At 41.0% G+C, this 72,089-nt stretch overlaps 1 protein-coding gene across 1 annotated transcript; it reads right to left on the bottom strand.

Annotated features, from left to right (window-relative positions):
• Positions 1-16,845: 16,845 nt before the first annotated feature.
• TMEM170B (transmembrane protein 170B) lies at positions 16,846-49,516 on the bottom strand. Its single transcript, XM_052649471.1, has 3 exons — positions 49,420-49,516; positions 31,385-31,555; positions 16,846-18,018 (listed from the first exon to the last, which is right to left on the bottom strand). The coding sequence occupies exons 1-3, from the start codon at positions 49,514-49,516 to the stop codon at positions 17,888-17,890; spliced, it is 399 nt and encodes a 132-aa protein (XP_052505431.1). The 3' UTR covers positions 16,846-17,887.
• Positions 49,517-72,089: the final 22,573 nt, after the last annotated feature.

Raw genomic sequence — 72,089 nt, 5'->3', positions numbered from 1 at the left:
TTTTCAGCTTGTTTATCCCCTAGCACTGAAAGCATCTGAATACCTCTTTATAAATCCAGGAAGACCTTCTGACAGTCCTGCTGGTATCAGGTTGATTTGAAAGATGTGATATATTATTACAAATGCAATTAATGGTAGGAAATTTTAAATGGTAATATATAAGCTTTAACGTTTTAGCAACATTTGGGCTTCTGAGGCATACAAAAATGCAAACATGGACGAGGAATATTCTTTATGAAAATTACCCGTGTCCCTATAAGATGAGGAAATGCACAGTGAAGAGCCGCACAAGAAGCCAACAGCAAGAGTCAGTAACCCAAGTACAGAACCCCCTGTTCCAGTGTTCATCCTTCTTAAAGGAAGGGGAGAGGGATGTTTTCCACTGGAAATGTGTGTGTGTGTGTGTGTGTGTGTGTGTGTGTAATCATTTCATAATAACGTAACATGGAATTGCATCAATACCACCTACTTACCCTCAGACCCACAATCTTACCTCCCTTTCTTCTATGTCATTGCAGAGATGTCTTACCAGGTCAAGGCTCCCCCAGGAATCCATCAAGCTCTCTCTTTCCTGCCCTTCCTCCCCCAGCTTGCCCTCCTTCTCCTCTGGCTTTTTCCCCGAGGCCTGGAGCCTACTCAACTCTTGTCCAGAGAGCCAAGTCCAAGTACCCGTCACCTGGAGCAGGTTGAGATGGTGGGTGTTGTGCCTGTGGGGAGGCCGAACTGGGAGGTGCGGGGTCAGAGACAAGGAACCAAATGGACACGTGAGTAAAGAGCTACCACGTGAGTAGAAAGTAAAGCCTTCAGTCCAGAAGGAGAGAGCCTGGGCTGATGGGAAGAAGTTAAAATTAACTTGATAAAATCCCAAAGTGCAGAGATAGGGTAAGGAGCGAAACAATACATCAAACGACTAAATACATCTCTGGCAGGTAATAACTATTCACTAAGTATCTTATGGTATAAAATAAACCCTCATGCATACGAGTTGGCTTGAACTAATTTGCAGTTCCTTGAATCCAGGTCATGTCCTGATAAGAGATGTTACAGAGAATTCCCATCAGGCATTCCTTCCCTCCATTAACCAGCTTTAAAAGAAAAAAGGGAGAGGCCACAAAGGGAATTGGTGGCTCCAGTTCTAGGCAAACCTGCCGGGTTAGGGTCAACAGGTTTCACCTCCCTCTGACCGTCTTCTTTGCTTGGGAGGCAGCTGGGCAGATTGGGTTTCAAGAAGTCTCGCTCCCAGAGCCAGTCCAGGTGGCTGCTTCTGTCTGTTGACAGCAGACATGAGTGCTAATGGGGAGAACGAGAGATAAGGGCCTCAACAGCAACCAAAATAACACAACAACTCAGGTTAGGGAAGAAAAATACCGGTAGCAGCAAGGTTCTCTCTGTCACGGGCAGTTAGGGCAGTGCGGACTCGCATCCTTCGAGGCGCAAGCAGCCGACCGGGGAGCACACCGGTCGTGTTGCTGGAAAATGCAGGTCAGAATGATCTCCACGTGCACGACTTTATGAAGCATGTCTGCAAGCCGGGGTTTATTCCAAAACCACCATCCCAGTGTAGGAGATGTAAGAGACACGGGTTCAATCCCTGGGTCAGGAAGATCCCCTGGAGGCGGGCACGGCAACCCACTCCAGTACTCCTGCCTGGAGAATGCCCAGAGGAGCCTGGCAGGCTACAGTCCATGCGGTCGCAAAGCGTCGGACACGACTGAAGTGACTTAGTCCGCAGTACACACTGTTGAGGTCTCACAACACCCTGAGGTCGCTTCTTAAATCATTTCATACACGAGGAATCTGAGGCTCTGAGAGATTAAGAAACTTTCTCAGGCTTATACATGGCCATAATAGGTGGGAACCGATCAAGGATTCTGACTCAGAAGCCCCTGTTCTTTCCCATCAACACCGAGGAGGCGGACACGCGGATGATGTAAAAGCACCGACAGGGCTCCCCACTCGCCTTGCGAACCTCGCTTCCCGAGGAGAGCACCTCTCCTTCTGACACAGTCTCAGTGGTTTTCCTCTGCCTGTGGGAGAAAGTCAAGTTCACGAGCCTGGCTCAGGGCGCTGATGCCTGGCCTGTGGTTACCTTTCCGTCTTGCCTTCCCGCGTCTCCCCCGCGAGCCTCACCTGTCCGTGACTCACCTCACACGTCCCAGTCCCCGCCTGGCTTTCCCTCGTTGTCCCGCCTGAACTGGCCATGTCCGCCCTTTTCCTCTTCACTGCGGGCACCACTTCTGTCTTTAGAAACACCCTTCAGGGTCCGACCTATGCCAAGTATTCTGTGAAGCTGCCTTGACTTTCCCAGCCCCCAGGGCCTCTTCCTTGGGGGAAATGCTGAGACATTTAGCCTGCACCCCTCACTGGACACTTGTCAGATGCAACCTTGGATTTCCTATGAAGGGTCCCACTTAATATGACCAACATAAAGCCGGGGTCATACGTAGCAAACGTTATCCAGGAAGCCTGGGCCCAGGAAACACCTGAAGGACATGTAAGTGAGGAGGAACCTGGCAGAGACCTGCCACGCATGAAAACACAGGGCTGGGAAGGTTCCAGAGTCCCAGGGCCGAGCAAAGGATGGGGACCTCACATCAACAGACATTGGAGGCGAGAGGAACAACACTGGAGATTAAAACTCAGATACGAAAACCCTGCTTCAGACTGAGTGTAACTGAGCCAGAGATCTGCCTGGGGACACCAGGTAGAACTTCTAAAAATGCTTGGGAATGCTTTCTAGAAGCCCACAGAGTCAGCCAGCGAGATTTCTCTTACTGCCATAGACGTTTTTCAGAGGATTCATGGCAATGAAACAAAGCCAAATAGGGTTTCCTGACTCAAAACGTTTCAGTCTTTAAATATGTCTGTGTGAAGGAAATGGCAACCCACTCCAGTGTTCTTGCCTGGAGAATCCCAGGGACGGAGGAGCCTGGTGGGCTGCCGTCTATGGAGTCACAGAGTCGGACACGACTGAAGCGACTTAGCAGCAGCAGCAGCAAGACGGGGGCATAGGAAGTAAGTCTGATCAGACTTACTTGTCCAACTGATTCTTTTCCTCAAAAGCCCCGGGTGAGGGCTCGTCAGCACATGCTTAACACAGGCTGTTTACATTTAGTCTGACCCATGTTTCCTTGTGGCTTAAAAAAGAGAGAAGCCGGGGAAGCTGTAAAGAGAGTGGGCCTTATTTTACCAAATTTATCAGCGTATAAAAAGCCAGCACATTTATTTATCAGCTTTAGACAAAAGGATGAGCCCAGACTGGATTAGTAACAGCCAAGATAACCATCAAATTTTTCAAGGTCTACATCATAAAACTGGAACCTCACCAAATGATCTGATAGATTTCTCAGGTTGATATTTGATGTGTTCCAATATTAAAGACACTGCATGCATATTTAAGAGAAACAAATTTATCTTTAGCTAGATTGTCCTCATTTCAGTTTACGGAAAAAGCCCAGCTCTAGTGACAGAATCTTGAAGCGCTTGAAGGGATTATTTTGTTAACTTTGGGGGCCTTTCTTTCGGAAAAAATCTTGTCCACTTGATCCATCTTAATTCTCCATCTGCCCTGCGTGGAAAGAAACCCTCTGACTCTTGACCATGTCTGCCCCCTTCTGGAGATGGTGAGTGAAGACCAGGTTTATACTGGAGAAAGAAACGCTTTAAAATAACAGAGATATTTGCAAAGTGGGGCTTCCCTGGTGGCTCAGTGGCAAATAATCTGCCTGTAAGGCAGGATACGCGGGTTCGATCCCTGGGTCGGGAAGATCCCCTGGAGAAGGAAATGGCAACCCACTGCAGTACTCTTGCCTGGGAGATCCCATGGACAGAGGAGCCTGTTGGGCTACAGTCCGTGGGGTCGCAAAGAGTCAGACACAACTGAGCAACTAACAACAACGAAACCCTAAGGCTCATCAACAGCAACAAATTCTTTCAGGGTTACCTGTCAGTTGCTTATCTCTGCCTCTTGTCCTGCCATAATGTTGAGCTGGTCTTTTATTTATGGGCACTGTTGTCATCTAAATTTCTGTTCAAGCTTTTCCCCAGTGCAATTTCAAACACCACAAACAGATCTCTGAGGTCTCAGGTGGACGCGTTGTTTCACTTGATCCCGATTCTGAGGTTAACCAGCACACTGTTCATTCTTTCCATCTCAGCCAACAGACCCGCTGAGGACACCCTGCAGGCCCCCGCCTGCGACTTCAGATCCTGCCTCCCGTTCTGGTGATACCAAAACTACCCTTTCTTCTCTTGGTCCGTTTTGGTTTCAGAGTATTCACGTTTTGCCTCAATGTGGCAGCTTTCCCTGTCCAGATCATTGGTGGTGGGCATAAACCAGTTGAGGTGACACAAGGGTCTCTGAAGATCAAGAGGTCTGAACAATGAAAGGGATAATCTGCTTAGTTAAGTGAAAACTTGGGAAACGATGAAATGTGGGGGCACCTCTGCTGATAACAAGCGTCTGTCGACATTGTAGTGTATACGCTGATGACTGAAGATGTCTGATATAAGTAGGATACTTCTGATAGAAGAAAATACGTTAATGCCCCAGAAAGAATTTGTGTGAACACACTGGGGTCTTTCTGCATCCTTTCTCAAAAAGTCTGAAGCCAAAGCCTTGTGGCAGGAGAGTGAGCCAGTCCTGGGTTACCCAGAAAGTGGTCAGTTTCCACCAGGATCCTTTCATGCTCCCGAGTTGCTATGGTTACTTCAAGTCTGCCCTTTTATTGGCATTTGTCCAGATAGCTGCCCGGGTCTCCTGAAAGACCTGTGATTTACCAGGTAAATGGCTTTGTTTTTTTTAAAAGCACTTTTCCCTTTCCCCCAAATAAGAACAAACTGTGAGAGTAAAATGAGAGATGTGAAAATGATTTGGAAGCTGAATACCAACATTATTAGGACTACCTTATCAATAAGATGGGCCTGGTATAGCTCCTCCAAATGTTTGTTAAAAAGTACAACAGAAGTTATACTTTCTATTTGAAATGTTCATCTCTTCTCACTTACCTGGCAAAAAGTCTCCCGTTTAGCAAGCTCCAAATACATTTATAGATGCACTAAAGCTTAGAACTGTAGCAGGTATGGCAAATGTCAAGTTCAAGGTGTCAAACTGGTCCAGGTTTTAAAGTGTCCGAGAATAACAGACCTAAACTGATGGTGTCCCATTGAAAGTTGTATTTAAGGGAAGACAAAAGAAGCTAACTGGTTTCTATGTTTACTACAGAAGATGCGGTCATAGATTAAGCCTAACACGAGGCTTCCTGTGCACAAGAAGTCAAAACTAGGGAGAAGTCCCAGGTCTGATACCCTCCCACTCTGAACACACACAGGGCCTTCAGCAGTCTGAAGTCTCTCAAAATTGGTGTTTTCTCAGCTCTACAATGTCTCCGACCCAGGTTTGATCCCTGGTCGAGGAGCTAAGACCCCACGTTCCTCGAGGCCAAAAAACCAAAGCAAAGACATAAAACAGAAGCAATATTGTAACAAATTCAATAAAGACTTTTAAAATGGCTCATATATATATATATTTTTTTTTTCATCTTAAAACAACAACAACAAAGACATTACAAGTGTCTTCTTATAAGATATCCTAGAGTCCTACCCATTGATACTAATTCCCACTAAAAAAGAAAAAGCGAAAGGGAAAGAGGCACTGTCATTTTATGAAAATCTGTGCGGTCCTCTCTCTGGTCTCTTAAGTACCGTCCTGATTTCCTTGATAACCTGGTATGCACGTGTGTCTCCGAGGCCACTACAGACCACGCTGTGTCCTGAGACTTATGCTTTTCAGGTCGGACTCTCTGGAGCTGAAGAGACCAACACCATCTCTGCGGAACAACAAGCAAAGCCAAGAAGCCCGCCTGCAGCAGGATCGTGGTCGTCAATGACTGCACGCAGCCGACAGGCAGGTCAAGAGCATCTTTCAGGGGTTTTATGCTGACTGCTTTGGCTTCCTTATCTTGTACATATTTGGTTTTGAGAACGCAAGGAATTTGCTAGCTGAGCAAGTTTATCCACTGTTTTCTAAGCAGGCTGTTTCCCACTGAGATCTGTTTTTAAAAAATTCTCTCGGCAAACTTTGCTGCCAACGCAGCACACAGTTCAGTGGGACGGTTTAAACCTGAGACAAGTCCTCTCTAAAATCCTAACGTGCACGGTATGGAAACAGACTGTGAAACAGAGGTACCTGGACTTACTATCAAAACTCACGGCAAAGTCTAGGAGGACATCAACCTTCCTCGTGCACAGGATTCATGAGAGGAGGAAGCCCACGGGACAGGGTGTTTGCCAAGAGCCCCCTGCAACAGGAGATATTACCTCATTCACTGGTGAGGTAACTGAAGATCACAGAAGTGAACCAACCTGGTCAAGTTAAAATCCTAAATGGCAGAACAGGAATTCAAAACCAAGTTTCACAGTATGAGACTGGTTGTGATACACAGGTATATTCCTTTCATCCCAACAGGCTGACCAACTCTGCAATTAAAAATCACTAAAGTATAGACTTTTAAAGACCATTACGCAATGAGCTGGAGCACAAATTTATGAAAAATAGAAAAATCAAGGTCCAGATTAATGACCTGCCAAAATCATAAAGTTAATGTGATTTTCCAGTTTGTAAGTGAGCCCTGAACACTGTATCTTAACCTTCCTTGGAAAATTAGTGATAACCTGGAAACTCTTGGTTTTTCTTATATTTCATTTCCTCACATGTATCTTTATCAGAAAAACATACATTAATATATCTTATAGAGATGAATCCAGAAGTATAGGCTGATTTAATTACGGTCGGTTCATAGATAAGAATGGCCAAAAGCCAGGATAAAATGAAATAGAACTCTTACACCATCTAGTGATAAAACTCTCTCTTTGCAGGAAAACCAACTAATGTATTTCCATTTTACAAATCAATCCCCAGAACTCTGAGCCTGAAGAATATTCATAAAATTGGCCTAAAGAAAAATGATAACAATGAATTGTTGTTTAGTTACTAAGTCGTGTCCGGCTCTTCTGCAGCCTCATGGACTGTATCCTGCCAGCTCCTCTGTCCATGGGATTCTCCAGGCAAGAATACTGGAGTGGGTTGCCATTTCCTTCTCCAGAGGATTTTCTGGACCTAGGGATCAAGCCAGCATCTCCTGCATTGACAAGTGGATTCTTTACCACTTGAGCCATCAGGGAAGCCCCAAGAACAAAGAATACAGAAAATTAAAAGTAGATAAACAGGAATAGTAAAATGGGACAGATTATTCTGTTAAGATTCTGCTAAGAAGCTGGATATAAACTACAGTTCTACTCCTCAAATCTGCCACAGGTCCTTTTTACCTTTTTCTTTACACCCTAAAACTTTAGGTACTATTTTAGGAATTAGCAAATATGGCTCTAGTGGTAAACAATCTGCCTGCCCAAAGCAGGAGATGCAAGAGGTGCAGGTTCAGTCCCTGGTTGGGACGATTGCCTGGAGGAGGAAATGGAAACCCACTCCAGCATTTTTGCCTGGAAAATCCCATGGACAGAGGAGCCTGGCGGGCTACAGTCCATGGGGTCGCAGAGAGTCGGGCACGACTGAGCATACACACAACTTTAAAACACAGATGACCTAAGTGTCCACTTGATAAGTCTGAGATATTCCTCCTCCCCAAGAACTCATTCTCCATCGGAAAACAAGCTCAGGACTTCCCCGGTGCTCCAGTGGCTAAGATCCTGCCTGCCAATGAGGGGAACACGTGCTGACCCCTGGTCCGGGAAGGTGCCACAAGCCACAGGGCAACTGAGCCCGTGCCACTACCACTGAGCAGGCCTGATGCCACTACCGCTCACGCTCCGTCTGCACAAGAGAAGCCACCGCAGTGAGAGGCCCGCGCGCCGCAATGAAGAGTGGCCCCGACTTATCACAACGAGAGAAAGCAAAGCCTGCGTGCAGCACCGAAGACCCGGCACAGCCAAAAATATAAACTTTTTTAAAAAGGAAGAAAGAAAACAAGCTCCGTCTAAGAACTGAGGATCTTTCTTCTAGATTACTTTCCCCTCCGATCTTATTCTAAATGGGTGGCAACAGATACGAAATCCAATGCTTTCTTTCGATGCTCAGTGAATTATCAAAATACCCAAAGACAGATTTCCTTTTACAAAAATACTTTAAAAATATTACTTCAAGAGCCCAAAAGAATAAAATCAAATGGGAAAATTTTAATCTCAAGATTTTTATTTTAAGGAATTTTTAAGACTCATGGTCAGGAAAGAAAATATATTTAATAATTTTATAAATCTTATGGTTGAATGGAGAAGTTACCTAGAAATAAGAAAATACATTTTAATGAAGCAATAAATAAGTCAGTATATACAGGAAAAAAAAGTTTACACTTTCTTTGCACAATTTTTAAAGTTAATCAAGTTTTCACACTAGCAGTGTTTGTTAACAATTACAGTGATTGGCTTTGTCATCCCCAATCTCTTCTTAGGCTGCAGATTAGTGGAACCTAACTGGGTAAGTTGGAGAAGGCAATGGCACCCCACTCCAGTACTCTTGCCTGGAAAATCCCATGGATGGAGGAGCCTGGTAGGCTGCAGTCCACGGGTTCGTGAAAAGTTGGACACGACTGAGCAACTTCCCTTTCACTTTTTACTTTCATGCAATGGAGAAGGAAATGGCAACCCACTCCAGCGTTCTTGCCTGGAGAATCCCAGGAATGGGAGAGCCTGGTGGGCTGCCGTCTATCGGGTCACACAGAGTCGGACACGACTGAAGCAACTTAGCAGCAGCAGCAGCATCAACTGGGTAACTAGTACCATGCCTTAGGAATCCCTAACAAAAATTCAAAATATGCCTAGATTTGCCAATACAAATCCTGAGGACGATTTTTCAAATCCCTGTAATGCCATCTGGTCTTTCTCTTATCTCAATACAGGGCTTCCCTGGTAGCTCAGTTGGTAAAGAATCTGCCTGCAATACAGGAGACCCCGGTTCAACCCCTGTGTCGGGAAGACCCCTGGAGCAGGAAATGGCTCCAGTGTTCTGGCCTGGAGAATTCCATGGTCTGTATAGTCCAAGGGGCTGCAGAGAGTCGGACACAACTGAGTGACTGACCGATCTCATTACAGGCTCCCTGATACTTCGCAGAAACCAGCACAGCACAGTGGGGGGAAAATATAGGTAATAAAGTAAGAAAAGCCCACCTCAGCATTATTAGCTGTGTGACCTTGAGAAGCTGCTCACCCTCTCTGAACCTCAAATGAGTCGCTCATAAAGTAAAGGATTACCTTCAGAATTCTTAGTAATCCCCTCAGCCTGAAAGGCTACATAAGTGTTAAAGAATGCCTATTGAAAGTGAAGTCACTCAGTTGTGTCCGACTCTTCGCAACCCCGTGGACTGTAGCCCACCAGGACCATGTGTCCATGGGATTCTCCAGGCAAGAATACTAGAGTGGGTTGCCATTTCCTTCTCCAGGGGATCTTCCCTACCCAGGGATCGAACTTAGATCTCCTGTATCGCAAGCAGACGCTTTAACCTCTGAGCCACCAGGGAAGCCTCTAACAGACTAAGTACTCAGTAAAGGGTAGTCATTTATTAACAAAAGTGACAATGGGCTCTTTAAAACAGTGATTCTTAGAAGTAGATGCTTATGTGGCCTGGCACTGTCCTCCATAAAACTGTGAAGTAGGCCGGGTTTGTCTCTTACATGTGATTAACTTGTCAGTGCTGTCTTCCAAATCCAGTGTAAAACTGGCCCAGAAAACCTGACCACAGGGTAAGAGGAGACACTTAGCCTTGCATCAGGTTTGAGTCTGCAAGGAATGAGTTGAAAATGTATGTCATAAAGAGTCACATGCACCCCATAAAGCTTTTAAAGACAGGTTTATTTATATATAAGTGCATGAAATTGAATACAGAAACTTTATTAAAATACTGTATATTACAAATTTTAACCCAATAAATTTTGTGTAATGACACTTCAGTGCTGGACTCGCTTTTAACAGTTGTTCTGTGTGTATCAGTAAAGAGCTCACCCTGTCTATTACAAAGAGGAGAGACACATACGGACCTCAGAAACGGTCCTGAGATTAGACAGTGTATGATGTTAATTGTGCATCTTTTCTTTAAAGCAATGAATTGGAACCTAGACCTTGTCTTTGCAGACCAACGTTCTGTAAATCAAAAATAACTTGCATATATTTATTGCTGCCCTTTGAAGAAAATGAGTGGTGGAAAATAATTTAAAAATAAAGATCAACATTTCTATGCTTACCACAATTAAACCTGATGCTTACTACAATTAAAAATTCACTGCAAAGTTTGTGTTCTCCAGGAAAGTAGACTATATACACCATGAGATTTGTACATGAGTTGGAAATAAAAAATTGCTTATATAAAATTAAAAATCAATAGTATACAATATTTACAGCTTGTTAGGTATTATAAATAAACATACTTTTTAAATAACCCTTCAAAATTAAACGGTATTATGTAAACATGCAGTACACATACTCATACAGTGTAGGTTACAGTCTTAACAGAAGGGGGAAAACTGTGTTCACATAATGCAGGTTACCTCATCACATACCCCTCTGTTCTGTGCATCACCCCTCCGAGGTCTCTTCTTCCTGTCTTTAAGTTTCACAGTACGTTAAGTATTTCTAGAGTAAAAAACAAAAAGTCCCTGATGGTAAACATATTCCTAAAAGTGACATGAAGTGTCTGCCCTTGAACTACAATACGAAGCTGACACTGTTCACGCTAGCATCTCTAGTTCACAACAAAACCAAGTTTTAACATTCCACATTTAACTGTCTTGACTACATTTTCTCCCATTTCAAACTTACTTGGAAAGAGGAAAAAAAAAAACAAAAACACCACACATCATGATAATGTAATGAAAGCAGTTGTCATCTGTCAAGGATGAAATAACTGACTTTTTACTAAACCACAAGGAGTTAATTCAATTACATCCTTCCTCAGCTCTGAATTCCCAGCAACAGGCATACAAATCCTGAATTCTGCTAAATTCACTTTGCGAAAGTATCTTAACTTCCAAGGCACTAAGGCATCATTTAGCTTTTAAAAACTGCACTGTGGTTTACTAAATGATTCATCAGTGGTCTGAGTGTTAACAGTTTGTAAGTGAGTTTGTAATACCTATCAGGCAAACTATATTTTTGCTACGTAAATAAGAACGTTTTAGCTGATTGAGATACAGTTAATCCCCTTGTTCTAGAATGACGAGAGTCAGGAGTTAATACTTCATGGTAGAATCCTATGAATTTTAACCTAGTTAATGACTCAAATGAAAAATACTGCAGAATTGTATACTGTTCATCTAAATATGCAGAGCTCATGTGTATGTGTGTGTTTGGGAGACAGCCAGAACTTTTAAAATTCCTCCAGTGTAAATGCATGTGATGTCACAAATACTAAGAAAGTGTCAACAATCAGACTATCAATTCATCCAATATTGAAAGTAAATAATTTTTGATTATAAGTCAAACAGGTGCCTCTCTTTTGTCTTCTATGGAGAAAACTTTAAAATGTCCCTACCCAAAGATACTTAGTGATGATGTATAAATACGGTAAAGACAAAGGAAACTTCTCACCGCCATTAGTACTATCAAGTTACCATTCATTCATACAGGGCTACAAAAAAGTGATGAGCTTTAGAAATTACCTATATGCAATATGTTCAGAAGAAAGAGTGTCATAGTTATGGTGATTATACAATATAGCTCCTCTTCCTATGTATTTATGTTACACTGCTTCCCAGTTTCAGTTACACACTTAAATGCAGTCCCCAAAAGAGGACAGTCATGTCACCACTGAGCAGAGATAAATATTGGTACAGGACACAATCCTAAAAAAAAAGAAAACACGTAGGAGGTCCATGCTCTCTTGACTTGCTTATAGTATTTAATTTTCAGCAAGATTACAGCTGCATAACCATACGGTGTTGAGAATATTAACATTCTCTTCCTAACCAGTACTTCTGATTCTATCAACAAAATGTACATATGTTTAAACTATCCCATATGAGATTTGTATAGAAGAGGGAGGAATTAAAAAAAAAAAACTGCTAAATTAGTTCTCAAAAATCAAGTCAGGGTTATTATGAAACCTCAACATACGTGCAATGAACGTAAAAAACGTGAAAACAAGGCCCTTGTGCTCAGGGGAGGAGATGGTTACAGCTCAGTGTACTGAGAAATTTGGGTGTTGCCAATAATCTAATAACATATCAACCGGTTTATCTCCACATTTACAGAAAATACTGTATATATTAAGCGTTACTTTCTCTAAACAAATTCATAAATAAATTTTTAGACAACAGCTTCAGCAACCTCCTTAAAAACACTGTGTTGCCTACGCTGAACAGAGATCTCTGAGTGAGTGGGACAAACCGACCATCACACGCACGAAACTGCAGAACGATTTCATATGCTTTGTGCTAAGTTTAGTCTCACATATAAAGAAACACATTTTGCCAACATGCAGTAAATATACTCACACAGTGTCATCTGTAGTCTTAACAGAAGGGGAACCTGTGTTCACATAATGCAGGGTGTTCCGTCAAATGTGTCTGTTTTTGTGCATTACCCTTCTGACCTTTCTTCCCATCTTTAAACTTCCCCCTGCTATAAATATGACATGTTTGAAAAAATTTTTCATTTTTTAATCAATTAATGTCCTTTTTATGCTGTAGAGTCTTCCTCCACAATGTTATAAAAAGGACAGGAAAAGGGAAATTGCTAGTCAATTTCAACCACTGAGATTCTCAGCCTTGAAACCATTTACCCAGTTACCCAAGTGTTGCCAAACTTCTCTGCAATCTAGGTCACTAGAATTTTTTCCGTAACTTTCTACGTTCTTCACATCTTAAACACAAATAGCGACTCTTTGAAGAATTCTAAGACTTTCGGAGAGGAACGTTTGTTACAAGAGTCAAGTGGCTTGAGAATATTTCAGAAAGTCCTCAACATCTTATTTCTTGAATTATAAAATGGACACAAATTTAAAATAAAAGTATTACCTTTTAAGTTAGAAACAAACAAACAACAAGTAGGGCTTAGGCACCTTTGCTCCAGTTCTGTTCTCCCACAGGCTGGGGTGGCAGGAGAGAGGTGGATGTGGGGGCAGGGGGGGTAACTTCCCAACCCCTAAAATGGGCAGAGTAAGCTGCATGCAGTGGAGATTTAATGGGTTTTACGCAGGCTGGAGAAAATAAGGGGTAAGTCCTGGCCACTTCTCACTTTTCCTGCTGTAACTAGTAATGCGCACAGCCTGATACTGATTTCTGCTTGCCCTGGCCATTTCTATCACCACCAGCCCCCAGAAGCGCTCTTGGAAAAATATCTGCTGATTTAAAAAAAAAAAAAAAGAGGTTGAAAGTAGGTAAAGAAAGCAACAAAAGAGAATTTTTTTTTTAAGTTTCCTTCTTAAAATGCATGTAGCGAAAATGTGGAAATGAAAGACAATAGATGATTCTTACAAAACAATGTATTTACTTGGTATTGCAAAGTTTAATTTAAAAAATTAAAATGACTATCTATTGATCATTTCCTATTAAATACTGAGAATTTTCTTAGTATCTACAGGGGACTGATTCCAGGACTCCCATGGGTACCAACTTTGAGGATGTTCAAGGTCCTTATGGAAAATGGTGCAGTACTTGCATTTAACCCACACAGACCCTCCCATATACTTTAAGTCATCTCTTGATTACTTATACTACCTTACACAATGTAAATGCTGTGTAAATGGTGTAAACACTATGAAAATGTTCTGTGAACTATTGCCTGTGTGGGGCATTTTGCTTTTTGGAGCTTTCTGGATTTTCTTTCCAAATATTTCCATCCAAGGTTGGCTGAATCCCTGAATGTGGAACCACAGATATGGAGGGCAAACTATACATTTCCACCATAAACAAAAGGTCAACAAGTGAGAGGTCCTGGATTCAAATCTGTGTCACTGGTGTGCATTCCAGTGTTCTCGTTGCTATGCCACAGCAGTGGGATCTCAGTTTCTAAAATTCCATTTGGTGAATGAGAAAAGTCAGAACTGGGGGAGGCGGCGGGCTGGGGGAAAAGGACTTAAACTCTCAACTAGAAGCAGGATGTTCTCCCAACTGTTTTAGGATTTAAATCATCTCAGTAGCTCTCGGTGGACTCAAGCGCAGGGAGATCCCATTTGGGGGCATCCTTGTGCTTACTACAGAAAATACTAGGCTCAGCACTTTGTATATATTAGATCCACCAAAAATGCTTACAAAATTGAATTAGTTGGTATGTAAGTGCCAGCCTGGGCACATTGACTTGGCAGCTCCATTCTCCCGATCTTTATTACAGGTTCTCTAAAGACGTTTTCCAAGAACATTTTTTTAAACTTGTTCTTGTTCCTTATACCACAAATAGGATATACAGGGTAGCTTATTTCTTTATTTCTCACTCAAAGTACAAACAAAATCTTCACATTTTGGGAGGATGGTGGAAACACACGCTGCAAATACCAAGAAAGCACACTGGGCTACAAACTGTAAAGCTGTTGGGTAAACACGAAGATCGAAAGGAAGAGTAATTGACTTGTGTGAACACAGAATATGGACAAAACTTAGGACTCACGTTATTCCAGACAACCAGTGGAACTGTCCAGGGGGGACTGCTGGCACCTTCTTCATTTAAAGGTTTTAAGCATCACTTGTAGCTCAGATGAGGCCCCTAACTCTGATCTATGGACATTTCTAACCAGTGTGTTAAGTAATTAATGATTAGTTTGGGCAGACAGGAGTCTCTTTCTCGAGGAACTGATTTCACTGTCAGCCATATTTTATTAGCATTTCTTAAGATAAAGATGTATAAACTGCTGAGGCTCTAAGCCCCCTTCCCTCTTGCATTTACCACACACACAAAAAAGTTTACTGCTAAATCACACACAAATTTTAAGAATAACCCAAATATATCAATATGGACTGTTGTTATATCACAAACAAGGATATCTAGCACTAAGAAAGCAAGAAAAATTTCCCCCAATTCAAAAATCTCAAACTTCCTCAAATCTGTTTAAAAGATCATTCAGCTGAGCAAATACATTAAATTCTCCATTACATCAAAGTGTTCACTGAACAAAAGCTTTCCAATTAGACTCTATTCATATACAGCAGCTTTACATATATATGTGTGTGTGTGTATAATAACATATATATGTGTAGATATATATCATTCAATGTTTTCGTTGCCTCTATAAGAAAACCATTGACCTTATAAAAAAAATCTCAGAAACAGCTATTAAAACATTTCATCCATTCACACTATCAGCTGCATTTCACAACATCAGCAGAGTAACAGTTGCACAAAATCCCAATGAAAGTAACTAAAAACAACAGAAGAAACCAAAAATTCCCCCAAAGTTAAAAGCACAGGTGCAGGCATACACACACACACAGCTCGTAATATAAAGCAACTTGGTAATGAGATAATTGCAGGGCACTCTACAAACTGATCCACCTTCTTACACTTCTACCCGAGAGCAAAACAGGAGTTTAAATCTCTTTGGTCCATGCAGCCATACATTTAACATGTCCGAGTTATTTTCTGGCTAATTTCAGATTCTGAACCACGTGCCCCAGTTACCTTACCATGATAACTTTCTGAAAACATAAACTAATCATGAGTTAAAATAAATATTCATTTCTGTAGAATCTCAATTTCAATACATTATTGATAATTTCTCACCAGGATTATGAACACTTTAAATTACTGGCAGAATAACCAAAGTAAAGGAAGAAAGTGATTCAAATCTAACAGAAAAGGAAAAGTCAAGTTGACTTGAGAGATTTAGACCTAAATTTAAGAAAACATCAGGAATATAAACAACATGTGAAACTAATTTCAGGCTGAACATAATGAAAATAATCCATTTAAGATTTTCTTTAAAGATCTCTAAGAATGCACAGTTGCTTCTTGGCTTCTTTTAAAACAGATTTCCAAACCACAGTGTTATTAAAACTACCCTGCCCCAAACTGGCTTCATACTGGAAAAATATCCCCAACACATCATCGAGTTGCTGATATATTCTGCTTTTTGGTAGAGAAAAGGTGTTGTGGGTAACAAAGGTCTTAAATTTGATTGGGACCTAGTAGAAACTTACTTGTTACCAAGTTAGATTATAAAAGAGTGAGGCTAGAGTAGGGAGATTATCTTTTGGATTGTCCATAACTTCCTATTTTCTGCAACTGGCTCTTCTTTTGAATTAACATATATGTAATCATGGGCTTCTCAGGTGGCGCAGTGGTCGAGAATCTGCCTGCCAGTGTAGGAGATGCGGTTTCAATCCCTGGGTCAGGAAGATCCCCTGGAGGAGGAAGTGGCTACCCACTCCAGTATTCTTGCCTGGAGGATCCCATGGACAGAGGAGCCTGAGAGGGGCTGCAGTCTATGGGGTTGCAAAGAGTCAGACATGAACAGTAACTAAACAACAATGTATAATTGTATCTAGTACTCAAAAAGTCTCAGTAGGAGACGAATTCAACCAGTTTCTATGTTTCCCTTACTTCTTATACTCTCAAATACAATTACATATTGCCAAAACCTCTTAAAATGTTTTATACTAATAACTTTTTCATTCTAATAAATGTCATTGTAGATGCTAGTAAATTTAAATAACAAAATAAAACAAGAGTTGAAAAACTGAAATGAATCACTTAAATATATGTTCAACACTATACTGATATGCTGAGAGTAACTGCCAAATTTTAAAATTATTTACTATATTCCCCAATTTTTACTTAGAGAAATTATGATGCTACCATACTCAAAATAAGATCATTTATTATTCTTCCTATATGACTTGTTTCTTAACTTGTTCCTTACAAGTGATGCTTCTTGTTTTCACAGCCTAATTTAGGCCACTCTTTATATATATTTGATACTCCAGGATGAAAGACTGCTTACGTTTTGTCAAAAATCAAGATATATGCAGTAAGTAATATAATCCCACTGAGATACTAGTTGTAAAGATGTTTTCTCCATGAGATACATGGCAGAAACTTTCTTCAGAAGGATCAAGAATAGGATGTGCATTTCAGAGTTTTCTTACAAAATTTATAAGAAAATTTTCAAATTAAATTTTCATGACACACAAACTACAATCAATATGTGTGACCAGAAAAGTTTTTAAATTCATAGCAACAGAATGTTTATGTATGAGGGAAACTATTAAAGAGTGTTATTTGAGTGAGTGAAAAGGATGCACCCTACAGATCTACTTTGAATCCTTGAAAGAGTCTAGCAGTTTTCCATTCAGTATTATTTTCCATGTAAAGTAAATAACAATAAATACCTAGTTTATATGAAAGCCCTAAATTCCAGAAACGTTCAACATTAAAAATCAGGTAATTTGTCTCATAAATGATTTGATATTCAGCACTCATACAGGATTTAGCATTACAAAACAAAATTTCTCACTACATCACCTGAATTCATGTCAAATATGTTCACAGCACTCATCTACAGCTACACTTGCAAATTTCACATGATCAATGTTAAAAAAAAAAAGTTTGGCACATGTATCAATTCTTCAAAACGTCCCTGTAACTTAACACAACACTGTTAAGAATGATGATTCAACACCAGTGTTAACCTGATTGGCAGCTAAACAAGGTGCTTTTTCTTGTAGCTTCACGCAGCGGTGCGCCTTGCCCGGGACGGAGGCACGTAAGGTGCGGTGCGGTAGTGCAATCATTGAACACCAGAGGGCGATCTTCCCACACGGCGCAAGGCCTTGGGTTTCGACCTGCTCCTTCCACGTCCTTGTACGATCTCACGCCCACTCGCTAACGACGCCGTTTTCAGAGAATCTGTATGTCTGTTTCCTTATGTGAAGTAAAGACATTCTCACAGAAACCTCAGAGTGTGGCGAGGATCCTTGAGAAGGAGATGATGAGCGTCAGTACTGTCTGTCCAGCGCCCCACACCAGGGCTTCCAAGGGGGCCATGTTCTTCCCGGCCACTCGGTAAATGCCGGCCACGGCTGCACCTGGCGAGAGAGGAGAGACAACACGTTCACTCCCGAGGCACGCTGCACGGCTGGGCTCGCTCTCCCCGTGAGCCAAACAGCAAGTCACCAGGCATTCTCATTTTACAGTTTTCTAGGAAAGAGTTCGGAGAAGGCAATGGCACCCCACTCCAGTACTCTTGCCTGGAAAATCCCATGGACAGAGGAGCCAGGTGGGCTGCAGTCCATGGGGTCGCTAAGAGTTGGGCACGACTGAGCAACTTCACTTTCACTTTTCACTTTCATGCATTGGAGAAGGAAATGGCAACCCACTCCAGTGTTCTTGCCTGGAGAGTCCCAGGGACGGGGCCGCCTGGTGGGCTGCCGTCTATGGGGTGGCAGAGTCTGACACGACTGAAGCGACTTAGCAGCAGCAGCAGGAAAGAGTTTCCACGTGACTGGTTACCAGTTACACCCTACCATACCACACTCACCCACAAAACCGAATAACAGGCTTTTCAATTCGACTGCAAAATACGTATTTATGGTATACACTGCTTAATTGACACAAGGTATGTTCATAAAAAATGAATCATTCATTACTGTAATCTCTCAGCTGGGTGTTGACTCGGCCAGATCCCAACAGTATTTTTAAAAACATATGACACAATATATTGATAATTATAAATAATAATATAGAAAAACCACACAATTTAATATAATTTCTAAATTATTCAAGAAAAAGTTAATATTAAAAAAACTTTTATTTCTTTCAGTAAAATGAATTCTTACATGTCATAAATAATATCAGAATTTTGAATAATGTACTTTACAATCTACCATATAAAATGGTTTAAGTATTTGAATAAAACTGTAAAGTTATCTGGAGACTAGTATTTTGACATCTAATAAAAGTGGAAGATGAACCTGACATCTGTTCCAGGAAAATTTTTTAGGTTATCAGGCACTTCTGAGAATGAGAGAGAGGCTCTGGTTCAACACTTTTATCTTATTGCTATATATATATAGTGGGATCTAAGAGTCTGACTTTAAAAGTACACTCAGAAATCATAAAAGGAGGAAACATTCAAACTATGGTTACGGCATTTAACAGGTTGAAAAGGCCTTAAAACTTTTGTCTAGAAAAAACTGTCTATATATTCCTAGAATGGTCAAACAAAAGCAAAGAAGAACAGAAATGTTATTTGAAGACACTTGAATTACAGTCATTTGAGATAGAAATCTACTCACAAAAATTAGCTAAGAATTAATTCCATAGTTCATCTAATTTTCCAAATAAAAATTATTATTCTCCTCTATAGAAGATACAAATAGGAAAAGCAAATTATTAATTTAAGCCAAGGGCTTTCATATACATATTTTAAAGAAAGAAATTAAAATGTATAGTATATTTATAGTACGTAACTTGTCAGAAAATTTACAAATATCATCTTAAATATCATACCACTCCTGAGTATTATTACTTAATTTAAAGATGAAAAAAAGAGAGGTTCAGAGATTTTCAGTTACTAGTCCAAGAAAATACAGTTAAGTACAGAGCTGGAATTTCAATCCAGATTAGTCTGGCTATAAATCTCCAAATCATTCTATCATTTTACATTTACACCAAGTGAAAAAATAGAATAAGAAATTCAGTAACTGATAATTACATCAATATTAAATAAAATTCCTAGGAGCACCAACATTTATTCAATCAAGTAGAAAACTTCACTAGTATAACTGGTCATATCCTTGAATTTTAATTTTTTTTTTTTTTTGACTACACAATGCAGCACACAGGAATTCAGTTCCCCAACCAGGGATCAAACTCAAACCGCCTGCAACGGAAGTGGGAGTCTTAACCACTGGACCACCAGGGAAGCCCTATCCTCAAATTTTAGAACTGGATAACAACCTGAAAAAAATGTAAATATCTTAGGCTTCTCTGTTATCAGAAAATATGCTAAAATAAACCTGAGAAATACTGGTTTTACTTTGGATTTTCCCTAGATTTCCATGACTATCTTCAATTTTAAAAACCACAATTTGGCCTCCATTTCTCCAGCACTAAATTCCCCTGGTGGCTGAGATGGTAAAGAATCCGCCTGCAATGCAAGAGACCTAGGTTCGATCCTTGTGTTGGGAAGATCCCCTGGAGGAGGGAATGGTAACCCATTCCAGTATTCTTGCCTGGAGAAGCCCCACAGACAGCGGAGCTTGGCAGGCTACAGTCCATGGGGTCACAAAGAGACTGAGCAACTAAAAAGAAAAAAAATTTCAAAAATGATCTAAGAGGTGAAAAACATAAGCTCAGGCTGCCTGGGAAGTACCGAATATGTTAATTCCAACAACTCATGCTTATATAAGGTTAGGAACATGGATTTTGGAGTTAGACTTGTGGGTTAAAATCCGAGCTCACTTATTAGTAGCTGTGTGACAATGAGCAAGCACCTAACCTCTCTGTGCCTTATTCCCTCAAATGTAAAATGTGTGGGTTTGAAGAGTAAGAGATATTTGGAAAGTATTTAGAATGGTGTCTGGTCCTACTATGTACTCCAACTTTTGATTAGTAGTTGTCTCAGTAGTACATGATAAATGAATTTCCAATCAGTGATTCATCATTCAATAAGTTCAGTTCAGTTCAGTCGCTCAGTCCTGTCCGAGACTCTTTGTGACCCCATGAATCGCAGCACGCCAGGCCTCCACGTCCATCATCAACTCCCGGAGCTTACCCAAACTCATGTCCATCAAATCAGTGATGCCATACAACCATCTCATCCTCTGTCGTCCCCTTCTCCTCCCACCTTCAATCCTTCCCAGCATCAGGGGCTTTTTCAATGAGTCAGTTCTTCACATCAGGTAGCCAAAGGATTGGAATTTCAGCTTCAGCATGAGTCCTTCCAATGAATATTCAGGACTGATTTCCTTTAGGATGGATTGCTTGGATCTCCTTGCAGTCCAAGGGACGCTCAAGAGTCTTCTCCAACGCCACAGTTCAAAAGCATCAATTCTTGAGCGCTCAGCTTTCTTCATAGTCCAACTCTCACATCCATACATGACCACTGGAAAAACCATAGCTTTGACTAGACAGACCTCTGTTGTTAAAGTAATATCTCTCCATTTTAATATGCTGTCTAGATTTGGTCATAGCTTTTCTTCCAAGGAGCAAGCATCGTTTAATTTCATGGCTGCAGTCACCATCTGCAGTGATTTTGGAGCCCCAAAATACAGTTTCTCACTGTTTCACTGTTTCCCCATCTATTTGCCATGAAGTGATGGGACCAGATGCCATGATCTTCATTTTCTGAATGTTGAGTTTTAAGCCAACATTTTCACCCTCCTCTTTCATTTTCATCAAGAGGCTCTTTAGTTCTTTTTTGCTTTCTGCCATAAGGGTGGTGTCATCTGCATATCTGAGGTGATTGATATTTCTTCCAGCAACCTTGATCCCAGCTTGTGCTTTATCCAGCTTGGCATTTCACATGATATATTCTGCATATCAGTTAAATAAGCAGGGTGACAATATACAGCCTTGATGTATTCCTTTCCCTATTTGGAACCAGTCTGTTATTCCACGTCCAGTTCTAACTATCGCTTCCTGACCTGCATACAGATTTCTCAAGAGGCAGGTCAGGTGGTCTGACATTCCCATCTCTTTAAGAATTTTCCACAGTTTGTTGTGATCCACAGTCAAAGGCTTTGGCATAGTCAATAAAGCAAAAGTAGATGTTTTTCTGGAACTCTCTTGCTTTTTTTGATGATCCAGCAGATGCTGGCAATTTGATCTCTGGTTCCTCTGCCATTTCTAAATCCAGCTTGAACATCTGGAAGTTCATGGTTCATGTACTATTGAAGTCTGGCTTGGAGAATTTTGAGCATATCTTTGCTAGCATGTAAGATGAATGTTGTATGGAACAATTGATAGCCATTTGGAAGAAATAAATTTAGGTCCCTATTTCATACCACTCCCCAAAGTAAACTTCAGATGGATTAAAAAACTAGATGCTAAAAACAAACAAATAAAATGAATTTTCCTTGGAAGGTTGTACTTACACAACCATAAATATTCCACTTTTCTTTATACTCTTTCAAGAAACAGAGGGTAAGATCTTCAAGCCCATGACATTAAGGGTAGAAAACCCAGTGTAAAACTCCAGTTTCCAAAATCAAGGGAGACACTGTAGTGTTATACAGAAAATGAAATGAACTGCCGTCTTCCTCCCTGTGGATAATCAGGAACCAATGTGTAAGTCATAGCTTCCCTCTGAAAGAAGCACTTCACAGTAGTTCCCACTGCATCACGTCACTGCACAACCCGGAGGCACTAGCTACAGAAGACTGTTCCGGTGGAACTCTTCAGCAAAAAGATCGGAAAGAAGACAGTTTTGTGTGCCTATTAAATGATTTTGGAAACACTGCTATTAAATACTGAACACACAGGAAGCAGTATTTACAAAATATATGTAGATTAGAAAATTAAAACCAACAGATGCCCAAGTACCATCATCCCAATGTTCACAGGAACATTACTGTTTTATGTGAAGTTCCCATGGACTCCCTGTCACACCCCATTTCCTCCCAAGTTTGGTTTTCATCATTCCTTTGCTTTTCTTCAGCATTACCACCCGCCTATATCCTCAGATATTAATTTTTTAAATAAGCAAATTTTATATAATTTGATACTGTAAGTATTTTGGAATTTTTGGCTGTTTGTGGCTCAGATGGTAATGAATCCACCTGCAATGTGGGAGACCTAGGTTCAGTCCCTGGGTTGGGAAGATCCCCTGGAGGAGGGCATGGCAACTCACGCCAGTATTCTTGCCTGGAGAATCCCATGGACAGAGCCTGTAGCCTGGTGGGCCACAGTCCATAGGGTCGCAAAGAGTTGGACACAACTGAATGACTAAGCACAGCACGTATGTCAGGAAATTATCCAGGCTGTTGTATAATATAGAGCTGTAATTCATACATTTCCACTGTTGTGCAGAATTCTTAGTATGGATATATCACAACCTATTTGTCCTTTCTAATGTGGATGACACTATTTCCAATTCTTAACAATGACAAACCCTGCTTCTGTGAACATCCTTGTAATATGACCCCCGGCACACATACTAAACCGAGTTTCCCTACAACATGTGGGTATGCCTGTTACGGCACTTTCAACTTTACTAGGTGATGCCAATTTGTTTCCAAAGTATTTGAACCAATTTATATTCCAGTTACTCCATATCCTCAGGAGCAGCTGATATCTTTAAAAACACTTTTTTTTTTTTTTTTTGTCAATCTGGGTAAGAGATGTGATCTCTGCAATCAATTTGTGTTCCCCTGATATTTAATATCACAGAGCTTTTCCTCACATATTAAAATCTGACCATTAGGGTTTCTACTTTTACGAAATGCTTGACAAATCTTTTGTGCATTTTTCTACTGGACTGTCACTTTCTTCTTTGATTCATAGGGTTTTAAAAAACATAGTTTGGATGTTAATCTATTGACATTTATATAAGCTAACAAATGTCTAACCCCAACTTGTGCTTTAGTTTTCACCCTTGCTAAGGTATATTTTGCCGAACAGTAGCCAGCTGAAAAAGTACAAATATTCTGATCCTTATTTTCTTGGTGAAATATATGCAAGAATGAAGAGGGTAGAAGTGTAATAGGCTGCATGAAATAAATGATACATGTTTGGAATGGCCACTGTGAACGATGGCAGAAGGTATCAGCTAGAAATAAGTAAAGATTCCCCAAAGCATTAGGGAGCTAGAGAAGACTGGCATAGCAAAGATGAAGTGGGGAAAACAATTCTGCTGAATTTTTTAAATGGTTTAAAAAAAATCAAAGGAAGAGTATTATTTCATGATACATGAAAATTATATGAAATTCAACTTTTAATGTCCATAAACAAAGTTGCAATGGCATATAGCCACAGTCATTTCTGATACTGAACTATCTTTGCATTTCCAGGATAACATTTTTTTTTTCAAACTTTAAACGTCTTGTTTTGTATTGGAGCGGAGGGGATTAGCAATGTTGTGGTTGTTCCAGGTGAACAGTGAACAATACATATGCGTGCATCCATTCTTCCCCAAACTCCCCTCCCATCCAGGCTGCCACATAACATTGAGTAGAGATCCGCATGCTGTACAGGAAGCCCTGGTTGGTAGGAGAATATTCCCGAAGCAAATGAACCTATACTTTTCCATTTTTCTGTAGTCTGCATCTTGTTTAGCAAGAAGATTATAATGATTCAGCAAACATGCTGTGCACAGCTTTTAACCTTTCCATTTTCTGCAATAATCTGGATAAATAGGAACTGTTCCCGGAAAATCTGGTAGAACTCATCTGTAAACCTCATTTGAGGTTGGACTTCTTTCAGGGAAGACGGATCTTCAATATTTCAACTGTTTAACAATATTTATTGTATTACTCATATTTTCTATTTCTTCTTATGCCAATTTTGACAATTTATACTTAGGAATATATAGCTGTGTATAAAACTGCTACTTTTATAAATTTTTATTCTACCTTTACTGTCAAGCCTGTAGTTATTTCTTCTATTTTATCCCACATTTTATTTCTCTGTCTTAACTATTTTAGAGCTAAGGCAGCAATATATTCACCTTATTATCTCTCTAGAAAATCAGTTTTTTGCTTTGTTATTAATCTTTCATAAACTTTACTTAAAAAAACAGCAATTCTTTATACTAATAAAACTAAACAACATACCATGTACAACAACCATAATGTAATAAGGGTTTAGGAATTAACTTAATCAAAATGTATAACTCTATTGGGAGAAAAAAAAACTTTTAAACTCCAATTAAAAACAAAAAACAAAAAATGACCTGAACAAATGGAGATACATTACATGTTCTTGCATGGAATAATTTAATATGTCAATTCTTCCCAAATTAACCTCTTACCTTGTGTTAAATCCCCACAAAAATCACAGCTATACTTTTTGAGGAATTCAGTAGACATATTCTAAAATTTATATGAAAGAATAAAGGTCCACGAATAGTTATGTGAACTTTGATAAAGAAGAAAATGAGGGACCAGCTCTACCAGATATTAAGAAAGAGTACAAAACAGGAGAGATAAAAAATGAGGCCTTGCTGAAACAACAGCTAAAAAGACTAAAAAAATCAGAACAGAGTTCAGAGACAGATCCATGTACCTTGAGAACACAGTATACAACCAAAGATGGATCAATGGATGGATTTTTTTTAGGATGTGGTAAAAACTGACTTACTCTGTGGAAGGACAAAAAAAACAACACCTGAAATCCTATCTAATTCCAAAAATGAAGACAGACTCTAGACCAGAAGGCAGATTATGACCTGAATGTTCAACATCTGCCTTTGCAAATAAAGTTTTATTGGAAGAAACCACACCCATTCATTTACCGGTATCTATGACAATTGCACTCATCTCACACGCTAGCAAAGTAATGCTCAAAATTTTCCAAGCCAGTCTTCAGCAATACGTGAACCGTGAACTTCCAGATGTTCAAGCTGGTTTTAGAACAGGCAGAGGAACCAGAGATCCAATTGCCAACATCCGCTGGATCATGGAAAAAGCAAGAGAGTTCCAGAAAAACATCTATTTCTGCTTTAATGACTATGCCAAAGCCTTTGACTGTGTGGATCACAATAAACTGTGGAAAATTCTGAAAGAGATGGGAATACCAGACCACCTGACCTGCCTCTTGAGAAACCTATATGCAGGTCAAGAAGCAACAGTTAGTACTGGACATGGAACAACAGACTGGTTCCAAATAGGAAAAGGAGTACGTCAAGGCTGTATATTGTCACCCTGCTTATTTAACTTATATGCAGAGTACATCATGAGAAACACTGGGCTGGAAGAAGCACAAGCTGGAATCAAGACTGCCGGGAGAAATATCAATCACCTCAGATATGCAGATGACACCACCCTTATGGCAGAAAGTGAAGAGGAACCAAAAAGCCTCTTGGTGAAAGTGTAAGTGGAGACTGAAAAAGTTGGCCTAAAGCTCAACATTCAGAAAATGAAGATCATGGCATCTGGTCCCATCACTTCATGGCAAATAGATGGGGAAACAGTGGAAACAGTGTCAGACTTTATCTTTTTGGGCTCCAAAATCACTGCAGATGGTGACTGTAGCCATGAAATTAAAAGACACTTACTCCTTGGAAGGCCAACCTAGATAGCATATTGAAAAGCAGAGGCATTGCCAACAAAAGTCCATCTAGTTAAGCCTATGGTTTTTCCTGTGGTCATGTATGGATGTGAGAGTTGGACTGTGAAGAAAGTTGAGCAGCGAAGAACTAATGCTTTTGAACTGTGGTGTTCGAGAAGACTCTTGAGAGTTCCTTGGACTGCAAGGAGATCCAACCAGTCCATTCTAAAGGAGATCAGTCTTGGGTGTTCTTTGGAAGGAATGATGCTAAAGCTGAAACTCCAGTACTTCGGCCACCTCATGTGAAGAGTTGACTCATTGGAAAAGACTCTGATGCTGGGAGGGATTGGGGGCAGGAGGAGAAGAGGACGACAGAGGATGAGATGGCTGGATGGCATCACCGACTTGATGGACGTGAGTTTGAGTGAACTCTGGGAGTTGGTGATGGACAGGGAGGCCTGGCGTGCTGCGATTCACGGGGTCACAAAGAGTCGGATGCGACTGAGCGACTGAACTGAACTGAACTGATGGCTGTTTTTAAGTCCTAATGGCAGAGCTGGAGAGTTATGACAGAGACCATCTAGCCTGCAACATTTAAAACAGTTATTATCTGGCCTCTCAAGAAAATTTTTGCTCAGTCCTGCTCTAGATAAAGACTTTACTACAAAGGTAAAACTATAAAATTGACAAAACAGAATATATAAGAATATCTTTTGACCTTAGTGTGGGAGAGAACATAAATAAAATTATAAATTATAAACCACAGGCAAAAAACTCTTTAAGCTGGTTACAGAGAATAAGAATTTCTGCTCAATGAACCATATCATGAATAAAGGTACTGCTAAAAGACATAGAAGTTATTTGAGAAGTACAAAACCAACAAGACACCAATATATCTAAGAAACATCTATCATTTAATAAGGAACAAGGACCCCAAAAGAAAAGCACAGAATTAAACGTAGCAATTTGCAGAAAAAAAAAGCCTAAATATCTAATAAGAATAGAAAGAGATGTTCAAATACATTAGTAATCAGAGAAATGCAAATCAAACCAACAAAGAGATGTCACTAATTTAGCCCTCAGACTTGCTAAAATTAGACAGCAACACAATGCCAAGCAATGGCATTATATAGAAACCCATTTCCTCCCAATTCTGGTATGAACTATCAGTACTAATTAAAATGAAAAGTCACCCTATCCTGGAAATAAAAATCTAAGAGGTAGTAAAATTTAATAGTTATGTATCTATATTCAGTCGGTCATCATTTTGCTGAATGGAATATATAGCTGTGACTGTGCTATCGCTCACAAAATGCATTTAAGAAAATAAATGCAGGTAAATATTCACATTGGATAGTTTTCTTAATTCAAGTGTTTGCAGGTCAGAAAATTAGCCAGAAGAAATTTGTATGTTTTATCATTAACCTGGATACAAGTTTTTACTCGAAATTGTGTCAGACATATTTGTGATAGTCACTCAGTCATGTCCGACTCTTTGTGACCCCATGGACTGTGCAGCCTGCAGGCTCTTCTATCGATGGAATTCTCCAGGCAAATACTGGAGTGGGCTGCCATTCCCTTCTCCAGGGGCTCTTCCCAACCCAGGGATCAAACGCCCGTCTCCTGCATTGCAGGCAAATTTTTACAGTTTGAACCACCAAGGGAGGCCAGACATATCTGTAAGGAATTCTAAATATGACAGTTTCTAAAATCATTAGTATGTTTTATTCTTGACTGAGTTGAAAGTAATCCACCCACCCATCATTAGAGATACACGAAGTAGAATAATGTTCTCTTTAAACGTTCACAGTGACTTATATCAATAAACACACGTGTAATACACACACTATTTTCGGCTTCTGAACAAGCTGTTCCCTCGTCCTTCCGCCTCTGCTCACGGTTCCACAGTTACAGCAGCAGCCACATCAAAAACACGAGCCATCCCGTTTCAGGTCTCCTCGTACGTCTCCACAGCGACCAACGACTCATCTGCACTCTCCCCTTTGTGACAGTCTTTGCAGCAACTCCTCCATCTCACTGCCACAGCCTATTCCAGATCCAGCCTCAAATTCAGACCAAAAATTAAAGCCTCAACTCTTTTTTCCTCCCTTTCTCCCCGGCCCCTCTTCCCTCCTCCACTTTCTTCTTCCTGCCTCTATGCTTCCTCCCTCACTATGTCCATCTATCCAACCAACCAGTATTTCCTGAGTATCTGTTACATTCCGGGTGCTGTTTTATTGCTGGAGATTCAGCAGTGATGAAGACAGGCAAGGTCCCTGCTCTCTCAGAGTTGCCTTTTGGTTCTTCCTTCACATATATTTATTCTACATTCAGCCACAAAACAAATTTTCCTAGTGAACTGCTCTGCCCCTTGCCAATCCCTTTCTAAAATATCTACTTGCTTTCTGTGGCCTGCAGAATAAAGTCCAAACTCTGGTTGACCTTCCAGGATCTTTGAGGATCTGGCTTGTCACAGCTGAACTTCCCATTACTCCACTCTGTACACTTGGTGCTTCAGCTAAACCTGATTGCTTGTTTTAAACCCTATGGCAAAGGGAATGAAGCAGCATACGAGAAAGTTACAGGTGAATACAGCAACAACAACAAAAAAACCTAACACAAGATGACACACAAGACTAGTAAATGAAGAAAGGAAGAGAAAATAGACTGCTCACTGCTTCCCACAGCTGTGCCCAGGGCAGACCCAGAGCCCCGGGCACAGGGCTTTGTTCTCAGGCAAGGCACACTGATCACTCCATGGAAAGGTGACTGTGCCACAAGAGGAGGGAGGCCACAGAGCTATGGTAGGAGCAGATTTCCTCTCATCTCTGAGCTAAGGAGGGTCTTGCACACATCCAGTGGTGGCAGGCAGCTGCCCAGACCTCACGGAAGCAGGCCAAGTGACCAGCAACAGAAGCACTACTGTTTGCTGGTGGTGATGAGACCACGGCAGCAGACGGCAGCACCCAGTGTCGAGCAGAACCATGCGAAGGAAGCGGCTGAGACCCCTCCAGGCTCAACAGGACACGTCAAAGTCCTGGCTTAACTAGCACAGCAGAACCTAAGGCTAGAGCTGGGGCCTCAATGCTGTGGTAAGAGGTGAAGGTCAGAGGGCATGAACCTGGGGCCTGCAGAACACACACATGAGGCAGGGAAGTAAAAAACCTCCAGACAACTGGAGGACACCATAAAGTGGCTAACAGTTCCTAGCAGGCCAAGGGAGATTCATGTCGTAACAACTCGTGTTTAAGAAGGAAGTGCACGATTATAGTCAGTTAATCTCTGACAAAGGAGGCAAGAATATAAAATGGAGAAGAGACAGTCTCTTCAATAAGTGGTTCTGGGAAAATTGAGAAGCTACATATAAAAGAATGAAATTAGAACCTTCTCTAATATCCCAAACAAAAATTAACTAAAAATGGATTGAAGACCTAAATGTAACACTGGATACTATAAAATGCCTAGAGGAAAACATAGGCAGGACATTCTCTGAAATAAATTGTAGCAATCTTTTTTTTCGATCCATCTCCCGGAGAAATGGAAGCAAAAGCAAAAATAAATAAATGGCACCTAATTAAACTTAAAAGCTTTTTGCATAGCAAAGGAAACACAAACAAAATGAAAAACACAACCTATGGACCAGGAGAAAATATTTGCTAATGATGGGACCAACATTTGCTAATGATTTCCAAAATATACAAGCTGCTCATAAAGCTCAATATTAAAAAAAAACCAACGACCCTATCAATAAATGGACAAAAGACCTAAATGGATATTTTTCCAAAGACAACATACAGATGGCCAACAGGCACATGAAAAGATGCTCAACATCACTAATTATTAGAGAAATGCAAATCAAAACTACAATAAGATATCACTTCACACCAGTTAGAATGGTCATTATTACAAAGTCTATAAATAATAAATGCTCGAGAGAGTGTGGAAAAAAGGAAAACCTACTACACTGTTGGGAATATAAACTGGGACAGCCACTATGGAGAACAGCATGCTGCTGCTTCTGCTGCTGCTGCTAAGTCGCATCAGTCGTGTCCGACTCTGTGCGATCCCATAGACAGCAGCCCACCAGGCTCCCCCGTCCCTGGGATTCTCCAGCCAAGAACACTGGAGTGGGTTGCCATTTCCTTCCTCAATGAATGAAAGTGGAAAGTGGAGTCATGTCTGACTCCTAGCGACCCCATGGACTGCAGCCCACCAGGCTCCTCCGTCCATGGGATTTGCCAGGCAACAGTACTGGAGTGGGTCACTACTGCCTTCTCCAAGGAGAACAGCACAGAAGTTCTTTACAAAACTAAAAATACAGCTTGTGTGTGTGTGTTAATTGCTCAGCAGTGTCTGACTCTGCGACCCCATGGACTGTACCCTGCCAGGTTCCTCTGTCCATGGAATTCTCCGGAATTCTGGATTCTCGGGAATAATGGAATACTGGAGTGGATTGCCATTCCCTTCCCCAGGGGATCTTCCTGACCCAGGAATTGAACCCAGGTCTCCCACACTGCAGACAGATTCTTAATCATCTGAGCCACCAGGAAGGCCCCACATGATTCAGCAATTCTACTCCTGGTGATATAACTGGAGAAAACTCTAATTAAAAAAAGATGCATGTACCCCAGTGTTCATCGCAGCACTATCTAAAATAGCCAAGACACAGACGCAACCTAAATGTCCACTGATAGACGAACGGATAAAGATATGGTATACACACACAGTGGAATATTATTCAGCAATTAAAAAAGAATGGAATAATGCCATTTGCAGCAACATGGGTGGAACTAGAGATCAATGTACTAAGTGAAGCCAGACAGAGGAAGACAAATATCATATATCATCACTTGGATGTGGAATCTAAAATATGGTACAAATAAACTTTATTTACAAAACAGAAACAGACTCACAGACACAGCAAAGTGATGTTTACCAAACCGGAAAGCAGGGGGAGCAATAAACCTGGAATTAACAAACTACTCTAGGAAAAACAGGTAACAAGGACCTACTGTGTAGCACTAGGAACTACATTTAATATCTTGTAACAACCTATAAAAAAAAAATCCCACGGACAAAGGAGCCTAGCAAGCTACAGCCCATAGGGTCGCCAAGAGTTGGACATGACTGAGTGACTAAGCACGCACGTGTGCACCCACACACACGCGCAGAATAACCTATAATGAAAAAGCCCCCAACTGTACCTGCATATAAAATGACATTCTTAAAACAGCATCCACTTACTAGTGATCATCGCTCCAGTCACGGAAGCCAGAAACCCGATGCTGACGGCGATGACGGAGATGACTCTCCCTTGCCGATGCCTCTGCAGCATCACAAACATCAGCACTCCGGCAGCACCATGGACGAACAGAGAGGAGAAGAGGGCCCAGAGGAAGACCCAGTACCACATCTCTGAAAGGGAAGTCAAGGCGTTGAAAACTGTGCTGGAAAACATCCTGGAAAAATCCAGTGTAACAAAGCGTGAGCACCCATGGCCTGGATGAAGGTTAAAAGCGATCATAGATACAAACATGCCCAGTACAATACTTGATACATAGTAGTACTAAATAAATTTTAACAATTATCATCATTACTACTGCTTGACGGGGAAATCAACCTCCATGACTTCACCAGGTCAAAGCCACACTCCAATTTCCTCTAAATGTCCCTATGACACAGCTATGCTCTATTATTTTCTCTGATACACCCTCTTGTTTGCAAATCTCCTGGAATAAATTATATAAGTTAATTAATTGCTGTCTGATATATAATTTTCTACACTAAGTGTCTAGACCTTAAAAAAAAAAAAAAAAACTACCCCTTAATTCAAATAATTCCAGATGTGAGTCAATGATTTTTGTCTTTTACGATTTTAAGAAGTGCAGGTCCTTTCCCTCTTGGCTCTCAACTTTGTATACTAAAGAATCATCAGAATTTTTTACGTGCTTTGTCTCAGGTCATATAGTGGTCCTTACCCAGAACTCATCAATGTGGCCTCAACTGCTTTCAACTGAAGTCAGCTACAGACACCCGACGGGCATGCCCTTCGGTCTCTCTCTAGCACCCACTCCCTTTCTTTCTGGCTACCTGTCCCTCCATCGTGCACACAGTTCCTGCGGAGACTGCCTGTCCTCACGCTGACTCCATCCCCCTGACCGTGCCTTCGGGGAGGAACATCTGGACAGGCCACTGATCCAAACTGGGTCCTTCAGCCCCTTCCCCTAGGAACTCTGAGCTGGGACCAAACAGAGCACCTCAGTCTTTATCCTTCAGGCTGAACCTGAAGGGCTCAGGCTTTGTGAACAGGCATCTCATCATCACGTGATCAAACCCATGATAACAGGATAAAAGAAAAACAGAAGCATCAAAGGCAAGAGACAACCAAATCCCTTATTCCAGTGCTACATACAGCCCTGCCATGTTAATACCCTTAGATTCAATGTGATAAAATCTCCTTGTAATGCAATCCTTTTTAATTGGCCCATGTAAGGTTTCTGTTATTTATAGCTGAAAGAACTGACTCCAAAATATTTAGATGTCACCTTGAGGATCCGCCTTGGTATGCAAACATTCTGCAGTGCAAAATATCTCATCTGCTATTTGCGCTATTTGTTCACTCTCTATCAAGTGAAAAAGAAGGGCAATAAAAAAGTCATGAATAAAGAGAACAAAAATGGATTAATTGAAACTTGTTTACTCAAACATCACTGGAGTACAGATATACACTGCTGGTGGGAATGTAAAACAGGGCATCAGCTACGGGAACAGTGTGGTAGTTCCTCCAAAATTTAAAAACAAATGATCATTTGATCCGGCAATTCCATTTCTGGGTATAGATCCAAAAGAATTAAAGCAAGATCACAAAGAGATAGTTGCACAACTATGCTTACAGGAACATTATTCGCCATTGCCAAGAGGTGGAAGCAACTTAAGTGTTCATTGATGGATGAAGTAATAAACAATAAGGTTTATATATACAATGGAATATTATTCATTGGGAGAAAATTCTGTCACATGCTACAGCATGTATGAATCTTCTGGACATTATGCTAAGTAAAATAAACCAGGCACAAGAGGACAAATACTGGTAAATTCCACTTCTATGAGGTATCTAAAGTAGTCAAGCAAACAGAAACAGAAAATAGGGTGGTAGGTGCCAGGGACTTGGGGCAGAGGAAATGGGCAACTTCTTGTCTTAAAGTGGGTACAAACACAGGGGATCATTGCAGCAATGGAGCTGTTCTGTATTTTGATTGTGGTGGTGTACACATAAATCAGTGGTAAAACTGTAAAGAACTAAATATAAACACATATGAGTACAGGTGTAAATCTGTAAAAGGTTGGTGGATATTATCAAGGTCAACATCCTTGTTTTGATATTACACAGTGGTTTTTCCAAGATGTTCCCACTGGGTAACTGGGGTATAGCTCAGTTGGTAAGGAAGCCGTCTGCAATGCAGGAGTGAAGTAGCTCAGTCGTGTCTGACTCTTTCGACCCCATGGACTGTAGCCTATCAAGCTCCTCCCTCCATGGGATTTTCCAGGCAAGAGTGCTGGAGTGGACTGCCATTTGACCCCAGTTCAATTTCTAGGTCGGGAAGATCCCCTGGAGAAGGGACAAGCTACCCACTCCAGCGTTCTTGTGCCTCCCCTGTGGCTCAACAGGTAAAGAATCTGCCTGCAATGCGGGAGACCTGGGCTCGATCCCTGGGATGGGAAGGAGACCTGGGCTCGATCCCTGGGATGCGAAGATCCCCTGGAGAAGGGAATGGCTACCCACTCTAGTATTCTGGCCTGGAGAATTCCACGGACTGTATAGTCCACGGGGTCGCAAACAGTCAAGACTCAACTGAGCAACTTTCACTTTCACTTTTCAACTGGGGTAAAGGCCACTTGGGTTCTCTTTGTATTATTTCTCACAACTGCATGGGAATCTACAATTATCTCCAAATTAAAGGTTGAATTTTTAAAAGGGAGGATATATAGCAAACAGATTTTATAAAAAAGAAAAAGAAAAATCAGTTTCACCCTGCCAAATTCGTAAGAATTGACACTTAGAATGGACTGATAATTTCAAGCAAGAGAAATCTGATAAATCTCTGTGTTAAAGTACTATACATGCTTCTCTATGGCAGAACAGAGAGACGCTCATGATTAAGGAAAAACAGACAAAGCTTGCCTTTCAGAGGCTTCTCTCTCAGCTTTCAGGGAAACAATGCTTTCATGCTGTCACTCCCAAACAAATAGCTTCAATTTGTAAGTGCATTAAAGACAAAAGCGCTTAATTTGCCCAGATATTTGTATTTTAAAAGATATAACTTTTCAGAGTGAATCTAACAAAGTGAGAATATAAGAGAACAAAAATAGGGGGTGGGGAGGTTTTCATCAAGGGAGCTTTGAGATGAGGGAAGAATCTGCAGCAGGCACCCGCTCTTAATAAGAGGAGGCAGGAATCAGGCATTTGCCTTGATCCCCAAGCCTGCTTCTTACCAGACTGAGCCCCCAAAGCACTTTTCTTTGTTGTCCTTGTCATGCAGGTGGGGTGAAAAATTTCTTGACTGTATGTAACACTATGAACAGGAATTATTTGACATTATTAAGTAATATTGTCTGCCTACTGACTATACAGCTATTGACCTCAACAATAAATTTGCCTAGTAATAAGGAAAATCTTTAAGTCTAATGTCTTATAAAATCCCCAGATATCAAAGAGTGATATAACCAAAAGGCAGAATCTCAAACAGGCCTGTAAGCATCAGGCCAGGATTACCCTTCAAGCAGACAGAGCACAAGCTGCTGCTGCTGCTGTTGCTGCTGAGTCGCTTCAATGGTGTCAACTCTGTGCGACCCCACAGACGGCAGCCCACCAGGCTCCCCCGCCCCTGGGATTCTCCAGGCAAGAACACTGGAGTGGGTTGCCATTTCCTTCTCCAATGCAGGAAAGTGAAAAGTGAAAGTGAAGTCGCTCAGTCATGTCCGACTCTTCACGACCCCATGGACTGCAGCCCACCAGGCTCCTCCGTCCATGGGATTTTCCAGGCTGGAGTGGGGTGCCATCGCCTTCTCCGGAGCACAGACTACCTAAACTCGAATTTATTTTTATGTTTTTTTTAAATCACACTATTTATCACAGAAAAAAAAAAAAACCTGAATGCTGCTCAGAATATCCAGAATTAATTTAGGTTGCATGTTGCTACTACTATTTTAAATTACCTGATAGATCAATACCAACCACCCCATCAGTGAACAGGGAGGGCCTCTGAAGACCTGGGTAAACAAGTCTAAGGCCTGACTTCTGCAAATGCAGGACACCTGGAGAACTAACTGCAGGCAAAGACAGATGCCCCAGAGCCCCAGGGAAGGAAGAGGTGCCGAGGCCAGGAGGAGGGGGACCACCTTTTTTCAGTCGGAGTGCACTGCACAGCCCACATGAACAACCCCGAGGTCCACTCTGCTCTTGCCACTCATGCCCCACCTAACCTGCACTTCCAGCAACTGAGCAGCAAGGACAGGAGGAAGCCAGAGGGAGGCTGCTGCTGGTGCTAAACAAAATACGGAACAAAAAAAATCAAAAGACACTCTACAAAACAGAAGCATGCCATCCCTTCAATCACGGCCTCGATAAAGGGGATGAAAACAGAGTTGTTTAGGTCCATCATCTAGAGATAGTTTCAGCTGCTCTGTGGGTAATTCTTGTGAGCAGCCTGGGTTGAGAAGCACTGGCCTCACAGAGCATCTTCTCCTTTGATGAATTCTAGAATGAAAAACTATTTTTAAAAGACAGTGTATCTGCAGTAAAACTGTGTGTGTGTATGTGTGTGTGTGTTTGTATGTTTACCTTCAGTGGGATCAGAGGCAGGGGAGCTGTGATCTGTTCCAGTGTGTGTGTGTGTGTGTGCTGTGATCTGTTCACGCGTGTGTATGCGCGTGTCTGTATGTGTTTACCTTCAGTGGGATCAGAGGCAGGGGAGCTGTGATCTGTTCCAGTGTGTATGAGTGTGTTCGTTCTTGTCATGTGTGTGTGTTCATTCTTGTCGTGTGTGTGTTTGTTCTTGTGTGTGTGTGTGTGTTTACCTTCAGTGGGATCAGAAGCAGGGGAGCTGTGATCTGTTTCAGCCTTCAAGCAATACTAGAAATAGCCTCGCTCCCAGTCTGGATCTCTCATCAGCCCTGGTTGCCAAGTCACTAGAAATTATCTTCTGTGCTTTTGTTTTTAATCCTTGGACAAAATTATTTCTGGGAAATGAATTTCTCTAGAGTATATTTAACCAAGTAAAAACAATTCAAAGAATGGTACATATTGTATGACCCCATATTTGTTAAAAATAATAGGTACAGAGAAAAACAGAAAATAATGGCTATCTTCTAAAAATAAGAGAGGATATGCGTGATATTATTTTACGCTTCACTGGTTATGTTTTAGCAACCAGCCTGAAGTTCTATTTGTTTTACTGCAGATACACTGTCTTTTAAAAATAGTTTTTCGTTCTAGAATTCATCAAAGGAGAAGATGCTCTGTGAGGCCAGTGCTTCTCAACCCAGGCTGCTCACAAGAATTACCCACAGAGCAGCTAAAACTATCTCTAGATGGGGGACCTAAACAACTCTGTTTTCAATGCCTTTAATCAATCATGACATGCAATAAAGACAGAAATCACTGCTCTAGGCTAAGGTTACACACGAGGGACCTATAAAAAAAAAAATCCCAAAGGCATAAAAACAACAAAAACGTATCTTTCTAGACAAACACTAAATATAATCTTTAATCCTCTAAAGCGGATCTCACCCTCCTAACAAAAGCATACCGAACACTTCATGTAGTCAACATACTGTAAGTCTCGAGGTGACTAGAATACACCAGCAAGACTGAACTTGGGAGCTGCTCATAGTTTCTCTCTTCTTAACAGAAATGGTCCTCACTGCACGTTTAACTAATCTGTGTTCAAACTGAGTTATCGCAAGCTTCCAGCAAATCTAAGGTGTGGCAAATGCCCCCCCTAGTTTCTGACACGAGATCTCTCTGTCTTGGGGATGTGTCCCACACTGGCGGCTCATTCAATTTCAGGGAGATGATGCCTTTATAATCTGAGAATCACCTAGCGTAGGGATTGGCCGAGTATGATCCACGAGTCCTAACAACCACCTGACTACGGGGCACATATTACCACAGGGACAAAGAACCAGAGGAAGAAACATCAAGAAAGATCCCAAGAGAATCTGTTACCACCTGAATTGTTAATAAAAACAGGACTGAACCACTGAACTGAATGATAAAACATACTGGAGATGGACGAGGGTGGGGGGTGGAGAATGGCTCATGGTTCTCAGGCCTGGCTGGTTCTCAGGCCCAACAACCTCTGGTTTGGCTACTGCCAAGAAATACCGAGAGAAGATGCTCTGGATTACAACGTGGGCTGGGACCAGAGAGGCTTTTGTTGCAGAGGGGAGGCTGCTTATAGACCCTAAAGATATAGATTTCATCACAAAGGCTGAAGGTAATAATGAGCCAATGAAAGACTTTAAACAAGGAACTGATACAGTCACATTTATCTTTTAAAACAAATTGAATATCCTGGCAGATATGGGAGAGGGGGGACTAGATGGAGATGAGAGAATATCAGAATGTTTCAAGAATCCAAAGAGAAACTGAGGCCTGGATTTAGGCAATGGCCAGAGAGTTGAAAAGAATGTGAAATATCTGGACTGGCTGACAGTCTGGATGATGGAGCAGAGGAGGTGCGATGTCTGGCTTCTCCGATTCCTGCTACAGACACAGTTGAATAGAGCACAGGCCATCAGGTATGGCAACATGGGAAATATATTCGGTACATCTGCAATATATTCAAATGTTGATGAGCAGCAAACAGTAAAGAAGCTAAAGGCAAGAAAATGTCAAGTAGAAAAATATGAAGATCACCTATACATTTATATTATGGGACGTGTTTTTAAAAAAGAGTAAATCTCAAATTTTTAGTATCTCTAATCTTCCTAACTGTGTGACTTGTCAAATTTTAAATCTATGATTACTAAAACAATTCTGTTATTAGATACAAGTTTGAATCATTACTATAAGGAATGTCATTGTTACCCTAACAATGAGAAGAAGATAAACTACAAAATTACAGCTTTTTTAAGCCTACCAGTCAGGTGACCCTGCAAGATAACACAGTAACATGAATTCCAAAGAGGGACCCTCCAGGGAAAGGGTCTCCTGTGGCAAAGCACAGGAGCAACAAACGGGTACAATGTGAGCGGGAAAGAAGATCAGCTGAAATTCTAACTGAAAGTTGAAGTTCAGGTGTGTGGTTAACCTGTTAGCCTGGAGTAAGTGACATGGGAAAGCACAGGGTCCCTGTAAGCTCTCTTCCACTGGCCTCTACCAAGCATTCCCTGGAAATTCAAGATCTCAGGCAGGAGACTGACGAGAACTTGACACCAAGTAATGAGCAGCAAGGCTGTGACTGGGGGAACATGTGTGGGAAAATCTCTCCCAGGCAGGTCGTGGGCCTGCAGAGATGGCTACACGCTGGCAACACAGCACTAACACCGCAACGACCCCGCAGCACTGGCCCGTGCCCCATGCACAATGCGTAACACCACCTTCTGGAGAACTGGAAGCCTAACCACTAACAAGAAAGCTCAAACTCGGAGCACTCCTGAGTCAGTTAAATGAACCTGAACCCCACGCGGCTAGCAGAGGAGGCCCATTTCCACGCACAAATGTGATTCACCACAGTCACTATACATGTGAAGGCCTTAATTCAATAAAAAGTGTAAGACACTCTCAAAAATAAGAAAAACAATTCATCATCAAAAAATTAAGTGATCAGACTCAGATGAGCAGACAGGGACTTTAACTATAACCAATATGTCAAAGACAGTCATAGAACAGGTGAACAACTCAAATGAACAGATGGGGGTGGTTCAGCAGAGAGACAGAAAGTCCAAGAAAAAGTCAAATGAATATCCTCAAGAAAAAAAAAATCCTCAACAAAACAAAAAACAAACAAAAACACATGATACCAAAGATGAAGACTTCCTTCAGTGGGCTCACCAGTAAACTCGACACAGCTGAGCTGAGACTAGGTGAGCTCGTCACTGCAGCACTATTTGCAAGAGTCAAGACATGGAAGCAACCTAAGCTTCAATTCACAGATGAATGGATACAAAAGATGAAGTGTATATACACGATGGAATATCACTCACCCATAAAGAGAATGAAATAATGTTAGAGATCATCACATTAAGGAAACTAAGCCAGACAGAGAAGGACAAATGTCATGATATTGCTTATATATGGAATCTAACAAAAAATGATACCAATGAGCTTATTTACAAAACAGAAATAGACTCATAGACACAGCAAACTTACGGTTACCAAAAGGAAAGAGAGGGAAGGATAAATTAGGAGTCTGGGATTAAAATATATACACTACTGTATACAAAACTGATAACCAACCAACAAGGACCTACTATATAACACAGGGATGTACTCAGTATCTTATAGTACCTTATAATGGAAAATAATCTAAAAAACAACATATCTGTATAACTGAATCCTTTTGCAGTAAACCTGAAACTAACACAACACTGTACATCAACTATATTTCAATAAAAAATGTAAAAAATAAACTATCGGCGAACATAAAGGTTGACCAACAGAAATTACTCAAATTGAAATACAATGAGAAAAAGGAAGGAGGAGGAGGGAAAAGAGGAACCATACAAGAGCTATGCAACAATTCAAATGGTATTAACATACATGTAACTGGAGACCCAGATGGAGAAGGAAGAGATCACGCAGAAGAAAAATACTTAAATAGATACTGGCTGAAAAGCCTAAAAATGATGAAAGATATCAAACCACAAATCTAACACTCCCAGAGAACCCCAAGCAAGATAAGACCACCCAAAAGAAGTAAAAAACAATAAAGCAAAAATAAACCACACAAGCATCCTACCTAGATACACCACCGTAACACGACCTAAAACCAAAGATAAAGGGAAATACTGAAGAATAAATAGGGAAAAAAGAAAGAGAGGAAAGAGACATATTACCAAGGGACAAAGATTAAGAAGTATCACAACCTTCTCATCAGAAATCATCAAATCAGAAGACAAACTAGATTAACACTTCAAAAGACTAAAAGGGAAAAAAAAACTGCAAAGCCAGGACCTATATTCAAGAGAAATAGTTTTCAAAACTGAAGGTGAAATGAAGTTTTTTTCCAGAAAACAAAACAAAACAAAACAAAACTGGGAGAATTAACTGCCAGCAGATTTGTGCTACATGGCATATTAAAGGAAGCTCTTCAGACAGCAGGGTAACATGAAATGAGAACCTAACTCTCCACAAAGCAATGAGCAACAAAGAAAGTTAAAATATATTGTTTCTTATTCTTAATCACTCTAATATTTTAACTTGATTTAAAAATAAGCTGCTGCATTTGTTCACTTGAAGCCTCATTTAACGCAGAAGTTAAAGCTATGATAGATATTTAATAGCTGTCTGCTTCTACTTCTTAAAAAGGGGCAAACACATTAGTTTGAAATTTTAATTGTGACACCTTCAAGAGCTACTTTAGTATACTGCCTCTCTCAGAGCTTATCACAATACTGTTTATTACCTACTTAAACTAAATTATCTTTTTATCGACTAATTATACAATTTTAAACTGTAAATTACAGTACTCATCATTGAACAGAAAAAAGAAAATTCTTAGAAAAACAAGTTTTTAAAACAGAACATCATTTTTTATTTAAAAAATCAGTTCAAGGCTATTTAAAATAGTTCCAAAATAGCACCATCTTCCTAAAAAATGCCAATTTGCTCTTTTCATAACTGATTAGTTACATAGTTATAAATGTATAGGATCAAATGTCAAAATCTGAGTCTATTATGAAATTAGAACAATAAACAATAGTTTCTATTGTTATTATTTATACACCTTTAAGCATCTTAAATTATACATCCTACCCCCCCAAAAAAATCAGTAACAATATATTTGTTTGAGTTAGTCACTGAACTAAAAAAAACATCTTTTCAGGGATTGATAAAATGTTTTACAACTTCATGATACAGTATTTCCAAGGGATATTTACACTGAAGACTGAAATAGGAACTCTTTACATCAATGAGCATATCTTCTAATGAAACTCTCAATGTAACAAATTTCTAAAGTTAAATCTAAATAAGAGTCCAAATGAAGGACAGATCAGAAGATATTAATGAAAGCACAATGGGGAAAACAAATAATGCACAGGCCTGGTAAGAAGAGTCACACCTTTGACAGGATGATAGCAGTGTTGAGGAAGCAGTCATGCTCCACTGAGGTTAAAAAACAAACAAAGACGATAATCTCAGAACTGGAAAGGATCTTCAGATACTGAATCCAGAGTTTCCTAAATCAAGTTTTAAGAAAGCCCAATTCTAAAAACTAATTATTAAATGGTGTATAGAGCACCAAGAGTTTTCTAGGTCTTAATCCTCGCCTGCAATGAAGAAGACGTAGGTCTGATCCCTGGGTTGGGAAGATCCCCTGGAGAAGGAAATGAGAGCCCACTCCAGTATTCTTGCCTGAGAACTCCAATGGACAAAGGAGCCTGATGGGCTACAGTCCATGGAGCAACTAAAACAAAAACAAACCTCACTCTACAAATTAGCAATATTAAAGGTCTGAAGCCCCACTTCAAAAAGAAAGCTTAAAGATTAAAAAAACAAATTTATATGCAAATGGGTAAATGTTTTCCTCAACTCACAATAAAATCTCTCAACTTTTTTCTTAACTCAATATTTTTAGATCATTTTTCCTTTAACATCAGCATGAAAAGTGTTGTCATTGGATGGTCTTATAAATGAGCAAACAGAGGCCTGGTTAAATATGTGGTTTTTCAAGTATAAGAGCAAATTAATAGCATTCAAGGATAAAACTCAGTTTATTGACTCATAAACTCAAGGATCCTATCACTTCTTTAGACCCTTCATTTGCATACAAAAGTCTAGCAGGATCCAATTCATCCTAGTAGGAGGCAAGTTCTGATACCTGCACATCATGTAAGTATTTACATAAACATTATTAATGTTTAGTTCTCCCATATATATAAACTTCAGATTAAATATAACTTCAGATTAAATATAACTAAAGTGCTTAGGATTTCTTTTAAAATACCATTTAATAAGAATTTTTCTCTGTTGCTAACAGCTCATATAAATAAAACATTTTTTTTAAGATAAATTCTAATAGTACCCTCCAGGTTTTCCTGGTGGCTCAGATGGTAAAGAATCCACCTGCAATGCGGGAGACCTGAGTTCAACCTCTGGGTTGGGAAGATCCCCTGAAGGAGGGCATGACAACCCACTCCAATATTCTTGCCTGGAGAATCCCCTTGGAAAGAGGAGCCTGGCGGGCTACAGTCCATGGTGTCACAAAATGTTGGACACAACTGAGTGACTAAACACACAATATTATCCTCTAATGTTAAAAGGCAGTCACTTTTTAAAAAACTGGGTTATAGCATCCTCCTGGAAATGAGTCACTTATGTTGAAATTTTAATAAATCTTTAGCTATACTACACACTCCAAATTTAGATTGCATTATATATCACAAGACAGTTAAAATATCACAAAAAAGCTTAATTTTTAAAAAGTTGGCGTTCCCAATCCTTGAGCTCTCAATACTAAAATCACCTTAGAAAGTGGAGTCACTCAATTGTGTCCGACTCTTTGAGACCCCATGGACTGTAGCCTACCGGGCTCCTCCGTCCATGGGATTCTCCAGGCAAGACTACTGGAGTGGGCTGCCATTTCCTTCTCCAGGGGATCTTCCCAACCCAGGGATCGAACCCGGGTCTCCCTCATTGCAGACAGGCGCTTTACCATCTGAACCACCATGGAAGCCCCCCAAAAAATCACCTCAAGAGCTAGTTAAAAATGTACCTTCCTAGACTATGTTCTCAAGGGTCCTAATTCGAATCATAGCAGTGGACTGGGGCTATGGACTGTACCCTTAACCAGCCCAAAGTAACTATGACATGTAGCAAGATTTAGAAGCCATGCTGGATTACAGTCATTCATGGAAGGGGAGGGACAGGGAGAGAATTTTAAAGTGAAAACGGACTCACTATACATAATACCCAAGAGTAATATTATACTTTTAAATTTAATCAAAACCTGGTAGTATCCTGAACCATCCTAAAAGCAGGTAACATCCTCTCCTTCATCTCCATCATTCCTTAAACACGTTCTTTCTCTACTCTCTACCTCTTCTGTTGACTTCCAAGTCCCATTATTTGGTTCTCTCTGAACTCTACAAACCACCAGAGTACTATCAACCTGAAGGTTAGTTAGCATTTCTACACTATGAACAACTTATGGATGACTGACATTTTCATTTTTGTTTATCAGTGTTTACCACAGAGACTGGCAAATCACTCAAGATCAAGAAATACCCAATGAGACTGACCCTTGAAAATGCTAGATGCTGCTTTTTAGTATAAATCCTCTACATACATTTAATGAAACAATACATTATAGGGCCACTTTGATTATAGGAAGTGAAATGCATGCAAAATGTTTTGCACAGGACCTGACATGCAGTAGGTGTTCAGTAAACAGGGCCTCATTAGAATTATTCATCTGATTCTAAGGTAAGTTCAGTGGTTCTGAATTCTCTGGGCTCTCCTCTTACCTCTGACCATTCTGAATACCAGTTTCCTACCCTGATTCCAATTCCTCTTTCCCATCTCTACCTCATCCTTCCTCTTCTGTTCAGGATTCCTTTCTACAGGAAAAATGTCTCCAGCTATTCCAAGTCCTCTTTGTGAATTATCTTACTTTTCTGGTCATTCCTTCCAATCACTATGCAAGAAAAGAGAAATGCATTTATATTCTGATAGTTAACTATTCAAGAATCAAACTCATAGCCCACATAGTCTCAAGACTTATCTGGAAATTGCTTTAGGTTTAAGAAATATCTGGACCTCGGACACGGTATTGCCAGAAGATACAGATGCATCATTCAAAGATAATGAGGTGGGAATTAAGAAAGTAAAAACCTGAAGATGACAATTCTAAGTTTTGAAAAATGATAGTGGCTGTCGTGGGGGGATGTTGATAATGGTGTAGGCCTTATCTGTGTGGGTTCAGGGAGTAATGGGGAAATATCTGTACCTTCCTCTCAGTTTTGTTATGACCTTCAACTGCTTTAAAAAGTCTATTCTTAATAAAATGTATACCAGAAAATTTCAAAAAAAAAAAGAAAAATGATAGTGGCTTCATTCTTGATCAAGATATACAGCCAGGTCTTCCAAATGACAAAATCCTATAGAGTAAAAAAGTCACTTATTAATTAGCTCAGCACCACAAAAGAATAAGGGATTGTTCATGTTTTCAGAAAAAGTGAATTTGAGGACCGGGCACAAATACTGAAACGTAGCACACTGTCTTTAAGACTACATTACACTGAAACATGTGTATCACCATACGTGAAACAGATCACCAGTGCAAGTTCAATGCGTGAGACAGGGCACTCAAGGCTGGCGCACTGGACAACCCTGAGGGATGGGATGGAGAGGGAGGTGGGGAGGGGGTTCAGGATCGGGGACACATGTACACCTGTGGCTGATTCATGCCATTCATGTATGGCAAAAACCACTAAAATACTGTAAAGCAGTTAGCCTCCAATTAAAATAAATAATTTTTAAAAACACTACAGTTTCAAAACATATCTGTAAGTGGACATCTGAGATCATTTTACCTACATCAACTCACCGGCTGTCATAGATCATTTAGGAATGGGACATTACAATACAGGGTAACACCGAGGGACGCAAACCTGTTTGGGAGCACCGCCAAAGAAAGGTGCCGGCTGCACAAGCCCAAGGTGCTGCTGCTGTTGAGTCATCGAGTCCTGTCCAATTCTTTGTGACCCCCTCAAACTGTAGCGCCCACCAGGCTCCTCTGTTCATTGGATCTCCTTTGCAACAATACTGGGGTGGGTTGCCCTTTTCCTGCCCCAGGGGATCTTCTTGACTCAGGGATCGAACCCCCAGTCTCCTGCTTGGCAGGCAGATTGCCACTAGGCCACCTGGGAAGCCCAGTATGAGATGTGAACAATTACAAATATGCACAGCACATACCAAGTTGTTTTCCCTCTTTTTTTCTGATAATCCGATTAACACTAAAGTGGCTTAGCAACTACAAAGTCTAAAGGGGGACTATAATAGTGTGTATGTATACAGTGAACATAAGCACACGTATATTTTATAAACACACATACAGACCTCTGATCTTCATTCCAGTTTTAATTCCCAGTCTCTCGGTGTTTGTATCAATAGAGCAGAGAGCACCAGCTCCCACATTTGCTGCTGACACTGAGAGGGGTGCAGCCTACCTTCGCTTTTTTTCCTGGGGACCAATTATTCATTTTCCAACACCAACTGGGCTGTGTTTATCCAGGGGTCTAAGGATCCTGCCTCTTTTTAAGTAAAAAAATTCTCTAAACTCTTAGCAACCAAACTTGGGTGGGAACACAAGGTTGGGAAGAAAATAAACATAAAGCCAAAGGATACATTTCACTGTAGATCATTTTTTAAAAGTCAGGTTAACCATGAAACTGAAAGAGTATATACATACTGACTCTAATTTTAAGTTGTGGCAAGGAGGAGGGCTTCAGGACGTATTCAGAGAAAGAAAAAAATTCTTGAGAAGGAAGGAAACCACGTATCTCTCTACTTGAGTGAGCTGAATAAGCATATAACCTACATACAGTTAACAAACAATTTGGGAATCCTGAGAATCACACACACTGGGAAGTGGCAAACACAGAAGAGAACCCTGGCAACAGTTGCTAAGTGACAAAGATAGGGTCTCTAGGGGTTAATCTCTATACGGAATCCCCATACTACTGTCTTCCTGCAAGGAGAAAAACATAGACAGAAACTGGTATAATTTCTAAAACTAGATGTATAATATGGGTCACTAACTTTTACAGAGACTATGGCAACTTAACATTTTAGAAAGATTATTACTATTATTATCACTAGTCAATATCTTACAATATTCAGTATCTTTTACTTCTGGAAAAACTTAGTTCCATTCACCCATTCTTGGGCTCATTTGGGGTGAATACTTACACAACGACTTTTACGTGCCTTAAGATTTATCATCTGTCAGACCTGCCTGAGTTAAGAACTGATGTGGAATAAAAGCAAAAGGTACAGAACTGAGAGTCAGTGAACATCAGTTCTAGTCCTGTCCCTGGTCATAAAATGACTGTTTGGTCCCAGCAGTGTTTATTTCAGTAATTCTAAAATGAAGTAACCAAACTTTATAACTTCTATCTCTAAAATGCTAATCTAGTTCTAATTTCTAGTTCTTATCACTTTTTAAACATGTATTTCTATCAAAGCAATATATTCACAAGACTAGTTTCTAAAAGCTGGTCTTTAGATCTAAAATCTACATCAGCCTGGTTCTACACTATGCTCCTTTCTAGTTTCATTTCCAAGTTTATGATGATGACAAAAATGCCTTCTGACTTAATATGAGTCATCACAATCTGAAAAAGTAGCAGTTTTCACTTATGAGCTACCTGATCCAAGCAAGGCACTCTACGCTTCAATGTCTGAATCTATAAAAGGACAAACACTAACCTCTCTCAAAATGGTTGAAAAGATGAAATAAAACACATGAAAGAATGGCAACTAGCAGCAAAAATAGCATTTGTATGTATTAAAGGTATGACAATTATCTCCATAAATTGCTTAAACACCTTATGTCCTCCTTAAAAGCACAGTCACTCCAACAGATGTAGCTGAAAAATAAGGCAACCAGAATGTTTTAATCATGCATCTGTGAAGTATTGTTTTAAAAGCTCAAAACACATGCATTGAGCATATACTATGTGCCAGATATAACATGCTAGGATTCCAGAATTCCGTAATTACGGCAAGGACCCAACCTTCAGAAAGCTCACAGTCTCGAAGACACGAATAAAACAGAAAATGTAACTGAAAACATAACAACAAAAGCATGTACAAGGAGCAGAAGTACCAGGATGAAGCGAGTAATTCACCTCGTTTGAGGAGGACAGAGAAGTAGCTAAAGCAGCTTGGAAAGGGAGAAGGAGTGGTTCTGCAGGCAGAGACCAGGGCTTCAGACCCGCTTAACCATTTAGAGCTACATGATGTGGGTCAACTTAATTTACCACCCTGAGCTTCTTTGTAAATCTACTGTATTCTGATGATTAGAAGTAATTATTTGTAAAGTGCCTGATACATAGCAGGCATTCAAGAAACAGGAGTTATCTTGTTTCACAAGTCGGGTTTGACTACTTCTTTTCAATAGACTGAGTTCTAAATGGCACTGCAGGTAACATCTCTTAACTAAAGATCAAGCTGCATATGGGATCAGGAAGGTCACCAGCATGGAGAAGGCCACAAGGAGCCACATCAGAATGTCACCACCTGCAGAGTCCGTTTTTTAGCAGTGATGCCGTTCCTAACATGTGGTACATTCACCTGGTGGTGAAGCCTATTTCTAATCTGTTTTCTCCATTTTCACAGAATTTTGCATACTCGAGATTGTATTTATTTCCTAGAAGAGGTTCCCATGCTCCTCAGTCCCACCTGAGTCCTGGTTTTGGATATTCAGCATATCCCATATCCTTTATAAAATGGCAAAGTCCAATGAGAAACTGATGATTATTAAGATTACATAAGGAGATAATTAGAGCTAACCGTGGGTTGAGACTACTGTTGTTAACCTAATGGTTGACCTATGGGAACTGTAAGCCACTATAATGATTCAGAATCTTTAAGTATATCAAAATATTGTTAACTCTGGCCAGGAGGTTAAGTTACATTTACTCTGTGGTTCCCAAAGTTACTTTTCTCTAAATATCCCCTGATGAGCTAAGACAGTCATTAACAGATATAAATACATATACTCAAATCCTTTTCATTTCACAACATTTGAAATATTAACAGTGGACAAATACAAGGAAAGCCCTAAGTAAGATAAAACGGTCTATCTCAAAATTCAACTGAATTATAAAATGGTTTTATGTCAATTTAGGTCTTTCAGGACTAAAAACATGTTCCTGACCTGCGACACACAATGCCTTTAAAGTCAGCCCTCAATTTTTCTCTAGGAATATCTGAATTCCATATATGCTAGATTTTATAATATCATGTATCCTATCAAGACAGGTTATATTTATAAAATAGTCGTCATCCTCTTAACCAGTTTAACATAATGCATTTTGAAATACTAATGCTCTATCAAAATTAGCTGTCTTATACAAGAATTCAATCCTGAGTATGTCTGTAAGATTTTTCACTGAGAAGCAGGCACTGAGGGGTCATGAAACCGCAACTGAAATCACTTTCCTGTGAACACTTGTCTTTAGAGGGTATGTTTTAAATTCAGGGTATAAGACAAGCATTTCTATAGTAACCAAGCCAGAAGTTTCTTCACAAAGCAGACCTACAAATACGATTTTTAAAGTCTGAGTATTATGGCTCACTTTTACAACCAGAAATTGATGTTAATTATTATAACATTTTAAGTCCAATTCCCTCCTGATAGCCTTGACTTGTGAAGGGAAATACACAAAATTATCAAATGTCACAGGGGCAGTATGGGCAGAGGGAAAGAGACAAAAGGAGATAGAAGAAGAAGACATACGATAAAAGCAAAAAGTGCTTAGAACGCGCTAGACCTTGGTCCAGCCCGTGACCTAATATAATCTACTTAAGGAGTCATTTATATCGCCAAAAAAAATGAACAACTGAACCAAACTGATCAATGCGAGCTGGTAATTTAAGTCCTGCATTCGACTTGAGATTTGCTAGAAAGAGCTAAATCAGAAAAAGATCGCAAGAGCAAGAAGCGCGTGTGTGTGCGTGTGTGTATGCAGGTGGGGAAGTGTGTGTGTATGCGCGCGCGCGTGTGTCTGTATGCAGGTGAGGGGGGGCATAAATAAAGGCTAAGTGCACTAAGACTCGGCGCTAAAGCAGTGCCGCGCGTACTACGGAGGCAGGGCGGGAGGGAGCGAGGCGGGGGTCGTGGACTGTCTGCAGCCACTCTGGAGCCCCGGGGCGGGGGGCGCTAGTGGGGCCGGAGTCGGCGCCCCCAGAACGGGCACAGACCGGGTCCCATTCCCATCCTCCACGCCGGGACCGGGGGCCGCGAGCTCCGGAGCCGGGGCGGCGGGGGGATCCCGAAGGCGAGGGGCGGCGCCGCGTCCCGCTCCCCACCGGGCGCATCAATTACCCGTGAGGTTCCTCAGCACCGTCCCGTGGGCCCAGAGGCTCAGGACCTGCTGCACCGACAGGTTGATCATGGAGGCGTCGCCCCCCTCCGCCTTCATCTTCCCCGGGGGGCGCCCGCCGCCCTCTCCTCGGGCTCCGGGGGCGGCGGCGGGTGCGCGGCTCCTCCAGGCCGCCGCCAACGCCGCCGCCGCCGGGGGAGGCTTCGGGGCGCTGGGCTGGTCGCTGCTGCCGCCGCCGGGCCTCCGCCGGGGGGCCGATCAGCGCGTCTCCCAGGCCGCCCCCTCCCCGCCGGGGAGACATTGAGGACGGCCGGCCGGCGAGGGGCGGGGGCCGGGCGCTCTCCCCGCGCGGCCCGCGAGCGAGGAGGACTCGGGGCGCTGTGGAGGCCGCGGCCTGTCAGGGGCCGCGCGGCGCGCGTGAGGAGGCCGAGGTCACGCCGCGAGGGCCGGGGTGACGGGCAGCCGGCAGGTGCAGCCCCCGACGGGGCCGAGGCATCACCGCGCGAGGACGACGAGAACCGCGACGCGGACGAGCCGGCGGCGGCGGCCGCGGCCCCTCCTGCCGCCCGCCTGCCCACCTGCCCACCCTCCTGCCGCCGACACTCGAGGACCCGCCCCCTCCACCCGCGGCCGCCGGCGGGCCGCTCGTGCGCGCGCACACGGGCCCCCTCGCCGCCCGCCCGCCCCGCCCTCGCTGCAGCCACCGCGCATGCTCACTCCCGCGACCCGCCGCCCTCCGACAGCCGGCCGGCCCCGAAGCCCTCCTCCTCCTCCTCCCCACCCCGCCCTCTGCAACGTCTCGAGCGCGCGAGCTCGCCTGGCTAGCGGGGCCGAGCCGGCCCCGCAGTGGGGCGGGGGGGAGCGCGGCCTACGTCACTAGCGCCACCGCCGGCCCTCGCTGCTGATTGGACGCTCCGAGGGACCCGCCTCCACGCCCTCCCTCCCTCCCTCCGCCTCCCGCCCCGCCCTCCGGCCGCGGGCGCGCGCCCTGGGAGACTCCCCCGCCCCGCGGTACCCGGAGCGCTAGGCCTGGGGCTGCGGAAGGGACCCAACGCTGCGGGAAGCTCAGTGTCCAGCTCCCACAGGTGGATTCAGTAACGGTTCACGTCTTTGGTTTCGAATGAAATGCTTTGAATAAAAAGGTTTGAGTACAACTTTTTTTTTTAACTGTAAATACCTCAAAAGATTTGAAATATGTCAGTTTGCGAGTTTGTTTTTTTTTTGAGAGCATCAGATGACCTGCAGAATATATTTGAAGGCCATTGAAACAGACCCACTTAACGATTCATCCAGTGGATTCTTCCTACAGGAAGACCCTGGGCCTCGCGTGGTTCCCCCCATCTGAAATCACCGACGGTGCCCGGGACTGGGCAGGTTTCCCACAACTCAAGAAGCGGGCTAGCTCTGTTTTTTCCGTGACAGTATTCTTTGTATGTAAATTATAAACGTCTCTATTATTTCCACCCCCTTCCCCATCCAGGACTTAAACTAGATCTCACTTCTATGGTTAGCTGCCTATCTTCATGTCCATGGGAGGCGGAGGAACTGTCTAAAGTTCAGCTACAACAAACTAAACTCCTTCAAGTTTGAAACCATTTATTTTGAAAACTATTAAGTTTGGGTAATAAAAACATATGCACTAGGCAGCCACCCCTCCACATCCTTTTGCGAAGGAAAATCTGCCAAGGACACCAAAGCTCTTTGCTGAGCAAAACGCAGAAAGGGTGAATCACCTGTAAAACAGTGTTCTTTGGTGACTGCTTTAATATATATATATATGTATATATATATATGTATGTATAGTTATGTATTTGTGTTTATGTGAAAAAAAAAATGTACAGCCCAAGAATGGTAAGTTAAGTTTCATCTGGGGCAGAATGAAGACTATAGCCCGGGAGACAGCCTCTCAGATAACTGTGAGGAACTGCTCTGAAGAGGTGGGGGAAGGTCACTGTATGTGACTTCCATGAAGAGGATGCTTGCACTTAAGCACACATTTTGGCAGACAGTTACTGCTAGTCACAAGGAGCAGATATCTCCATTAACGATTTTAGTGCTTTTCTAGATAGGTGAAGATGTGCAAGAAACTGGGCTCATAAAGTCTTCTGAAAGGCTCTAACTATCTGAAGACCTGTTCTGCTAGTTTTTCCTGGAGATTAGAGTGCTTCATTCCTGATCTCTTCCCTTATCTCCTTTCAGGCATCCATTGTACAGGAGACAGGGATCAAGACCATCCCCATGGAAAAGAAATCCAAAAAAGCAAAATGGCTGTCTGGGGAGGCCTTACAAATAGCTGTGAAAAGAAGAGGAGCGAAAAGCAAAGGACAAAAGGAAAGATATAAGCATCTGAATGCAGAGTTCCAAAGAATAGCAAGGAGAGATAAGAAAGCCTTCCTCAGCAATCAATGCAAAGAAATAGAGGAGAACAACAGAATGAGAAAGACTAGAGATCTCTTCGAGAAAATTAGAGATACCAAGGGAACATTTCATGCAAAGATGGGCACAAAAAAGGACAGAAATGGTATGGACCTAACAGAAGCAGAAGATATTAAGAAGAGGTGGCAAGAATACACAGAAGAACTGTACAAGAAAGAGCTTCACGACCAAGATAATCACGATGGTGTGATCACTCACCTAGAGCCAGACATCCTGGAATGTGAAGTCAAGTGGGCCTTAGAAAGCATCACTACGAACAAAGCTAGTGGAGGTGATGGAATTCCAGTGGAGCTGTCTCAAATCCTGAAAGATGATGCTGTGAAAGTGCTTCACTCAATATGCCAGCAAATTTGGAAAACTCAGCAGTGGCCACAGGACTGGAAAAGATCAGTTTTCATTCCAATCCCAAAGAAAGGCAATGCCAAAGAATGCTCAAACTACTGCACGGTTGCACTCATCTCACATGCTAGTAAAATAATGCTCAAAATTCTCCAAAGCAGGCTTCAGCAATACGTGAACCATGAACTTCCAGATTATCAAGCTGGTTTTAGAAAAGGCAGAGGAACCAGAGATCCAATTGCCAACATCCGCTGGATCATGGAAAAAGCAAGAGAGTTCCAGAGAAACATCTATTTCTGCTTTATTGACTATGCCAAAGCCTTTGACTGTGTGGATCACAATAAACTGTGGAAAATTCTGAAAGAGATGGGAATACCAGACCACCTGACCTGCCTCTTGAGAAACCTATATGCAGGTCAGGAAGCAACAGTTAGAACTGGACATGGGGGACTTCTCTGGCAGTCCAGTGGTTAAGACTTTACCTTCCAAGGCAGGGGGTGAGGGTTCGACCCCTGGCAGGGAGTTAAGACCCTACATGCCTCAGGGCCAAAAAACTAAAACAGAAAACAGAAGCAATCTTGTAACAGATTCAATAAAGACTTCTAAAAATGGTCCACACCAAAAAACAAAACAAAAACAAAAAACAAAACACCTTTACAAAAAAAAAGGACTGGACATGGAACAACAGACTGGTTCCAAATAGGAAAAGGACTGCGTCAAGGCTGTATATTGTCACCCTGCTTATTTAACTTATATGCAGAGTACATCATGAGAACGCTGGGCTGGAAGAAGCACAAGCTGGAATCAAGATTGCCAGGAGAAATATCAATAACCTCAGATATGCAGATGACACCACCCTTATGGCAGAAAGTGAAGAGGAACCAAAAAGCCTCTTGGTAAAAGTGAAAGTGGAGAGTGAAAAAGTCGGCCTAAAGCTCAACATTCAGAAAATGAAGATCATGGCACCTGGTCCCATCACTTCATGGGAAATGGATGGGGAAACAGTGGAAACAGTGTCAGACTTTATTTTTTGGACTCCAAAATCACTGCAGATGGTGATTGCAGCCATGAAATTCAAAGACGCTTACCTCTTGGAAGGAAAGTTATGACCAACCTAGATAGCATATTCAAAAGCAGTGACATTACTTTGCCAACAAAGGTCCGTCTTGTCAAGGCTATGGTTTTTCCAGTGGTCATGCATGGATGTGAGAGTTGGACTGTGAAGAAGGCTGAGCACCGAAGAATTGATGCTTTTGAACTGTGGTGTTGGAGAAGACTCTTGAGAGTTCCTTGGACTGCAAGGAGATCCAACCAGTCCATTCTAAAGGAGATCAGCCCTGGGTGTTCTTTGGAAGGAATGATGCTAAAGCTGAAACTCCAGTACTTTGGCCACCTCATGTGAAGAGTTGACTCATTGGAAAAGACTCTGATGCTGGGAGGGATTGGGGGCAGGAGGAGAAGGGGATGACCGAGGATGAGATGGCTGGATGGTATCACCGACACGATGGACGTGAGTCTGAGTGAACTCTGGGAGTTGGTGATGGACAGGGAGGCCTGGCGTACTGGGATTCATGGGGTCGCAAAGAGTCGGACACTACTGAGCGACTGAACTGAATAGGAACTGAGCCAAAACTCATAATGTGGAGTGATTTTCTTCTGAGGACTTAGAATTAATTAGATCTTAGTTTAAGATTTTAAAATATCAGACAAAAGAGGCTTTACCATTTTTTTAAATTCACTTTATTTTGCAGACAGGGGAAACTTATTTTGCAGAGTTGACTTGACCGAGGTGACACCACTTTGCAGTCCAGTTTCTGAATTCCTTAACTCACTGTCAACTGCATTCTGTTAAGGTTCTGGGTGAGAAGATGCAAGTTACCTAATGGTTACCAATAAGAGAGTTGACATTATATAATTAGTGATATTGGAGAATGTGACTACCTTCAATGTCAGGTTAATGGTAAACTTTCTAAACAGCAGCTCATCAAACTCACGTCAGGAATGTTTAGCTTTCATGGAATCACTGAGGTTCTTATCATTACACACTATTGTTTAAAACATGGTAGCATGCATTTAAAATATTCAGAACCTGGGACATTGTCTAACAAAAGGTATTCATCAAATATTTGTTGAATGAACAACTAGATAAGCTTCATAGAAAAGTTAGCATTTTTCTTGTTTCTTGTAATTTTTAAAAATGGAACCTAAGTGTTGATTTCTGGAAATGAGAAAGTAAGACACAGCAAGGAAGCCCCAAGGCGTTAATGTACTTTGATAGCCAGACAACTTTTCCCCTGCTTTTCAGTTCAATTCAATCAGCATTTCTTTGGCATCTCTTATCTGAAATAACATTCTATGCTAAGAGTTATCTGTAAGATTTGAAGATCATAAGGTCACAATTCTCTAGGTTAATACCTTGCATTTAACTTGTGTTTGCCTTGATAAAGCTAATGGTACTCACTATATTGAAAGCCTATATTTTTAAGTGAATTGACAATTTTCCAATGGCTAGGGTTATGAAACCCAAACTGAATTAATGCAGGTGGAAGTTGTATGATTTCTTGCAGATTTTTGATATTGAATTAATGTACCAGTCAAGGAATGGCTCAGTTACATTCCTGCCAGAAATCAGGGAACACCCCCAAGTAAATCCTGGAGGTCTCCTTTAGCCCTGTGGCCTTGAATGTGAAATAGATAGCAATTCACTAAGAGTTCCTGGTTTGTTTCTTACCCACCAGTAAGGGAACACCCATAAGTCTTAGCATGTTATTAATTGTCTGGAGAGGGCCCAGAAGAAAGCTTTTAAAATCAATTAGAATATAAAATGATATTGATCCTTTGAGAAAAACATTAACTACTGAGGACATCTTTTTCTCCCCTTTATTATCTTTCTTTCCTATTGTAAGGTACTACATCATAGAGTCACATTACAGAGGCAACCTAATCTCATCTTGCTACACGTTTCACACCTTAAGTAGGATATGTGATATGTATTGTATGAATCTGTTTCCATTTGTGAGTAACCTTTTAGCTTTAACTCTTTGGTCTTGTAGAAATTTCTGATATACTATGTTGTCAGCTTTTTCTTTTATGGCATCTGAGTTTTCTGCTTTAAAATGTCTTTTCCCTGTCTCAGATTTTATTTTATTTTTTTAAGTCTCATATCTTTTCTAAAAACTTTATGGGTGTCTTTGTTTACACCTTTGGCTCACTTGGAATTGTGTTAGTACAGATCTAATTTTGTTTTTCCAGATGGCAACTGAGTTGTCCTAAAACATTTATTGAAAAATCCATCCTTTTCCCACTGACCTAAAATACTAGCTTTATCATGTACAAAATTTCTATATATACTTGGATTTATTTCTAGACTTTCATTTTTGTTCCATCTATCTGTTCATGTGTCAGCACCACACTATTTTTATTTTCTTTAACTCTACAGTATGCTTCAGGTTCTGCTAAGATAGGTCTTTGTTTTTTACTCATTTTCAGTTTTTTTCCTGATTAATCCTGAATGTGTGTTATTCCAGAAGAACTTTAAAATCAGCTTCCTAGTTCTAAAAGTATTACTGGTTCTGTTTTCATTTAAATAATGTTACATTTATAAACAAATTTAGGGGATATCGAGAGATCTTAATGTTTTCTTTTACTAAGAAATTTGATTTTGAAAAGACGTGTAATATGTCTTTTTTAGCATCTATGGATATGCATGTGATTCCTTTGATTCTGAATACATGAGGATTATATTCAAATATTTCCTAACACATTTTCTTTGACTTTCTGGAGTTAATGGCACTTAGTTATGATCTCTCATTTTTTTAATATGCTACTTAATTCCATGTGTTAATCTTTTACTAGAATTATGTCATCAATATTGTGAGTGAAATTGATCTATGCTTTTCCCTTTAGAGCTGTGCTTAACTTAGTTTTGTGGGTTTTATTTATTTTTTGCTAATTAATGTTGTGTTGGCTTTATAAAAATATTTAGGAGCTGTCTTATTTGGATTTTTCTTTTCCTTCAGCTTTTTGGTGAAATTCAACTGTAAAGCTGCTGTCAGTGCTTTAGGAAAGCAGCTCTTTGTCCATTTTCTTCTATGCAGTATGTTTTCTTCTATGGCAATTGGTCCATTTAGACATTTTTTTCTCTCCCTGATTTCTTTCTGTAATTCTTTTACTTGGCTTGTTTTCATCTGATACAATCTTAAAAAATAATTTGCAGTGTTAATCAATATCTGTTTTGTAAATCTTTTCACTTCTCCAACACATTGCTCATTTTGTGAATTCACTTGTCTTATCTTAATTGTATTTGCTAATCATTCTTTATTTTTCCCAATTAACAAGCTATTCGATGTACTTATCTGTCCTCTGTGTTTCTTTATATTAATTCACTTTTTTCTTTTATCATTATCCGTTATTCTGCTTTTCCTTGAGTTGTTTTGTTATTTTCTGTAAATTTTATGCTAGCTCCTTGGTTCATTCACTTGTATTTCTTCTTGCTTCTTCTGCATTGACAGGCGGCTTCTTTACCACTGAGGCACCTGGGAAACCCTCTTCTTGTTTCTTAATGTAAGTATGTAACTTTGAATTTGCCGTGAGCACTGCTTAGGTTGTACCCTGTAGCTTTTGATGCATAATGTTCTATTAACATTTTCTATTGTTATCTTCTAGAAATTCTGCCAGTTTACCTTTGATTTCTATTTTGAAGTCATGTAAAAGAGAGATTCTTTTTATAACTTTCAACTTTCAAAGGGAGGCAGTTCTATATTTGTTAGCATTTCATAGTTTAATTACAGTGTAGTCAAAGACTGTTATCTATACCATTTCCACTTTGAGGATATACTGATGTTTTCTTTGTAGCCTAGTATATGGTTAATTTTGGTAAGTTAGTACGCAGTACAAGAAGGTGTATTCTCTGTTTTGGGGCTTCGCTGGTGGCTCAGGCAGTAAAGAATCTGCAGTGCAGAAGAACTGGATTTGATCCCTGGATGGGGAAGATCCCCTGAAGAAGGGATTAGCTATCCACTCCAGTATTCTTACCTTGAGAATTCCGTGGACAGAGGAGCCTGGCAGGTTGCAGTCCATGGAATCACAAAGAGTCAGACACAACTGAAGGACTAACACTTTTACTTTTTTCACTTTTCTCTGTTTTTAGGGAATATTGTGGTCTGCATGAGTAAGATCTAACATATTTATTACATTACTAAAGGTCATCTATAATCTGACATTTTTGTCCACTAGATCAGTTCAGTTCAGTCCAGTCACTCAGTCATGTCTATTTGCGACCCCATGGACTGCAGCATGCCAGGCTTCCCTGTGCATCACCCAACTCCCGAAGCTTACACAAACCCATGTCCATCGAGTCGGTGATGCCATCCAACCATCTCATCCTCTGTCGTCCCCTTCTCCTCCTGCCTTCACTCTTTCCCAGAATCAGGGTCTTTTCAAACGAGTCAGTTCTTCACACCAAGTAGCCAAAGTATTGGAGTTTCAGCTTCAGCATGAGTCCTTCCAATGAATATTCAGGACAGATCTCCTTTAGGATAGACTGGTTGGATCTCCTTGCAGTCCAAGGGACTCTCAAGAGTTTTCTCCAACGCCACAGTTCAAAAGCATCCATTCTTCAGCACTCAGCTTTCTTTATAGTCCAACTGTCACATCCATACGTGACCACTGGAAAAACCATAGCTTTGACTAGATAGACCTTTGTTGGCAAAGTAATGTCTCTGCTTTCTAGCATGCTGTCTATGTTGGTCATAGTTTTCCTTCCAAGGAGCAAATGTCTTTTAATTTCATGGCTGCAGTCACCATCTGCAGTGATTTTTGGAGCCCCCCAAAATAAAGTCTCTCACCGTTTCATTCTTTCCCCATCGATTTGCCATAAAGTGATAGGACCAGATGCCATGATCTTAGATTTCTGAATGTTGAGTTTTAAGCCCAGTTTTTTGCTCTCCTCTTTCATTTTCGCTAAGAGGCTCTTTAGTTCTTCTTCACTTTCTGCCATAAGGGTGGTGTCATCTGCATATCTGAGATTATTGATGTTTCTCCCAGCAATCTTGATCCCAGCTTGTGCTTCATCCAGCCTGGCATTTCGCATGATGTACTCTGCATATAAGTTAAATAAGCAGGGTGACAATACAAAGCCTTTACGTACTCCTTTTCCAATTTGGAACCAGTCTGTTGTTCCATGTCCAGTTTTAACTGTTGCTTCCTGACCTGCATACAGATTTCTCAGGAGGCAGGTCAGGTGGTCTAGTAGTCCCATCTCTTGAAGAATTTTTCACAGTTTGTTGTGATCCACACAGTCAAAAGCTTTGGCATAGTCAATAAAACAAAAGTAGATGTTTTTCTGGAACATTGGAGAAGGAAATGACAACCCACTCCAGTATTCTTGCCTGGAGAATCCCAAGGACAGGGGAGCCTGATGGGCTGCCATCTCTGAGGTTGCACAGAGTTGGACACAACTGAAGCAACTTAGCAGCATCAGCAGCTTGCTTTTTCGATGATCCAGTGGATGTTGGCAATTTGATCTTTGGTTCCTCTGCCTTTTCTAAATCCAGCTTGAACATCTGGAAGTTCATGGTTCACATATTGTTGAAGCCTGCCGTGGAGAATTTTGAGCATAACTTTGCTAATGTGTGAGATGAATGCAATTCTGTGGTAGTTTGAGCATTCTTTGGCATTGCCTTTCTTTGGGATTGGAATGAAAGCTGACTTTTTCCAGTCCTGTGGAACTAGATCAGCTATAGGCTATACCTTAGGTTTCACTAGACCATGCTGCATAACAAAGAAACTTCAAATCTCGTTGGTTTAAAAGAGTACCGCATGAGCACTGCATCCCTACTGTGGTTCCCCTGGGATCTGCCTGGTTCAGCCCGGCCCAGCTCCACAGTCTTCTCACTCCAGATACAGGGCTGAACGAGTAGCTACTCTCTGGGTTCATACTGTCATCACGGTTCAGGGCAGGAAGTAGGGCCACCAGCGGGAAACTTGCCTTGTGTGCAAAATTTAAGAGGACTTAAAAAAAAAAAAAAACCTCAGTAATCAGGATAAATGAATTTTCTAATGCAATGTTTTAAAAAATTAAAATTAATACAAAAATCCATGATGAACAAATATAAAAATTTTTTAATAAAAACAGAATATGACTCTGTGCTTGCATGATCCTGCTTCCCCCACCCCACCCTCCCCCTGGTCCTGGTAGAACAAGAGTTGCAGGGTCAAACCGTGCAAGTGCATTTAAAGTTTATGCTCAGATGGTCCCTGTCACGGGTGTGTGTGTGTGTGTGTGTGTGTGTGTGTGTGTGTTAGTCGCTCAGTTGTGTCTGACTCTTTGCAACCCCATAGACTGTAGCTTGCCAGGCTCCTCTGTCCGTGGCATTCTCCAGGCAAGAATACTAGAGTGGGTTGCCATTCTCCAGGGGATCTTCCCAACCCAGGGATCAAACCTGAGTCTACCGAATTGCAGGCAGATTCTTTACCGTCTAAGTGACAAGGGAAGCCCATATCACATATACTCACACTCTTTTGGGCAGAGGGGGTTGCGTGGTCAAAATGAAAGTGAACAGGATAAGAGGTATTCTGCCTAAAGAAAAGAATGACAAAGGAGAGGTGGGTGGAGGCAACAGATGATTTGAACACATAACACAGTTTAGCATAGGTGGAGTGAGATCTGTCTCTTACTAGTGATATATTTGTGCCTATTTCTCGCTCTTCTTTTTTTTTCAGTTTGGGCTTTATGAACTTTGATTCTATATTTTTGATGAATAGATATTGAAGTGTGTTGGATTTTAATTATGATTCTACTGTTTAATTTAAAATGTCTTAATATGTATTATTAAGTGATGGACAGGGAAGCCTGGCATGCTGCAGTCCATGGGGTTTCAAAGAGTTGGACACAGCTGAGTGACTGAACTGAACTGAGCTGAATGTAAAGGTCATGACTTTAGTAGAAATGTTAACTTCTTTGTTGTTTGTATTTGCCAAGTATATCTTGCGTGCATGCTGAGTCATGTCCTACTTTGTGACCCCGTGGGCTATATAGCCCACCAGGCTCCTCTGTCCATGGGATTTTCCAGGCAAGAATACTAGAGTGAGCTGCCATTTCCTCCTCCAGGGAATCTTCCCGACCCAGGGATCAAACCCACGTCTCCTGTGTCTTCTGTCTTGGCAGGTGGATTCTTTACCACTGTGTCACCTGGGAAGCCCCTTTAAGTATATCTTGGTTCTTTCTTTTCAACCTTTATGAATCATTTTGTTTTAGGGATTCTCTTGCTGAATTTAACTATTTGATCCAATTTGAGATTCTTATTTTAATAGGAGAATTTAGACAATTTCTGTTTGTTGATTTAATAGGTATATGGTAGCAGTTGTATCAAAGTTGTATTATTATTTATATTTTTGTTGCTTCTTTTTAAAATAGTAATTGGCATGGTTTGTTTCCTTTGCTTTTTTTATGTGTCCCATATAATTTGAAACAGTTGGTTCTGTTTTTATTTTTCATGGTAATCTCTATCACCAACATTGCTAAACACTTCATCTGTTTACAATATATCTATTGATCCACTCTAAGCAACCCTAATATTATATACCTTGACTTTCTCCCATCTCCTCTTTTCCATCAAATTCTTCCTCCTCTTCTCCATCAGGTTATGATACGTTTTCTACTCTTTACCCTTTAAACCCCAATGGGATGGCATCTAGAGATTGGGCCTTTGGGAGGTAATTAGGTTGTGAGGGTGGAGACTGCATGAATGGAATTAGTGCCCTTATAAGAAGAGGCACAAGGCAAATGATTTCCTTCAGGCGTGTGAGGATACGACTGGAAGGTGGCCATCTACAAACCATGAAGAAGCCCTTCAGCAAACATGGAATCTTGCTGCCACCTTGAACTTGGACTTCATAGTCTCCAAAACACCAAGAAACATTGTTGTTTAAGATACCCAATCTATGACACTTATCATAGCAGCCCTTGCTATCTAAAGTTGACCGCCATCCAGATGCCAGAGTGACACCTAGGTGGTGTGCGTGTTGGAAAGCTCCAAGAACCACTATGAAGGACTTGAACTACAACCCTCAGAAGAATGATCGGAACTTTGTGCCCTGAACTAGACCACAGGGATTGCTCACGCAGACTTTTGGACTCTGAGGGAGAGGGAGAAGGTGGGATGATTTGGGAGAATGGCATTGAAACATGTATACTATCATGTAAGAAACTAATCACCAGTCTGTGTTTGATGCAGGATACAGGATGCTTGGGGCTGGTGCACGGGGATGATCCAGAGAGATGATATAGGGTGGAAGGTGGGAAGGGGGTTCATGTTTGGGAACTCATGTACACCCATGGTGGATTCATGTTAATGTATTGCAAAACCAATACAGTATTGTAAAGTAAAATAAAGTAAAAGTAAAAATTTAAAAAAAAGTCATTATTATCCATAAAATTTTAAACAAAATGCAGTTTTACAATATTTTAAATGCCCAGGAAATAATCTGATATTCCTGGACATATGAAAAGCCAGGAAAATTTCAGTTTTCACGGGAAAAAAGACAATCAACAGCTGTCAACTCCAAGATGACACATATGTTGTAATTATCTGACAAAGGTTTTAAAGCAACTCTTACAAAAATAGTTAAGGAATTAAAGACAATCTCAACAAAGAAATGGAAACTATAAAAAAGTTAAGTGGAAATTTCTAAACTGAAAAACACAATAACATTCATTGGTTGCAACAAAGATTCCACTCTGGCATGAGATGTTGATAGTGGGGAAGTCTATGGTGTTTGGGGGAAAGAAACATATAGGAACTCCATACTCAGTGCTTAATTTTGCCATGAACTTAAAACTGCTCCCAAAAGATAAAATCTATTGAAACTACGTATCCTCAGAGAAAAACATGATCTGAAAGGATACATACACCCCAGTGTTCACGGCAGCACTGCTTATAGTAGCCAAAGCATAGAAGCAACCTAAATGTCCGTCGACAGAGGAATGGATAAAGAAGATGTGGTACATATATATATATATATATATATGATGCAACATTACTCAGCCATTAAAAAGAATGAAATAATTCCATTTGGAGCAACGTGGATGGACCTATCGTCATACTGAGCGAAGTCAGAGAAGGAGAAATATCATATGATGTCCCTTATATGTGGAATCTAAAAAGAAATGATACAAATGAACTTACAAAACAGAAAGAGACCCACATACTTAGAGAACTGAACATATTGTGGCCAGGGGAAGGATGGGGAAAAAGATAGTTAGGGAGCTTGGGATGGACATGTACACACTGCCATATTTAAAATGGATAACCAACAGAGACCTAGTGTATAGCACATAGAATTCTGTTCAGTGTTATGTGGCAGATTGGAAGGGAGGGGTATTTGAGGGAGAATGAATACATGTATATGTGTAGCTGAGTCCCTTTGCTGTTCACTGGAAACTCTCACAACATTATTTATTAATAGGCTATACTCCAATACAAAATAAAAGTTCAAAAAATACATATCCAAAAAATATAATAACCAAAATTAAGAACTTATTGGATGGGTTCAACAGCAGAAAGTTTACAGGATATCTATCCATAAGCGCACAAGGTCGCCAGGAGAAATATCAACAACCTCATACAAATGTCCTTCAATAGGTGAATGGATGAGTGAGTTGCACCACAAAATATGTGCAAACTATACAATCAAATACTACTCAGTAATACAAAGTAATAACAAAACTACTGGTACACTCACACAACTTAAATGAAGCTTAAAGGCGTTATGTGAGTGGGGGGGAAAAGCCAGTCTCAAAAGATTGCGTATTGTCTGGTTCCAGAGCTCCATGTTTTGGTCAGAAGCCCAAAAAGGGGAGCCCCAGGAAACTGAAGACCAAACTACAGTGACGGAAAACTGATTTGTTCTCAGCAGTTGGGGTGAGACTTTGACTAAAAGGGGATAACACAGGGAATTTGGGGAGGTGATAGAATTATTCTGTATTTTCATTGTGGTGGTGCTCACATGAATTAATATGCATAAAATGCATTAAAATGCATAAAAATGTGTATCAAAAAGTTCAATTTGACTGCATCTTAAAATACAACTTTTTTACAAAATCAGTGAGCCACATTTTCTTCACTGAGGAGTTTCAGTTTTTTATCTATTGTCCTGGAATGGACTGTGGCTAAGAGAAGCTAACTTTCTTGTTTTCATAGGTACCTGATATTTTTGCTTGGGTGCCCACAGAGTTATTTTCTTATCTGGGAAGTCCAGTAATTTTACCAGGAAGCATCCCAGACATCTAAGACAAGAAGCAACAGTTAGAAACAGGTTTGGAACAACAGGCTGGTTCAAAATTGGGAAAGGAGTAGGTCAGTTGTCAAAGGAGTACATATACTGTCACCCTGCTTATTTAACTTATATGCAGAGCGCATCATGCAAAACGCTGGGCTGGATAACTCACAAGCTGGAATCAAGATTGCCAGGAGAAATGTCAACAACCTCAGAGACACAGATGGTAACACTTTAATGGCAGAAAGTGAAGGGCAACTAAAGAGTCTCTTGATGAGAGTGAAAGAGGAGAGTGAAAAGGCTGGCTTAAAACTCAACATTCAAAAAACTAAGATCATGGCATCCAGCCCCATTACTTCATGGCAAATAGATGGGGAAAAAGTGGAAACAGTGACACATTTTATTTTGGGGGTTTCCAAAATCACTTTGAATAGTGACTTCAACCATGACATTAAGATGCTTGCTCCTTGGAAGAAAAGCTATGACAAACAGTGTATTCAAAAGCAGAGACATCACTTTGCTGACAAAGGCCTGTACAGTCAAAGCTACAGTTTTCCAGTAGTCATGTACAGATGTGAGAGTTGGACCATAAAGAAGGCTGAGCACTGAAGAACTGATTCTTTTGAATTGTGGTACTGGAGAAGACTCTTGAGAGTCCCTTGGACAGTGAGGCGATCAAACCAGTCAATCCTAAAGGAAATCAACCCTAAATATTCATTGGAAGGGCTGATGTTGAAACTGAAGTTCCAATACATTGGCCCCTTGATGCTAAGCTGACTCATTGGAAAAGACTCTGATGCTGGGAAAGATTGAAGGCAGGAGGAGAAGGGGGTGACAGAGGATGAGATGGTTGAATGGCATCACTGACTCATGGATGTGAGTGAGGGAAGCCTGGAGTGCTGCAGTTCGTGGGGTCACAGAGTCAGACACCACTTAGTGACTGAACAACAGCAATCTCAGAGTTAATCATTTTGAATCAGTGTTTTCCTAAGACATATTATAGGTTTAAGTCTTTGCTTATTCCTCTGAAGTGCAGTTTCAAATGATCTTTTTTGAATATTTCTCCTCTTCCATTTGTTTTGATCTCTTCTTAGAAGAGATCTTATTTGTCTGTCTTCCTTAGCTGTCATTTCTTTTTTGGTCCTTTTGGACTGTTCATTTCACTCTCATTGTGCTCACTAATTAATTAAAGGACATTATTCTGCCCTTCACTGTGTCTGCAGAAGGGTTCGTTATGTTTCAGGCCACTTCTGTTGTACCTTCACTCTGGATTTCTCTTCTTTCCAAGGTCTGCCAGTTCTTATGTCCTCTCGTTCTGTTGTATTGACAGATATTCTCCAAGCTCTTATTTCTTAACTTCAAGCTTTATGTTTCATCAGCTTTTTAGAGTCCAGTTCAGCATTACTGAGGCCTGGAAAACCATATGTCAGCTAGTCACCCTTTTTCTTTCTCTCTGAACTCTTTTCCTTCCGCTCTTTGTCTGCTGCATTTTAGCAACCCTGACCTTTCTTGCTCTTCCTTCCACTCTCGAACACACTCCATCTCAAGGTCCTTGTAGTCACTGACCCCTCTGCCTGAAACACCCCACCCCAGAGGTCTGCACAGCTTGCTCCTCACTAAACTGCTCTTAAAGAAATCTACCCAATGCCAACCCACAGTATAGATCTTCCATGATATCTCAATAGTGTCCCTACCATTGAAGACTTTCGCACTGGTTTAAGAGAATAAAACACACATTAGAAACAGTAAGAAGACAGGTAACAACCCGTGACTGAGTATACACGAGCATTACATAGTTATGTACACAGACGTGAGAAACCCGGATGCAGGTCAGGCAGCAGCAGTTAGAACCGGACACGGGACAGCAGGCTGGTTTCATATCAGGAAAGGAGTACATCAAGGCTGTATATTGTCACCCTGCTTATTTAACTTATATGCAGAGCACATCTTGCAAAATGCCAGGCTGGATGAAACACAAATTGAAATCAAGATTGCCAGGAGAAATATCAATCAGCTCAGATATGCAGATGACACCACCCTTACGGCAGAAAGCGAAGAAGAACTAAAGAGCCTCTTGATGAAAGTGAAAGAGGAGAGTGAAAAAGTTGGCTTGAAGGCAACATTCAGAAAACTAAGATCATGGCATCCGGTCCCATCATTTCATGGCAAATCAATGGGGAAACAATGGAAACAGTGTCAGACTTTATTTTGCGGGGGGGGGGGGGGGGGGGCCTCCAAAATCACTGTAGACGGTGACTGTAGCCATGAAATTAGAAGATGCTTTCTCCTTGGAAGAAAAGCTATGACCAACCTAGACAGCATATTAAAAAGCAGAGACGTTACTTTGCCAACAAAGGTCCATCTAGTCAAGGCTATGGTTTTTCCAGTGGTCATGTATGGATGTGAGAGTTGAACTACAAAGAAAGCTGAGCACCGAAGAATTGATGCTTTTGAACTGTGGTGTTGGAGAAGACTCTTGAGAGTCCCTTGGACTGCAAGGAGATCCAACCAGTCCATCCTAAAGATCAGTCCTGGGTGTTCAATGGAAGGACTGGTGCTGAAGCTGAAACTCCAGTACTTTGGCCACCTGATGTGAAGAACTGACTCATTGGAAAAGACCCTGATGCTGGGAAAGATTGAAGGCAGGAGGAGAAGGGGATGACAGAGGATGAGATGGTTTGGTGGCATCACTGATGCAATGGACGTGAGTTTGAGTAAGCTGTGGGGGTTGGTGATGGACAGGGATGCCTGGCGTGCTGCAGTCCACGGGGTCACAAATAGTCAGACGTGACTGAATGAGTGAACTGAACGGATATATGTGAGTGTATTATGTACGCGTATATAATATGATACATAATATAATACACACTATCTGTTATACATGTATATAATGTACAATTTTAGTATGTATTCTGTGTAACGTATATATGTCTTATATATTATAAGAATAGTATATTATATATATTTTATATGTTGCATAATATTTTAGTGTACTTAGGAAATATATTACATACATGTATGCCCTTTTATATATGCATACAATGCAAGTGTGTACTCAGTTACAGACATATATATATATATATATATATACACGCCATACATATATATATTCCATAAATGCTGATGGTTTTATAAGAATAGGGCAGGATGAATCACAGCCATGTGACCCAGTTGCAAGTTTGAGAGAAGGTCGTATTATGTAGGGCACTCCACTTCCTCTCTCAGTTCCCCCATCTCTCCTGATGATCAAAGGAATGGGAGACTGTGTCTTCAAATCAAGCTAACACATCCTGATTGAGAAAGGAGTGAGTTGGGCAATGGTTGAACAGATGTCATCTCTCAGAATCAGGCCAAGAGTTCTGTGTAACCAATGAGTTGCACAACCAAATGCAACTTCCGTTCTGCAACCAGGCAGGGCACATTTTTTGCTTCTCAGAATCTGGGCTCTGGGGGAGCCTCCTCTTTTATTGCAACCTCCTTCTATTTATCCCGGATTTCCAAGCTCAAATAAAGTGCAGGTTAGTTTTTCACTGTGAAATATGGTGTACAGAATGCAATAGAAGGATGGATAAAGAATTTAATTTACTCCATGGTGAAGGTTAAACAGCAAAAAAATTCGTGATTCTTATGTACTAAAAAGCCCATTTTAAAAGATCTCATTTTAAGCAAAGTGACTTTTTTGTTAATGGTCTATTTTTTTTTGTTTGGATGGAAACTCCAGGAAAGTTGAAATGGGAACAAATTAAAGATGACCCTTTCCCCCTTTGCTTGCCCTTCCTCTCTGAAAATCTGAACATGATGTGATAGTTTATTAAGCATTTTAAAATCATTGTTTATTCCTTTCTGTTCTTTGTAAGCCTTTGGAAAACAAAGCCGTTTCTTTCTTGTGTATCCTGAGGTATGAGATATAAGGAGGAAAAAAATAAAGCCATGTACTTAAATGGCTTACTTAGAAATAGCTGAGTGGATTTCAGTTGGAAATTCACCAGTAAAAATTCCATCATTGCTTCCATGAGTAGCCAGTTAGGCCTTAAGTGTTAACATATCTGGGGAAAAATTAATATATATTTGTTTTAAAAAACTTTTGTCAAAACACGTGTCTAGTTTGAAGTCATCAGGGTTTGATGCCAACAAGTTTGATATTCTATTTGAAATCATAATGTTTTCTTCCAAATTTTGGTATTTAAGACTACTTTGATAAATATTTGGTACACTTTTTTAAAATGCCCTCAACCCTCAATGGTGCTAATGTTTATAATTTCAGGGTGGACTTGGCATTTGGAAATAGAAGTTGCTTGGTGTCACGTCAGTTGAGTAAACAGCCTGGGAAGATATGTATTTTGATAAAGAATGAGGTGTGTCATAATTGGTGAAAACTTTGTCTGTTTGGTTTGAAACTATGTCGTTTGGAAGAAAGTTAAAAGGTATTTGTGGTAATGGCAATGCCATCAGAATAGCAGTCTACCCTCCAGAACATCGTCTCTGAAGGATAATATCATCCTGGTACTATAAGTGGTAGTAAGTCATTAAAGTATGTTGTCTATTACTTTATAGTCTCATTTCTTGAAATCTCTCATTTGTGCTGAATTTGGTCTTTGACAAAGATTATATTATCTCCAGATTCTTTAGTCTATCCCTCTCTCTGGAGACTTTCTTTATTTTCTGTTTCAATATGCAAGCCTAAGTGCTGTTTAAAAAGAAACAATAACAACATTTACTTTACCACATGTATGACTTATCTAGGACCACTTTTTCCTTTCTTCCACACCAAATTGTTCAAAGAAAAATATATGACAACATGTAACTGAGCTCTTGCAAGGGGACAGACACTGAGCTAAGCATTTTTAATATTATATTTCCAACCTTCCGGTTACCAAGAATATTGGTTTACTGGAGCTGCCATAACAAAATACCACAAAATGGGTGGCTTAAAGCAACAGAAATGTATTTTCTTACAGTTCAGGAGGCTAGAAGTTCAAAATCAAGGAGTCAGCAGGACTGTGTCCTCTCAGGTTCCTGGGAGAGAATCTATCCTGGGCCGTTCTCCTAACTTCCAGGGTTGCCAGCCGTCCTCAGCTTTCCTTGGCTTGCAGCTACAGGTTAACTCCAGTCTCTGCCTTCATCCTCAAGGGGTTGTCTTCCCTGTGTGTGCGCCTCTGTCTGTCCTTTCCTCTTCTTATGAGGCCAGCAGTCATATTGGATTAAGGGCCCACCTGCTGTAGAATAACCTCATCTTTACTAGTTTATATCTGTGAGAACCCTGTCTCTAAATAAGGTCACATTCGGAGGTTCTGGGAGGGATGTGAATTTGGCAGGACGCCATTCAATCCCATGCATGGAGACTTACGGCAGTGTCTGTGTGTTAAGTTGCCTGGTCTGGGTGGAGCCAGGATTCAGGTGGAGTTGCTCCCAGAGCCTGTCCTCCCAGCTGCTTTATAATTCCGCCCGTGTCCTCTGGCTCACTGTCTCAGCTCCTTCCCTCCCTTGTCTACGTGATCTGGTCTCCAGTCCCAGACGGCTATTGGTTATTAACTCTTCTCCTAAGGTCCTCATCTTCTCGCTCCTTCACCCCCCTGCCAGCACCAGTGACAGAGTCCTCCTCCTTAAGCACCCTGCTGCTTCAGTTCTCTGATAACACCATCTTTTAGTCTCACCTCCATCTCAGATCACGTGTTTCCTCTTCATTGGCTCATTTTACTTGTCCTGGGCCCTCCGTGTGGGTGCCTGCCAACTTTCATTTCTCTGCTCTCTCCTTCACATCCCTTCTTTGATGAAGCCTCCCTCGTTCTCTTGGCTTCAGCTGTTGCTTCTGTGTCACTGACTACTAAATCTGTGTCAGTCTTCTCTGAGCTGTCTGCTTCCCTAAGCTCCAGCCTCATATCTCCCAACTCCTTTCAACAAGAATTTCTACTATCACCTCTGACTCAGGTTGCTCAAGATCAGATAGTTTTCTTTCTTGGAAAGCGCTCATTGGTCCTCCTTAACACGGCCATCATCGCCTCGTGGAAGGATCACTATGGCAACGCCCTAGTTACCATGGCAGACTTCAGTCTTCACCCTTCCCAAGCACCTTTCATGACCTTGCTCAGCTGCTGCTGCTGCTGCTATGTCGCTTCAGTCGCTTCAGTCGCACTGACTCTGTGCGACCCCATAGATGGCAGCCCACCAGGCTCCCCCGTCCCTGGGGTTCTCCAGGCAAGAACACTAGAGTGGGTTGCCATTTCCTTCTCCAATGCATGAAATTGAAAAGTGAAAGTGAAGATTCTCAGTTGTGTCCGACTCTTAGCGACCCCATGGTCTGCAGCCTACCAGGCTCCTCCGTCCCTAGGATTGTCCAGGCAAGAGTACTAGAGTGGGTTGCCATTGCCTTCTCCATGCTCAGCTAATCCCCCCAAAGCAATTTTTATCCTGTTACCCCTCTTCTCAGCATTTCCCTATGTTCTTCATGTTTAAAATTCTTCTCTTTTTTTCCATCATGCTCTCCCAGTTCTCTTTCCTATGACTTCCAACGCTAGTAAGGTTCACTGTTCCTCTTCAAAACTAAATGTATTCTCATCTCCATACTTTGGCTTATGTTGTCTACTTGAACATTTATCCTTTCAAATCCTGTCTCTTCCTTCAAGTCCCAAATCTAATCCAATTCTCTAGGAAGTTCTCTCTGCCTATTTCAATTTCAGTTCATTTCAATGGAGCCCCAAGAAGGGAATGACAAAAAAGTTGTCAGAAATGCAAGATGCATGCTCTTTCTTTGTATCCTCTGGTCTTAGCTTCTTTGTTTACTTTTTTTTTTTTTTTTCCATTTCTTACCGCTGCATCTCAGGACTTCTAAAAATCAGCGTGAACATCCTTGCACAGTGTCTGGAGTTATTACTGTTGTTCTGTGTCTCTTCCTAACTACTTTACCAGGTAAAGGAGGGCATCTTTTGTTTCTATCACATCTACGTCACCTAGCCAATGTTGACTATTTTTTGAATATGTTTTGTTTGATTCACCTAATTTAATAAAGTTTCACCATAGTTTGAGAATGTGAAGAAGCCAAGTTTCTAAACCTAGTATGTTCTACAAATTGGTTTTATAAACTAAAAATATTTCACCCAAGGTAGAACAGAGTCTGCAATATGAATAGTAAAGATAGTTTCTAAGTCATGTGATAAAAAAATAATATTAGGACATTTTAGGGTTGTGTTACTTCTCTGTCTTTGGTTTTCTAGACATATCCTTTGAACTACACTAACCAATACAAATTACATTGGTAATGCTGGAATTGTTTAATTTAGCAATATGAGTGAATTTTGCCTTTAGTCACTAAAAATATGTTGTGTAAATTTATGACTCACTCAAGGCAAATTTTTGAAAACAGAACTCATCGACATTCAGAGGCCCAAAAACTGAAGTGCTTTATTCTCACAGTATTAAAATTAGTGACCACCTTGGGAATGATCAGATCAGATCAGTCACTCAGTCGTGTCTGACTCTTTGCGACCCCATGAATCACAGCACACCAAGCCTCCCCGTCCATCACCATCTCCCGGAGTTCACTCAAACTCACATCCATCGAGTCGGTGATGCCATCCAGCCATCTCATCCTCTGTCGTCCCCTTTTCCTCCTGCCTCCAATCTCTCCCAGCATCAGAGTCTTTTCCAATGAGTCAACTCTTCACGTGAGGTGGTCAAAGTACTGGAGTTTCAGCTTTAGCATTGTTCCTTAGTAAGACAAATAAAACTTGATATCCTTTCTAAGAACAACACAAAGGGATTAGAGTTAAAAACTCACCTGAAGGAGTCACTGAATATCAAATCCTATGCATTTTCTGACAATGTGCTCTCTCAGATCAAGAAAGTATACATAAAAGTTTGACAATTGATATTTCAAAAGAGCAGAAATGATCTAGGTAACAATACAGTCAGCACCCTAGTGAGTGAGCGGGGACACTGCAAGTTTACAGCTAACATGGACCCTCAGAGGGAGGGAATAGATGAGAGAAGGACTTCCGTCCATGGGCGAAGCCAAAGAATACTCGGAACAGGAATAGGTTTATGAACAAGGTTGGTTGTTTATGGGATAAAACTTCCCATAGTCCATTTCGTTTCTGTGTTATTTGGGCTTCTCTTAACAAAAACTTGATTTGACAAGAAAAGAGTGAGAAGTTGGCTATGACAATGATTGAGGGGTTTCACAGAACCCAGAGGCAGGAATGCACCTGGAGTTGTGAAAGGAAGTAAAATCAGCAATTAGCAGCTGGCAGAATCCAGGAAAAGCTCTTGGTTCATATCTGCTTCTCCTTTTTCTGCATTTACTTCCTTCTTCTTTCTCTTTGAAGACTCCATTTCTCCAGTCTTCAGTCTCTAGTTGTAGGCAAACTTTCCTCCGAACTTAATTTTGAAATTCCTGAGTGACAGCGTTATCGGCCCACTTTGTTCAGGTTGTCAGAACTTGAACAATCACTCGTGGCCTTGGAACAGATTTTCTACTATAAATTTGGCTGCCCAGAGATGGCTTCTGTGGTTTTCCTTGTAACAGGATATTTTAAAATAATTTTGAAATGCTCAGTTTTGTGACCTGCCGTGAATTTCATCAGGGGTAAGAGAACAACTAAACACACAAAATAAGTTTAAAGTA

The sequence above is a fragment of the Budorcas taxicolor genome, chromosome 11, assembly GCF_023091745.1.
Source record: "Budorcas taxicolor isolate Tak-1 chromosome 11, Takin1.1, whole genome shotgun sequence".
NCBI lineage: Eukaryota > Metazoa > Chordata > Mammalia > Artiodactyla > Bovidae > Budorcas > Budorcas taxicolor.
The sequence above is the reverse complement of the archived record's forward strand: the minus strand, read 5'-3'. Positions and strand labels throughout refer to the sequence as shown.

Bases quoted from the DNA above. Each gene is read 5' to 3' on its own strand.
- TMEM170B (XM_052649471.1), bottom strand. From the start codon at position 49,516: ATGAAGGCGGAGGGGGGCGACGCCTCCATGATCAACCTGTCGGTGCAG. The intron at 31,556-49,419 runs GTAATTGATGCG...CTTCCCTTTCAG, and splicing joins GGTGCTGAGGAACCTCACGG to AGATGTGGTACTGGGTCTTC. The intron at 18,019-31,384 runs GTAAGTGGATGC...CTCTCTCGCCAG, and splicing joins GACTGGAGCGATGATCACTA to GTGCAGCCGTGGCCGGCATT.